A 72,089-nucleotide genomic window follows, 5' to 3' on the forward strand; every position below is an offset into this window, starting at 1 on the left:
TCCCCCCACCCACTTCCACACCCCCACCACCTCCTCTCCCACCACTTCCACACCCCCACCCCACCTCCTCTCCCCGTGGGCTACTGACAACACCCTCTAATTTCCGGCCTTGTACCGGGAACCATCACAGCACAGCACGCACCCGGTGAGAGAGAGAGAGAGAGAGAGAGAGAGAGAGAGAGAGAGAGAGAGAGAGAGAGAGAGAGAGAGAGAGTTAATTTTTATTTTTTTTTACTCTACTACGCTACGCTCTTTTAATTACCTTCTTCGATTAACGGACAATTTTGCTCAGCTGAGGGGCAATTTCTTAAGGTGAAGGGTTTAATTATAACACCTCCAGTTGGAAAAGAATATTTGCTGAGCTAAATTACATCTAGTAGCAATTGCAAAATAAATAAATAAATGAAATAAATAAATAAATAAACAAGGTAAAGAAAACGTCATTGGAATCAAGGGGTTACCAGTCGATGCTGAATAGTGTTTCCAAATCGCTAGGACTTAACCATCAATGTAAACACCGTCTGAAATTGTAATGTGGTGCTGGAGAGGGACACCTTCATGCAGCGGCACTGATATAACTGGGCAATACCGCTAACAGGTTATAAAAACGACCCTCAGTTTCTTTCCTATCCCCCAAAGGAAGATGTTATGCTGGAAATGTCAGCCTGAAGTTCACTGGGTTCGCATTCAGATGTGCTTGGGGTAACAGCAGCAGCAGCAGCAGCACCAAAACAACAACAACAACAGCAACAACAACTACTACTACTACTACTACTACTATTGTTGTTATTACAAATCACTACGGTGATGTCTTTTATTTTATTCATGCTATTTCCGGACGATGTTAGAGAACTTTGGCGAGCCTTTTCGAGCTGGAGGGTTAGATGTGGCTGTTATTGGCCTCATTACGGCAAGGGGGTTCTCCTAAACTGAATAAACTCGTCAACCAGCAGCAAGAATAAAATAGAAAACATGAATATCGTACAAAAAGGGTAAATAAAACTGTATCTTGTTTGCTCTTCGATGCGTATAAATAAATTAGGGATTAATTTGCTTTTGTTTTGTTCTGGGGCAATTTCCGTTTTTGGCGATGTGGTGTCAGTGCTGTATTGGCTGCAGGGGAGACCAGAGACCAGTTCTTAGTGGCTCTCGATCCCCCTCCCCTCCTTCACCCCTCACCTCACCCCCCCATCACTTCTCACCCTTCACCCCTCTCACCTCCCTCGTTCTTCCTTCATCCATGACAGTTCTCTCTTCCTTCACCCCTCCTTCACCCGTCCTTCACACTTTCCACCTTTTTGCCATCGCTCTTCCCTCATCCCTCACCTCTCCACCCGACCCCTCCACACTCACCCCTCCTCTCTAACTTTTCCCATCCCCCTACCCCCTCCTTTCTCACCTCTCCACATCACCCCTCCTCCTTCACCCTTTCTCCATCACTTCTTCGTCGCTTTCAGGGGCATAGATAGGATTTTCATGAGGGGGACCTATAGTACTGACGAGGTTAACCACTGAGTTGCATTCCAAGTGTTATGACCTAAGCATTATTATGGAAATCTACGATAAAAGTGCTTGAAGTTGCTTTTACATATGATAGAAAATTTGGATATAGTGGAATATTACATACACTAGAGGAAGTCGATTGGCCTTTGACCCCCTCCTCTCTTGATAAGCTACTGGTCACTCCTTATCCTTCTCGTAACCCTCCACCGCCCTTCCCATCTCTCCTGCCTCACCCTTTCACTCAACCATGCGCCGTCACCCCCACGTCTCTGTCGCCCTCACAATCCTCCCCAACTCCCTTTCCCTGAACCCTCTTGAGAACAGGGTCATTTAGTGTTGTGTTCTAGCAAACACCAGATGATAATATTCTGGTTACTGGTAAACTAGTTTATTTTAGATACTACTACTATCCATTTCAGAGGCGGAGTTGCGCTGTTTTTCGCAAATATCTCCTAAGCGAATCGTTGGATCAGTATGATATTTCAACACAGTACTTTTGACAACCGGGCCTAATTTATGACCCTTAAACCATACTGCTACATATGTTACATTAGGAGTTTACTGAAGGATATTAAGCCTAATCCAGTCATCAAATCTAAGGTGTTATACAAAATCGGACGAGTGCGACTGTGTGGGGTAGCTCCTCCACTAACACCCTGAACAACCCTCTGACCATTCCTTCCCTACCCCCCAATATCGCGTTCACCCCCTCCCCGTTTCCCTCTTCACTCCCAGTCACACCATCCCTCTCCCATCTTTGCACTTCCGTTTTCTTTTCTCATTCTAATTGCATACATAATATGTATGTAATAGTATTTACAATAAAATGACGATGTATGTATGTATATATTAATGAATATTACGCATCATATACAATATAGCATTGGAGTTTATAATTTTGTAATAATATAAATAGAAACAGGTAAAACAATATATATCAACTGGACCATGTTGACATTTTAGGATGAATACACAGTATTGTAATAATAGTAATAACTTCTCCGAGAACGTTCAGGTAACAAGTGATACAATTTGTAGTTCGTTAATTTCAATGGTTGACCATAAACACTGCAAACATATAGGCATAGCTTCTATTACATGTACGTAATCATCCTGATGTACAGTACTTTCTACGCGAAATACGACTTGCATCCATTGCAAATAATCATATCAATACGTCTACAACTACATAACATTCTTACATTATAATACAGTGCTGGGATAATGAGGGAGGGACACAAGAGTGATGAAGGAGGCGAGGAGCTCGGGGAGAATAGGAGGGATAACGAGGACGAGAAGGGGGAGAAGTAGGGGTAGTTAAGGAATAGTTTGGGAGGGTGTTGGGGGGGCAACACTTTCCTTCGAATGCGTCAACATGACTAGTCGACTTTCTGTTATTTTTCACGAGTAAACTCCTCACATAACATAAATAGCAATATGGTTTAAGGGTCATAAATTAGGCCCGGATGTCAAAAGTAGTGTGTTGAAATACCATACTGATCCAACGATTCGTTTAGGAGATATTTGCGATAAACAGCGCAACTCCGCCTCTGAAATGGATAGTAGACGATGTTATCTAGTTGAGGGAAACCCGTACCATGCCGCCTCTACCTGAGGTTCTCCACCTTCGTACCTCCAGCCTCACTCCTTCTCAGGGCCTCTTGTACTCCCTCTTTTTTCCCCCTTCCTCTCAGATCTTAGAAAGTAAAAAGCAAAAAAAACTAAAAAACGCCCATAATTACCCTGTCACTAGTAATCCCGCCAGTCCGGAGCGTTGCAGTTATGTCGTGGAAGTGCAGACAGGTTATATAGGCGGGTATTCCAAGATGGTGATTTGGCGGGGGATGTCTGTCATTACCTTCACTTACATGTTTTATTGTTTATTGTGGCCTGGCTACTCTCAAGGTTGAAGGAATTCGGACTAAAATATCATTTTCGCTTTACTTTTGGTCGATTTGGAGTGCAACCGACCCTGCTTTTGGTATAGTTGACGTGCTATATTGATATTTTCATGTTTGGACAGATAGGTGGAAATAGTAAAGTTATTCTGATTTCCCACTAGGCCTAGGTCGATTTGGACTGTAATCGACCCACTTAACATTCATCTCTTCAAGTGTTGATTTAAGACAGGGTTGATCAAAGATTCACGCTAAGAAGTACAGGAACAAGAGGAAGGTAGAATAAGGACGCAGCGCTCCTGTATACCCCAAGGTCTTGAGTATACTTTGCATTTCACGATGTTGGTAAAAAGACGTAATCATTCTGAAAGGGTTGAGGGTGATGCCTTTGAGGTGCCTCTTAAAGGTCATGGCGCCCAACGAAAGAAAAAGAAGCTAAGATTTCTTGAATTTGAATATCTCCAGGTACCTCGAGGTGCAATATTCAGTTAAGAGAACACACACACACACACACACACACACACACACACACACACACACACACACACACACACACGAGAGAGAGAGAGAGAGAGAGAGAGAGAGAGAGAGAGAGAGAGAGAGAGAGAGAGAAGAAGTGAGGTGCAGGGTGGGAAGAAAAAGAAACTGGGGTGCAGGGGGGGTGATGGCTGCAAAACAAAAACAGCAACAGGAAAGTAACGGCCCTGCTCCTAAACAGGATTAAATAACCAGCGGGTGTAATTTGTGGCTATCCTTGTCACCGACACCATCGCTAAGGTTACCGCCGGTTTGTCTCTTACCTTCTATTTTTCTTGTGTAGGTTATCTTTCGTATTGTTTAACCTTCACTACGAGAGGTCTATTCTTAGCTGAATATACTTGACGTCATACCGAGATAATTATGGAGATAAAAAACAAATAGTACATAACCATGTATTTCTTAATTAATGACATGCCGATCCTGCCTTTTATCCGGGTTGTTATGGCAACTGATTAATTTAAACATAAATGCAGTATATAATTCCATTCCAACCCACCTTTCTGCATATTTTCCGCCTTCTTCAATTTCCTTGATAAAACTTGCTCCTGCGTTATTAAAAAAATGCATTCCAGAACAGTTCTTCCTGGGCTTGGTCACCGTCCGTAAAATTTGCATGACCCAGCTTAATATGGCCCCTCGGAGCCAAAGAGCCCCGCAGGTGTGTTTTGGACGCATGCGCGGGGCGAGGAGGGGCGGGGCAGGGCAGGGCAGGGCAGGCCAGGGCGTACCACTGTGCTCTACCATGTTGCCCGGGATGCTGCTGCTGCTGCTGCTGCTTCTCCTTGCCTCTAAGGGCTTTGCGGCTGGATACAAGGACGGTCAGTAAAACGCGATGTGGGTATATTTCGCAACGCAGCAAACTCGTACCATACCTCAGCAATACATCACAAAATACAGCATTGCGAAATATAATGACAAACCAGGATAACAGCAAGACATAACAGCATCATGACAGAACATAACAAACATGATCACAGCACGACAGCAATATAAAATAACATAGAACAACAATAATAACCATAACAGAACATAATGCATAACATAATAAGAAAATACCCATATAACAAAACATGAGGTTGCAGGTACGTCAGTTTCAGACTTGAACCCTTGCAAGCCAGGCCAGTGATTTTGAGTTGTTAAATAGATTACCCACTGGATTATCTCACCGCTGTCAGTAGTAGTCACCGGTATTATTTTCATGTTTTCATTCTACTTTTCTCAGTAACTGTTGACTTAGGGCCAACAATCAAAAGTTACTCTTATTATTTTATCCTTACATCTACCCTTATTGGTAATCTTTTGCACCACTACCACTGTGTCTACTTCCACCACTACCACTATTACAACCGCTACCACTACCACTATTCCTATCGCAGCTGTGGACGGTGGGTGGGTGTCAGAGGCTGCCCCTACGGTGTTGGTGGGGCGTGATGTGGTGGAGGCGGCGGCTACTAGGTTCTTGGAGGGGCGGGCTAAGATGCTGGCTGTTCAATGCTCCACCACTATGTTTGGAGCTTGGCAGTACCACACCAACCTCACATCCCACAACAAGGCCCATCTGGTTAGTGACATGAGCTTTTTTCTTTTTCTTTTTTTTCTCTCTCTCTTTGTTTTTTACAGAGGATAATCAGAGGAAGGAAAAACAAAGAGTTAAAAAAAAAATCTTCCATACTCCAGATTACAGGTGTCCTCCACTAAAAAGAAGAAAAAAAAATATGTAACAGTTGGACTTGAACTCCAGTAGGTTGAAGAGTGATGATGATGATGATGTTGATTATGATGATATTAATGATAATGATGATAATGAGTGGAAGGGATGTTACAGGCACGATTACCGATTTCCAGTGTAATCAACTAATCATACATCCCTGATTTTATCTTCTCTGCCCCATATTGTCACCTTCAAAGAGGAGGGTGTTTCCTGCTGCTGCGATGACCGACACAATTAATTTTGAGGCAAGGTATCAAGAATACCACTTTATATCTTGCGTTTTGTCGGGGTGGCCGCGTAGCGAAACGATACTTGTGCAAGGTGCCAATGGAATGTGTGACCATTGGACTGATTTTTTTGCAAAACACACACACACACACACACACACACACAAAAAAAAAAAAAAACGCAAAGTATCTGCCACTGTGGTGCGTGTCATCCGCCAAGTCATTAATAACATATAACTTAAGAACGCAATATATTCTTGGCACGACATAGGAAAAGCGTATTTTGGTCAGATGGGGAATACAGTAGAACACATTTAGTTAAAACAAAGATATATTTCACTCTGATCCTCGAACAGCACCATCTTCTGATGTTTAGGAAAATACCTGATTATTTTCCAGGAGTGTAGAATATATTAAAAAAAGAAAACGGTATATTTAGCACCGGCATCCCAATAATACACTGTGATCTTGCACAGGAAAACATTATTATTTTAGCTATGTAGCCTCTAGGAAAATATTTTATAATCATTTTCCAGGAAAGCAGAACACACGAAAAATAAAAGCGATATATTGAAGGCCTTCCTACAAAAGCGCCCTCTAGTCTGTCGTAACGGCTGCTGTAATTCGAGTAATCCCCTTTCAAATTTTCCTAATTCTCCCTCCTCCGTCCCCCCACCTCCATGTATTTCTTACTTCCACCCCCTGCTTACCTCTTCCCCCATTGCCTCCACCTCCCTTACCTCCATCCCCACCTCCACTCCCTCCCCCCTTCCTCCACCCCTCCCCCTTCCTCCACCTCCATCCCCTTCTCCCTTCCTCCGCATCCACCCTCTTCCCTCTCCCCCTCCCTCCTTCCCCCTCCCCTTCCCCCTTCCTCCACCTCCATCCCTTTCCCCCCTTCCCCTCCCCTCTTCCTCCATCTCCATCCCTTCCACTCCCCCTATCCTGCCATCGCCAACATCTCTGCAACTAATCACAAAACACCGGATGTCCACCATTGCTTCTAGCGTTGCCGGTCCGCCCCCCCCTTCTCCCTCTCTCTCTCCTTCCTTGTTTAATCATTCATCCTTTTCGCCCCTCTCTTTTCTAAATTCCTTACCAGTAGTGCATCCTCTCCTCCCACCCCCCGTTCTCTCTCTCTCTCTCTCTCTCTCTCTCTCTCTCTCTCTCTCGTCAGAAATGACCCTCCTCCCTTGAATATCGTTTTAACATTATCGAAAAATTATATCTCACACAATTGCTCCTAATTATAGCTCTAAGCGTGAAGGCGGTATCTGAATAATAGAGGAGTGGACTGCTATTCTAGTGGTCGCCAGTTCGGTACCATTTTGCGGGAAGTAGTTGAAGGATTTAAATACGCTAATAGATACGGTTCTCGGTTCTAATCCTTATGTCCAGAGAGAGAGAGAGAGAGAGAGAGAGAGAGAGAGAGAGAGAGAGAGAGAGAGAGAGATCCAGTCCTACGTCAACCCTCATAACGTGTTGCTCCAAGGTTAACGTGTAATAGCAGTTGTAGCATGATGATGATGATGATGATGATGATGATGATGATGATGAAGATGATGATGATGATATGATGATGATGATAATAATAATAATAATAATAATAATAATAAGCCATCCATCATCCAATCCTGTATTGCCCCATGAGGAGCGTAGGAGCCCGGGGCTAGGCAGTTGGTCCCGACATTTAAGATGAGTGACCAGCCTCACTCATCCCTGAATGGCACTGCATGAGCAATCAACCCCAACCATCCCTTGGATATAAACCTTCACCGGCTCAATCCGATTGGAGCGCAATAATTACCCAATAAACTACCAGGCGCCAAAATTTGGTTGTCTGGTTACCGCCCAGCGTACTAAATGGTTTCCTGGTGTACAGAAAACCATTTGGCTTGTCACTCAGTGTAGAGTCACCCAAAGGCAGAAGGAAGAGGAAAGAATGAAGGAAAGAAAGATAGAAGAGGGAGTGTAATGTCACCCGTAGGCAGAAGGACAAGGAAACAATGAAGGAAAGAAAGACAGAAGAGGACAGAAGGAAAGAAGGCTGGAGGAGAGGAAAGGGCAGACACCCGACAGCTGCACTACACTGAGTGGATGGTGAGCGCCCCCACCTACCACAATAATAATAATAATAATAATAATAAATAATAATAATAATAATAATGCTACTGTTGATGATGGTAATGATGATGATGATGATGATGATGATGATGATTGATGATACTACTGCTACTACTGATGGTAATGAAGTTAATTATGATAATAATAATAACATTGCTACTACTGATGATGATGATGATGGCGGTGGTGATGATGGTGATGATTTTCCCACACCAGGTAGCGGCGCAGTCCGAGTACCAGCGTCTACTGAGGGAGTCTTGGGAGGAGGCGCGGAAGTGGGACGCCTTAGACCACTTCCTTCAAGACTCCTCCCTAAGACGCCGCCTGTCGCTGCTCTCTCACCTCGGCACTGCGGCTCTTCCTAGCAATCACCGCGCCATGGTTTGAATCCCCTTTTATTAATTTTAATAATAATAATAATAATAATAATAATAATAATAATATTATTATTATTATTATTATTATTATTATTATTATTTTTACTGCTGCTGCTACTACTACTAGTTATTATTATTATTATTATTATTATTATTATTATTATTATTATTATTATGACCGTATTATTATTATTGTTATTTTAATTTACCTCTTCTTTAATCGTTATCGTCGTTTTTTTTTTTATCTTTTTCTGTCTCCGTCTTCGTTCTTTTTTTTTTTTTTACTCCCCTCTCTATTTCTTTTTAATAGGTGGTTGTCTTTTTTTTTTTTTTTTTTTTTAATGGGGACGATTGTGGTGTGTGGTGCTGTGATGCGGCCTGGTGGTGTTGCGCTGTGGTGTGGTGTGGTGGTGGTGTCGCGCTGTGGTGTGGTGTGGTGGTGGCAGTACGAGAGTGTGGTTGAGGACATGCTGAAGGTGTACCGAAGGGCCTCAGTCTGCACCCTCCCTCCCTCCTCACGCTGCGGCATCAACATGGACAACGGTAACTTTTTTCTCTCCTTCGTTTTCTATCTATCTATAGCCCGACGCCCTAATCCCGCAAAGGGTGGCCGCAGACAAAACGCCTCCAAGTCGCTCTGTCACTCACCATTTGACTACCCTCCCCCCAACTCACCCCCCCCTCATATACCTCTCAACTCCATCCCTCCACCTCATCCTCGGTCTACCCCTCCCTCTCCCTCCCTCCACCTCACCTACATACACCCTCTTATAAGTCAGTCTTTCATTCTCCATTCTCTCCACATGTCCACACCACCTCAGTGTATTTCTCCTAATCTTCTCAACCACATCCACATCCACCCCACAACATTCCTTCACTTCTTCATTCGCCAACCTGTCCCTCCATGTCACTCCACATGCTCCTCTCAAGTAACTCATTTCCACTGCTCTCACTCTTGACTTGTTCCCCTCTTGCAAGGTCCACGCCTCGCTTCCATACGTCAGGGTAGGGATCAGAATACTATCATGCAGTGACTTCTTAACTTCCATACTCACCTCCCTATACCTCATCACTGCTTTCAGTGAACCAACAACTTTCCTTCCCTGCTGTACCCTTTCACGCACTTCTTCCCCCAAAGTTCCATCCTTACTCATCACACTACCCAAGTACTTGAATGCACTCACATTCTCCAGATCCTCACCATCCAACCTCACTGTACATTCTGTGACTTCATTCCTCTCAAACACCATAACTTTACTTTTGTTTACATTAACTTTCAGCTTCCTCCTCCTACACACTGTCCCAAATTCATTCACCAAACCCATTTTGTATTATTACCTCATTTTTTCCAGAATTTCCTTATTTGTCCTATATATCATCATGTTGTCCTCTTTCTCTCTTATGTTTCTTATTCTGAGTCATATTTCCTTGTCCCTGTCCTGTGAGTCTTTAGTTTGTTACGCATTTCGTTGTTTTGTTCACTGTTTCCTCCTCCTCGTCCTCGAAAGGACCAAAGGTCGTTGCTGTTTGCTTTCCGTTGTATTCCTCTTTCTTCTTCACTGCCTCTGTAATTTGTGCTATAGTACTTTAAAACATCCTATATATTAAATCCTCCTAGTATCCTCCATTATTTCCAATACATTTTCATGCCCTGTATTCCTCTCTCCTTGCTCAGGCCTACAAGAGATAATGTCCGGGAGCCGCGACGAAAATGAACTGCGTCACTTGTGGTTGTCATGGCGTAAGCAGACCAGGCGGACGCGCTCCTCATATCGTCTCTACATCGACCTCGTCAATTTGGCCGTCAAGAAAAATGGTTAGGCTTTTAATTTTTGTGTTGTGCTCTGATGCCGTTTGCAGTAATAGAAGTAGTAGTACTAGTGGGAGTGGTATTGGTGGTGGTAGTAGCAGCAGTAGCAACAGCAGTAGTAGTAGTGGCCTAGTAGTGACAGAAGTAGTAATCCAGGCTCAACTGAAACGCGAACCCAGTGAACTGTAGGCTTAAGATGTCCTCTTCCTACAATCCACCATGCTTTTTTCGAGGGTTAGGGAAGAAGAGGGACGTTTGTATAACCGGGCAGTGGAGCCGCATGGTTGTATCGGTGCCACCACATGAAGGCATCCCTCTCCAGCAAATGGGTGGGGGTGTGAGATGATATGAGGATGAAACACGGGAATTCTGATTTTTTTTTTAGCCTATTTTCTGAGTAAGATACGTGAAGATGTATTACCGCTATATAATCTGCATTTTGGTTTTGAGTTAAGAGACTTTATACTTCAGCGAGAGAGAGAGAGAGAGAGAGAGAGAGAGAGAGAGAGAGAGAGAGAATTTTTCTGTCTATCTCTCCGTCTCCTCCCCAGGTCACCACAGCAAAGCAGATATGGACCTACTGGACTATGGTGGAGCGGGGTTCAGGGACGAGATGTGGAAGGTGTGGAAGCAGTTGGAGCCGCTGTACACCAATCTTCATGCATACGCCCGCAGGAAGCTGAGAGAGGTGAGTGAGGAGAGAAGAGGGGATGTGAGGAGAAAGAGGAATTATGGGAGATGAAAAGCTAAGATATACTTGGTTTAAGGCCTTCTTCTTTTGAGAATCTGGTTTGTCTTGTACTAATCTAGCGTGACGACCTGTGTGATTTCCTAACCTTGTCTTTCACTGCGATCTAGCCTAGTCTAATCAGGTTTGATCTAAAAGTTATATGAACTTCAAGGGCCTGGCCTGCAGCGTTGTAATTTTGCAATGATATAATTTAGCCAAACCTAGCCTAACCTAACCTAGTCTAACCTAACCTAAATTAACCTAACCTGCCCCCATACCTTCTCCAGTTGTACGGTGAGGAGGTGGTGAGTGAGAGGGGCCCGCTCCCCGTCCACCTGCTAGGGGACATGTGGGGACAGTCCTGGGATCTGGGGGACCTCCTTATGCCATATCCCAAACACTCATACCCGGACGTCACCAACCAAATGCAGAGGCAGGTGCGTTGTGGTGAAGGTAGAGTTGGGGGAGGGAGAGTTATTTTGTTTAATGACTTATTTTTGTGACTGAGTGAGAAGTGGATGTGCGAGAGGTGAAATGAAATCTAGATGTGTGAGTGGAGTGAGGGAATGGAGAGATGTGAGAGATAAGTGAATAGTAGTGGATGTATGAAAGATGGAGTGAGAGAAAATGGATGTGTGAGAGATGGAATAAGAGAAAATGATGTGTGAGGGATGGAGAGAGAAAATGGATGTGTGAGAGATGGAGTAAGAGAAAATGGATGTGTGAGAGATTGAGTGAGAGGATGGAGAGGATGGTGAGAGAGTGAAAGTGATGATTACGTATGCGTGACAGAATGAAAGAACTTATGGCAGATGTAGAGTGTCCACCTTTTACAGCCCTGTTACCTCATCCTTCCTTTTCTATCATTCCCCATTCATCCTTTCCCTCCTACTAACCTTTGTTCCCTCCGTCAGGGCTACACAGTACAGAGGATATTCGAGACAGCTGACAACTTCTTCACCTCCTTAAACCTCACCCGCGTCCCTCCCTCCTTCTGGACCGACTCCCTCCTTCAGCAACCCTCAGATCGCCCCGTCATTTGCACGCCGTCAGCCTGGGACTTCTGCAACAGCAAAGACTTCAGGTAAGGCAGTCATCATCATCATCATCATCATCATTAAGTACAGTGGTTGATATCAGTGTGACAGAATGGTAAGATACTTGATCCCAAAGCCTTAAAAGAAATGAGAGCAAGGAAATAGCTGACACTATGGTAAGGTATGGTATATAATATTCTCTCTCTCACTTATATATATATATATATATATATATATATATATATATATATATATATATATATATATATATATATATATATATATATATATATATATGTAGACAGATAGACAGATAGATAGATAGTTTATTGATTGATTGATATGTAGATAAATAAAAAAAACTAATTAATTATACGACAGATAATTTGCCATTCAATTATCCACCATATCAATCCTCAATCCTCCACTACGAGTATTTCAGCGATGCCCACCCCACTAGCATTTCACCCGTGCTTATTTCCATCACCCTTGCTAAGAATGTCAGTGTTGCAGGGTGAAGCAGTGTACTAGGATCAACGGAAAGGACCTTGTTACAGCCCATCATGAACTAGGTCACCTTCAGTACTCCCTTCAATACCGTCACCTTGACTACCTCTACCGCAGGCCACCCAACGCAGGTACAGTCACCATTAGTTGTTCCGCATGCACACACACAGGCACATGCACAAGCAATGACGCACACACACATAACCCTTACATACACAAACACACTCCCACAAATCTCTTTGCAACTCAGTTTCTGATTAGGTTTTAAGATGTTTCATAATAAAAAAGAACAAACAGAAAAAGAAAAAAGGAAAAATGACCGCAGCCTTACATCCTCCGCTCCCAGGGGTACAGGAGGGCGTGGGTCTGGCGATTGGTCTCAGTGCCATGTCTCCGCGTTACCTCCGGCGTCTTGGCCTGCTGCAACCCGACCAGGAGGAGGACAAGCCCTATGCAGACCTGAACTTGCTGATGAGCCAGGCCCTTCAGCACCTACCCTTCCTGCCCTTCGCCCTGTTGATGGAGGAGTGGCGGTGGCGAGTGGCGGAGGGCAGGGTGAAGATGCGGGACTGGAACTGTGAATGGTGGGATCTTAGGTTAGTGACTCGGGGTGTTCGTTAGCGGGTTGTTGAGGTTATTATTCTCTCTCTGTCTATTCCCCCCCCCCTTTCTAAATATATACATACACATCTATCTGCCTGTCTATCTATCTGTATGTCGGTAGATAGACAGATATAGATATTATAACAGACGTGGGTACTAACGATTCTCATAAATTATCAGAATGGAAAGTAGAATAAAGAAGGAGAAGGAAGTTATTTTTATGCAAAATAAAGTTAGGATAATAGTGACGACAAGCAGAGATTTAGTGTGAGTAATTACACTTCACACTAACTCCAGTCCTATACCAGCACCCCCTACTTATACTGTATACTTCTCATACCCCCACAGATACAGCATCCAGGGAGTGAAGCCCCCCGTGGTGAGAACCGAGGAGGACTTTGACCCTGGCTCTAAATATCACATCGCCGCCGACCTGCCATATACTGGGTGAGAGGCACTTTTTTTTCTTCTTCTTCTTGCCGTAGATACTTTGAATGGAGGTTTGGATCATTCAGTGAGAAATCTGTGTTTCTGTCCTAGATCCTACCCACCCTGATAAAATATTGTGAACTTGAGCTATAATGATGACAAGTGCTCATGGGCCCTTCGGGCCCCTCGCACTTGCTCCTGCGGAGGGCTCTCGCGTTTATGTGCTGTTCTAGTGTAAAGTTGTCACGTGGATTTTTTGCAGCTAACAACTGATCGTGTTATTTGCAGCTTCGGGAATGGAAACCAAGTTGTCCGAACGCAAGTCCGAAATAGACACACAGACACACGGCTACTGCTACAATATATTTTAGTTCTACCTCTGGGCAAAAAATTCTACGGAGATCCTATGCCGGGCTCCGGGAGCGACGTTTTTGGTCAAAATGTGATCGCTCATTAAATATAGTAAAAGTTTTTCAATCGTGATGGGACCAAGTTTTTTCACATCTGCGAGTTTTTTGCGATTTTGTGCCAATTTTAGTGCTATTTGAATGTGTAGTTTCGGCTGCCCTAAACACACACACACACACACACACACACACACACACACACACACACACACACACACACGGCTAGTGCTATAGTATATTTGATGATGATGATGATGATAACGATTGTGGTGGTGATGACAGTGACTTAGATAACAGGATAGGTGACCATTCATTTACACTTTTCTTTTATTTCTTTAGTAATAGAGGAAATATACTAGGAGATTCACTAATATATTCCCTCCTTGTATTTCCTACTTACTTCGACAGCCCTCCCACTTACTCCCACAGCCCTTCCCCTCACTCCCACAGCCCTCCCACTCACTCCCACGCCCCTCCCACTCACTCCCAAAACCTTCTTAATCACTCCCACAGTCCTCGCTCTCTCCCACCGGCTCCCACTCACTCCCACCGGCTCCCACTCACTCCCACGACTCCCACCCCCTCCCACTCACTTCAGAGCCCCTTTTACTCACACAGCTTTCTATCACTCCCCTCCTGCTTCCCACTTATATTTTCTCCCCAACACAGGTATTTCGTTGCGTTCGTCTTGCAGTATCAGTTGCACAAAGCTCTGTGTGTGAGGGCAGGACGCTACCAGCCCTTCTACCGACGCAAACCTCTCCATAAATGCCACATATTCCAGTCCACAGAGGCGGGAGAAGCGCTTGGGTGAGTGAACCGTATTAGTAGTAGACGTAGTAGTGGTAGTAGTAATGATAATAATAATAATAATAATAATAATAATAATAATAATAATAATAATGATAATAATAATAATAATAATAATATTACTGGAGGTGTCCGCTGAAGGTGTCTCCCTCTCCCTTGACCCCCAGTGCCCTGATGCAGCTGGGTCGGTCTGTGGACTGGAAGGAAGCAGTGAAAGAGGTGACGGGGGGTCCTGGAAGCCTGGATGCGGCGGCCATGAAGGAGTACTTTTGGCCTCTCGAACTCTGGCTCTCCAATGACAACGCCAAGCACGGGGAGTACGTAGGATGGCACCCAGGTAAGGAAGACGAGCACAGGTGAGGTACTGATTACTTAATTTCTACCTGACGCCTTCATGTGGTGCTGCCGATATAAGCGAGCTGCTGCCTTGCCTGGTTATACAACTGTCCCTCAATTCCCTCCATACCATACGAAGGGAGGACTCTGATCTGCAGAAGAACTTTACCATGCAGTTCACCGGGTTAACTTTCAGATGAGCATAGGGCTGCAGTCACCACCACCACCATCACTACTATTACTACTACTACTACTACTACTACTATTACTACTACTACTACTGCCAACAACAACAGAAACTCAGCGCCACTCCACACTGGATGAAACTCGAGTCCTTTTGAACAGTAGACCATTTCTCTTACCACTTGACCACCGCCTGCCCAGTGTGCCGGGATGTGTAGGGAGTGGCGTGTTGCTGTGCTTCCGGCCCACCCATAGTGCTGCAGTTGCGTTCCCTTAGCGTGCAGAAAAATGTAATCCGTACGGAATGACGATGCTCTCAGGTTGAAGCTCATCACCTGTATGGAAACTGCCACCACCAACGCCACCACCACCACCACCACCACCACCGCCACCAGCACCACCGCCACCACCACCATCATCACTACCACCACCACCATCACCACCACCACTACCATCACCATCACCATCACTACCACCACCACAGATTGAAACTCATCACCTGCATGGAAACTGCCACCACCAACGCCACCACCATCACCACCACCACCACAACTGCCGTCACCATCATCACTACCACCACCATTATCACCACCACCACTTCCACCACTGTCACTAGCACCACTATCACCTCCATCACCACCGCCACCAGCAGCGCCACCACTACCAACCACTGACACTCTCATGGTTTTAATGCAGGTGTGAGGAACCATACTCAATAGTCAGCTTGTCTTCATCAGACAGAACTGGCCCATTCTCACTACTTAAATACTAAATTGTGGTTGCAAGAAATGTGATAAGCCTTAGTTATGAGGTAGGAATGAGTCTCCTTGGCTACTAGTCAAATCCACCCTCCTATCGGCAACACCTAATCATGAAACGAGCTGAAATTTTTTACAGATCTTTCTCAGGTTAGAACAAACGTATTATAATTTTCTCAGGAGGAGTTTTAGCACTTCCTCCTTACAGGTTCGTTTTTACACATGACACTTTGCTTTCCCTGTATGTTATTTCCTACTAATTATTATTGAAAGGGTGTAAATAACATGCAACAAGAAGTCATGGTGTTATGTAATAAATAAATAAATAAATAAATAAACAAATAAATAAATGAATAAATAAATAAAATTTGGGAAGAGGTGCTAAAAAGCTTCCGAAACCAACAACAGGCTCTCCTTTAGCGATTTGCTTTGGATTTACACCTAAATATTCTCTTGTATGTTGTTTAAATCGCCTTAGTATTGAGTCTATCAAAAACATACAAAAAGAATCCCGAAGTGTAATATGCGGATTAAATCGCTAATGATGGGGTGTTACAAAATTATCTGAAGGCACATAGAAATACGCTCCTATGACTGAATGAAGACTGATGATTCAAAATACAGAAACCTGACCTAAAAAATGCAACTGTTTCCCCCCATTTCTCGTTAAGACTATTTATTATATGTTTACATGTTTACACGCAGGATATGCGTGCACAGAATGTTACAATTTAGGACACCACACCTGCCACGTATAAACAAATGAACACTCTCACGTTCGGAACCACATAATCCACTTAGCATCTCCAGGTTTGCATGTACATGGAAAAACCCACTGACCAAGGCTATCCCCATTTCTCCCCCCCCCCACACTTCTCTCTCTCTCTCTCTCTCTCTCTCTCTCTCTCTAAGGATTATAAGTCGTAAATTAATATCATACTATTTTCATAACCTCACGTTCAAAACAATTGTAGAGTTTCGCTTCCTCTCTATGGAATTCTGCTCGTGTCTCGCCAATTTGGGCTGGAGGGTTTGGGGAAAGGAAGTTAAAGAAATGCTGCACTTTCCCATTCATCTAACCTATTCCACTTTGAATATTGTAGAGAGTTTTGTAATTTGAGTTAGTTGTGTTTTGGCAGTGTCTGGGTTATGCTCGTTTCCTGCCATTATTGACTGGAGGATTTAGGCCTTATAGGAACCTGTCTTTTTTCATATTTATGCCTTTTCGTATATCATAGAGCTATTATGTGTCTCAATAGCGCCTTATAATTTTCTTTTCTTTTCTTCCAGATGGAGAGTATTGCCTGTATAAAAAACCGGCTAAGTTACGCTCCTGCAAATAGAAACACAAAATGAAACTAGAAATGAATGAGTCTGCAAAAAAGTAAGGCTTCGTACCTTTAAGGTACTGTAGAATTTGTCTGTGCCTTCGCCAACGAAGTTGGAGGAGGTTATGTATTCACCTATGTTTGTCTGTTTGTTTGTTTGTCCATATGATATATCCAAAAGTTCTCGATTAATTTCAATGAAATTCTGTGGAAGGGTGGGCCATGGGCCAAGAAATATCTGAATAAATTTTGGGGTGGATCTGGATCCGGGTCCGGACCCGGAGTATCCCGCACAATATCTCCAAAAGTTCTCAGTGAATTTCAATTATATTTTGTGGAAGAGTGGGACATGGGCCAAGAAAGAATTGAAAGAACTTTGAGGCGGATCCGGATCCTATGTATCCCGCACAATATCTCCAAAAATTCTCAGTGAATTTCAATGTAATTTTGTGGAAGAGTGGGCCATGGGTCAAGGAACGACTGATTAAATTTTGGGGCGGATCCGGATCATATGTATTCCACACAATATCTCCACGGATCCGGATCCGGATCCTTTTTCATGGCAATGGCTTTGGCAGTGGTATGCGCTTTCTGAGTGTTTTCTAGTTAATATTTGTATTGTTTGTATTTTTGCTTCACGTAAAAAAAATAGTGTAATCTGTAGTACGGGTTGTTGTAGCATTAACGCAGTTTTAGAATTTCGTAGAATTTAGGAAAGTACCACATTTCTTTAGTAGAGAAGTATATTATGCTATTAGTTATGAAACCCTAACTCCTGCGTCACACGGCGTCTTTTTCATTTTGTTTGTGCTGTATTCAGAGGATTATATATCACTTTAGCAGTGATATTTTTTAACTGAATGGGTTTTCTTCACTTAAAAGTCACTCTCCTGAGCTGAATAAATTGTCTGATAGCATTAAAAGTGAAATATAAGAGAGACGAAGAGCATTTTTTTTTTTTTTTTTTTGTAATTTGTCTTTTCCATGAATTAGGCCCGTATACTCGTCAGTTAAAGAAGCTCCCTAACACAATACCCTTACCAGTTTATTTTTGCATACAGATTAATATGTTTGTTTTGTGCCACTTTTGCCATCCATGCTGGTTTAAAAGATAAAAACAACATACAAGAGAACAGTAAGGTGTAGTATGGAAAATAAATCGCTAAGGTAAAGGTATTGGGAGCTTCCTTAACCGATCAGAATACGAATCTTGTTTAAATGTAGGCCATACTCTTCACTGTATAACTTGGTCTCTTCATCTTAATGCTGAGTTGTAACAGCAGATGAACACCAGGATAGGGCGCTAGTAACGATGAACCGCTGTGGAAAGGATGCAGAGTAGTAGTATTGTCTCTTTGTGCAAATGTGCTACGTGAAAGAAACTGCAAAAGAATGAAAGTCTGGGCCAAGGCACGGTGGAAAAAAAACAGTAAGCTGCCTTTTTTCGTGACTTTCAGATCTGTAATGGTGCGAAGGCTTTAATTATATTTATATTGTATTATGTAGTTATTATGTCATATCTTTTGAACTGTTTTATTACAATGGCGTCTTTTCAAAAATATAATTCTTGTTGTTTTCGCACGACTTTTCTTCGGTTTCGGAATTGTTCTTGTAACTGAGGGTTTAGATAAGATTTTTTTTTTTTTTTTGCACCTGGAGGGGTTAGATGCAGCCTTCATTAACCCCTTCCGTTAGGGAGGCGGATTATAAGCCAAAGAAAATCGTCTGGAGGGAGCAAGAATTATTAGACGTTATCGTACTGAAACGGTTAAGTATTTGTACCGGGTCAGAGGCTGTATTTGTAGTTAGTAAAATTTTGTAGTTTGTCTAGCAGGGTCTATGTACTATTATTATTATTATTATTATTATTATTATTATTACTACTACTACTACTACTACTACTATTGTTGTTGTTGTTGTTGTATTATGTAACCTAGACCTTTAATTAATCTTGTAAACATAAGGAGACACGAAACCCCTTCACTACGACAGGGTCCTCTGTACTGAATAAAAACGTTTGGCGGCAAAAAATGAATGAATGAATGGATAAATAGATTGACAGATAGACAGACAGATATACAGATAAACAGATAAATAAATAAATAAACAAATAAACAGATAAGTACAATTTAATAAATGTAAATACACATACACACACACACACACACACACACACACACACACACACACACACACACACACACACACACACACACACACACACACACACACCGCTCGCTGGTGCAGTGGTAACGCTCTCGCTTGCCAACTGGTGGACGAGAGTTCGCGCCTCCCTCAGGTTGCGAAAAGTTTCACTGACGAAGTGGGTGGTTAGTCCCCCCTGAGCAAGGGGACGGGTGTGTGCGTGTGTGAAGGTCACAGCCTTGCCCTTAGATCGGACTATATGAGCTCTCAGCTCCCTTCCGGTAGGGTAAAAGCTGACGATCACGACCATCAACTGATCCTGACCGACCCGGTGAATTACACACACACACACACACACACACACACACACACACACACACACACAGAAATTAATAAATGAATAAACATAAGGCATCACTGTAGTCAAGGGCCTGTATTGTCGTCGGTTAAGGAAGCTCCCTAACAACTCTTCCTAAGCGATTTAATTTTCTTATTACACCTTACTGTCCTCTTCTGTGTTATATAAATCCTTACAGTATCGTCATACTCCGCAGAAATGACGAACAAAAAGGACATTAACCAGCCATATCCAAAAAATAAATCGCTAAGGAAGAGGTGTTAGGGAGCTTCCTTAACCGACGAGAATAGGACCCAAGGTGTTTATGAAGAAAATTACCTGTTTAATTACGAGAGCAAATTAAATGGTCGTCACAGCAAAGAATTTAGATGAGTTGTCGTATTGAAAGGGTTAAGTACAGGGTCATTAGAGGTTAAATGGGTGTAATTAATAGTAAAAGTAATTATAGGTGGTTTGTTTTCATCTGACGGAACGGGGCTACTCTCAGGTTGAAATTAGGGCCTGGAAAGAAGTTCCCTAACACCCCTTCCTTAGCCACTTATTTTTGGCTGGTTAATATCCTTGTGCACATTATTTTTGCAGAGTATGGCAAATTCGTAAGGGTTTATATAACACAGAAGAGGACAGTGAGGTGCAATAAGAATCACTTAGGAAAAGGTGTTAGGGAGCTTTCTTAACCGAAGAGAACACGAGGTTACGTTGCATAAAATTTCAGTGAGCCATTGTTTAAGGGGTGGGAATGAGTCTCCTTGGTTACTAGGCAAATCTACCCTCTAATATGACTAAATTTGGAAATAATATGAGTTAAAAGGAGGTTAAGGACTGATGTAAAAAAACAGATAGAGAGTTAGATAGATGGATAAATAAATAAATAGACTTTGTAATGAGGAAAACAGAAATCTTTGTAATTTTGTCTTTGAAATATAGTTACCTTTAAATGAAATAAATGACTTATCTGTGTTGTTTTGTGTTGTAGTTCCCTCTCTCTCTCTCTCTCTCTCTCTCTCTCTCTCTTTTTAATAGAATATCCTGCCTGAGTACTCCCGTGTACGTGCATGTGTCCGAGTATATGCGTGCTAGAGGTGACAAACATGACGGTGTGTGTGTGTGTGTGTGTGTGTGTGTGTGTGTGTGTGTATTTGTAACTGCTTCTATATGTATGTGTGTGTGTGTGTGTGTGTGTGTGTGTGTGTGTGTGTGTGTGTGTGTGTGTGTGTGTGTGTGTGTGTGTGTGTGTGTGTGTGTGTGTGTGTGTGTGTGTGTGTGTGTGTGTGTGTGTGTGTGTGTGTGTGTGTGTGTGTGTGTGTGTGTGACTTGTTACTCTATGGGCGTGGTCGTTTCCCCTCATCCATGCCCTCCTTTAACCCTGCCTAGGGAATCCAGACACTACTTCTATCGGCCTGTTGTGCTGGTTTTTACTGTACTATTTGATTATTATGGATATTCATTTACTTAGTTATTTATTTATGTTTTTATATATGTTTGTTTTTACCGACTTCATGCATTAGTAGGAAAATCTGAGTGGTGTTGATGAGAACAGTGTTGACTGAGATGTTTTATTTATGTTCCAGACTCTAGATGACGATTCCCCTCCCCCCTCTCTCTTTCTCTCACCTTTCCTACCTAGTCTCGCACCCCTTCTCCTACTCTTTATACTCGTCCCCTAACCTCGTACCTTCCCTACCTCTCCCCTACACTCACTTCCACCCCCCGACCCCTTCCCCTACCCTCTCCCTATCCCTCTCACTTCTCCCCCTCCCCAGCTCCTCCTCCTCCTCTCTCTCTGGTGTTGTGTGAGTCAGTGTAGGTGTGAGTGTTGGCAGGTGAGGACGAGGAAAGCCTTCTCATCTTCACTCTCTGGGTGTATTCTGGTATGGGAGGGTTCGTGGCAAATCTTCCCTAGCGGTTTATTTTGCGTCATGCACCTTTATATTCTCTTCTGTGCTATTTATATTGTTTTAATACTGACTTATTTTTTGTATCAATAACATGGAAGATGATACTGAGGTGTAATATGCAGAAATAATCGCCAAAGAAGTGGTATTACGAAATCTCCATAACTACTGAAAATATGACCCACAGTATCATCTGGATTCTCTCTCTCTCTCTCTCTCTCTCTCTCTCTCTCTCTCTCTCTCATTAACAGTAATTAATTCCTTTCTTTTACATTAACATCAACACCCATTTTTTCACACAGGCCTCATCTTCATCCTCCTTTCATGCATTACGGTCATCATCAACGCCTTCAGCTTTATTCACTGTCACATGCACACGTCTTAGTTTTATTTCAACACCACACCTTAAATCTACACCTATCTACACATACACCTTTCCACACCTATCTCCCATACCTAAATTCAGCAATACCTAGCCCCTTTGCCCTCAGAAATATCTCTCATGCTGCTTAGTTTTGTCCAGTGGCAGCCAAAGAAGAAAAGAATACTGCGGGCTGGAATTAGAATATTTATTTTTCAAGTCTCTCCCTCCACCCAACTTTCCCTCAACAGATCTTCCGCTTCACTAAGAAATGGTGAGTAATTTCAAATATTTCGTATTAAGGGAGATTTCCAAATCTATGGTTGTGAGAATCACCAAAGTGGTAAACGCTGCAGGACTTTGAGTAAATCTTCTTTTAAGGCGTCAATTCTACCTTCTTTTGCCTTGCGTCCATTGTAAATAAAAAGAAAAAACTGCCTTCAAAATTTTCATTACTGTCAACAAAGCTGATTTGCCATTTCTCCCTAATTAACAGTAGTAGTAAATGGGATGAAGCAGTGAAATTTTGGAATGCATCATTGCCTTATACTTAGAACTACTCATTCTGTTTCCCAAACTGACATCTTATACTTTTGAAGAGTGGTAGTGGGCGAGGTTGGGAAGGTAGGATAGAGTAGGGAGAAGGGTGAGGATGGGGGAGGTAGGATGGCATGGAGATAGAAGGGTAAGAGTGGTACAGGCAGGGTGAGGGTATGGAAGGGTACAGTATATGGGGTGAAAGGATTTGGGTGAGGGTGTGAGAAGTTAGATAATGGCTAGGGAGGTGTGGTAAGGGTGGGGGTGGAAGACGTAAGATCAGGTGGGGGAGGTACGGTGGGGGAGAAGGAGGTAGATAATGTGGGATGGGGAAGATGGGGAAGGTAGGGTGACGGTACGAAAGTGGGGCATTGTGGATAACGGTGAGTTGAGCGGATGAGGGTGTGGCTGGCCGAGAGGGAAGGGTATGGGAAAGGCCAAGGTTGTGGTAGGTGGTGATGGAATGAGCTGGAGAGAAGGGACGGGGCAGCAAGGGCGTATCTAAGACTGTTTGGGGGCGTTTCTTTAAAAACCGTTGCTCTCAACCCACAAGGAATAATAATAATATTTTTGAAAATTATGTCGACGTCCCCTCCGTAGGGTGAGGTTGAGGGGCGATGTGGGTTAGAGGAATAAAAAACGCACAGATGAATAAATAAATAAATAAATAAATAAATATATATATATATATATATATATATATATATATATATATATATTTATAGATAGATAGATAGATAGATAGATAGACAGATAGGTACATACATACATAAACTGATAGATGGATAGATAGATATATATTGATAGATAAACATATATAGATGGATAGAGAGAGAGAGAGAGAGAGAGAGAGAGAGAGAGAGAGAGAGAGAGAGAGAGAGAGAGAGAGAGAGAGAGAGAGAGAGAGAGAGAGAGAGAGAGAGAAATTGTTGTTGAGATCAGGTTGGGTGGAGAGTGAGATGGGTGAGGTTAGGGTGGGGTGTGACAGTTGGCATGTCAGGTGATTCTCTTGCATTACCTTAATTATATTTCCACCTCCCACCTCCCCCTTACCCCTTCCTCTCTCTCTCTCTCTCTCTCTCTCTCTCTCTCTCCTTCTACTTCTTTTTCCTCCCAGTGTCTCTTCCTTTCCCCGTTCTCTATCGCTTCCTCCCTCCAATCTCATCCCACCCTTTCTCCCTCCCCTTCTGTATTCTTTCAACTTCCTTCCCACCTCTTCCTACACTTTCGCCCCTTTCCCTGTTCTCTTTTTTCTTCCCCTCTCCTCTCCTCTCATATCATCTTTTCCCTTCTCTCTTCTCGTCTCTTCTCTTCTCTCTAGGTCATGGAAGTAGGCTACCGTATTTGGCCTAGTTAATGGTCGGCTGAGCTAGGTCACGCACATCATACACACGCACACACGCACGCACATAAGCGCAACCTCATATATCTTCATGTATACTCAAATGAACATTACACACAGAAAAAAACGCGACGTCATATATCTTCATGTATTGTACACGCAAATGAACACACACGCACGCACACACACACACACACACACACACACACACACACACACACACACACACACACACACGAAATACAATACAGTGGCTTCAGTAATTTTAAGCTAATATGGCTGTTCGTCTCTAAATAGACACTCTCAAAAACACGTTTATTTATTTATTTATTTATTTACAGGTATTTTATCGCGTGTTTCTCTTGCACATTCGTCGTCATTGTCAACAATTATGAATTATACTGTTTTCTATCACAGGGCGGACAAATTGTTTAATAAATTGTTTGAATGGGAAAATGAAAATCTGAAATCCCCTCCAACCAATATCCCAAAGCCTTTTCTTCATTCTATATGTGTGATTTTAGTTTGAGAAGGCCCGTCAGTAGTCATGCATTATTACGCGATATTACTGAAATATGCAGTGTATTTCCCGGAGACTTTTTTACGTGAACCAATTCCACCACGAACACTGAGCAATAAGCTGTTTGGTTATGAGGAATCTTGCAGAGGTTTTTGTACAGCCAGCTAGGATTTTAGAAACGTTTCGTATTCACGTGTTAATGTTGATATTTGATATTTAATGGCTATCTGTCTTGCTTATGAAACTTTCCAAGTAGACACACTTCTCTCCTATGAACTTTGTACTCTTTCGTCTATCATTTGTCAGCTGTACATTCATCCACTTCCAACAAGACTCCCACACACCCACCTACGTCATTCTCTCACTCGCTTTTACGACCTTTCCACAGGCTGAATCACCAAGGAATCTGCACGAAACCTGTTCGCTAAAAGATACGCAATATTCACACCCACCTCCATACCCAACTATTCTTCAAAACACACACACACACACACACACACACACACACACACACACACACACACACACACACACCGCTCGCTGGTGCAGTGGTAACGTTCTCGCCTTCCATCTGGTAGATGGGAGTTCGCGCCTCGCTCAGGTTGCGAAAAGTTTCTGACGAAATGGGTGGTTACTGTCCCCCTTGAGCAAGGGGACGGGTGTGTGCGTGTGTGAAGGTCACAGCCTTGCCCTTAGATCGGACTATATGAGCTCTCAGCTCCCTTCCGGGAGGGTAAAAGCTGACGATCACGACCATCAGGTGATCCTGACCGACCCGGTGACCCGGTGAATTACACACACACACACATTTTTTTATGAACCATAGCCTGAAACGAAAACTATTTAATATCAGGGAGATCGAAGCAAAAACAAAGAAAGGATCAATACATGCGCAGTGTCGAGCTGAAGAACCATCAGGTGAGAACAAGTCAGACCACGAAAGAGAAGCTGGGTCTTTCTTTCCGTACATTACGAGTTTCTTGTATAAAAGTATGGAATGTTATGAGGAATCAGTGTAAGGGAGGAAAACTAATAAAAACTGAACTGCCAAAAGGGCGTGACTAATTGAAAAAAAAAAAAAAGGTTTCATGGCTCGAGAAGTGCCATGGAAACTAGCTCTGACTACAGGACCGTTAACATATTGGAGCATTAAGCAGCGGCGAAAGCATTGCGCTACAAAGTTTGTGATCTGAAGGCACCTGAGAACGAAATTAACCCTTGTCTGAAATCAGTGTGACCTACAGTACCAAGGACCTGTAAGGTAAACGAACTAGAGAGATTTAAAAAGAACTTGAACGGGACCAGCCACCGATATTGTAAAACAGCCAAGAAAATCAAAAGACCTTCGATCAATAAAGAAGAACACTGAGAATACTTACAGATAGTAAGGAAGTGCCATGAATGGGACAGGAGGTGAGGAAGAAGAGGGAGCGAAAAGTCCTCGCTCCCGCAGCCCCGCCATGGGAGTCCCCGCCCTCGCACTCAGGGACCACCACAAGGTAAACAAACCATTGCGTTCGTATCACCAGTAATAATTGTCATATAGTAACTAAACAAGCACATACACATTTTTATGTACTGTTAAGCTGTATATCATTGTACAATGTGGACTGAAATGTAAAATATGATACCTAAGGATTAGGATAGTAATATACATTTATATGAATGAATGAATGAAGGTATGAATGAACGTGCGATGTTTACGCACAGACTCGTGTGAGCAATTTAAATGTCCCTTTAAAGTGCGTGTGATCCTTTTAACTGGTTAATAGGATGTGACTGCTTCATTAAGGAAGGTATAATAAAGTGTCGGGGTGTTGCTACGCGGTGTAACCTATAATGGAGCAAGTTGAATGGTGATGTGGCATCAGTTACTGTATAATATATGCATCCGAAATGATTTTATTGAGGTCTGATGAGAAATTGCAGGTGTGTTTGGCTGTAGGAGGATTGGTACGGATTGACAGATGTAGTGGAGTATGACTACTGTGGAATGACACGTATGATGGGTCGTGGCTGGTATGGTAGTGTGACAGGTGTGGTGCTTCAGCTGTAGTGGAGTGAGGATGATTGTGCCGTGTGAAAAGCATGTTGAAATTGCTATGAAAGGAATGATGGAGTATAACAAATGTGAAATGTGGTGGCGTGTGACTTATAGAGTATGATGGATGTGTAATGTGGCAGGTGTGATGAAGTAAAGATATGACAGATGGGGTGGAGTGTGGGAGGTGTGTTGGTGTGATATGGAGGGTGGTTGGTACATTAGCACATTAAAAGCGTGTGTGACGTGAGGATAGGGTGGAAGGAGGAAGGAGGGGAATTGTAAGTATCCACTTAGTGAAGGAATGTGTGGAAAGTTAAGAAGTGAAGGAGAAAGGGTAAGGTGTGAAGAAATGATGCAGTGATGTTGATGGAATGGAAGAATAAAATGAAGGCAGACGTACAAGATGGAAGGGAAGGATGTGAAAATGAAAGTTTGAATGAGAGAAGAAAGCAAGGAATAGGTAAAAGGAAAGGAGGTACGAAGGAAGGTAGGGATGAATGAGGAGGAAGGATGGAGTGTGAGAAGGAAATGAGGACCTGGAGAAGGAAAGGAGGAATATGAGAAGGGGCTGAGGGGAGATATAAAAAAAAGGAATGAAAGTAAAGATGAGAGATACATGGAAGGAATGAGGTAGAAAAAGGCAGGAAAAAGGAAAGAATGTGAGAAAGAAATGAGGGACAGGACAAAGGAAATGAAGAGAGACATGGGGAAGGAAAAGGAGAAACAGAGGGAAGGAAGCAGAGAGAAAAAAGAAGGAAAGAGTGGGATAAGAAAAAGGAGAAACAGGAAAGGAAGCAAAGAGAAATGGAAGGAATGAGTGAGATAAGGATGGGAAAAGAAAGTACAGAGGCAGGGGTGGAGGACATCTGCTGTCAGTAACCATTAACCAACATCCCTTTGGGGAATACCTTGTTGGCTTATGGCCCCCTCTTTTTCTTTGTCCTCATAAATCCACTTTCCTTCCACCCCACCCTGTAGATAAACATAGTGAGGTGTTGTTGAAGGTTGAGTTATTGAAGATTGAGGATGAAACCGTGATTAGTGAAGTTTTAGGATGATAAGTATAAATGCTTAATTGGTAACAGGTATCTGTGTTTTGATTATGGCAGTGAAGTTTGAGGAAGATAAATGTTGATGTTTGATAGGTAGCTTTGAGTTCAAGGACGATAGAGTTTCATATTCTTTACTCACTGATTTTTATTTTTAACAAATAAGTTTATAGTGTTATTTCTTTCCTCTTTACTTCCAGTATTAATACATTTGTTCATGTTAATTCCTTCTTTCTTAGGAATAATGTTTGATATTGTTCTTGCTGCATGTAGATGATTTTATTCAACTTAGGAAAGACTTCTTGCACTGAAGGGGTTATTGAAAGTTTTACATAACCCTGTTGGTTCATAATTTCTCAACCTGAATAAGACTGACTTAAGATAGCAATTATATAATGTATGATAATAAAAATAACATCCTTTGGCTAAAGAGATTAATCAGGCCTCCACCAGACTATAGTATTTAACTCAAGGGAATCATCTTCTAGTGAAAGGGCAAGTGTAACCTCTACAGAGCAAAGTCTTTTCAACACTGATCACAGACATCTAGTGGTAGTAAGAATCAAATGAAAAAGATGTCCACAGGCAAAAGGTATAACACTGGCAGGTTCCTCTTCGCCCCTGTGTAGAGTACAACTCACATGTGTTGGGAGGCACCCCACATACAGGTCTTCTCAACAAGGTGGAGTCAAAGGCTTTTTGTGTCATTAACTCTCCTTGTGTTTCTGGCTCCCTTCAACCTCTGTCTTTTCACTGCACTGTTGCATCTTTATCTCTTTTCTATCACTACTTCAATGATCACTTCTCCTCTGAACTGTCTGCTTGCATCCCTCCACCTCTACGACAGGTGTGTGGCACCCATCTAGCAACAAACTCTCATCCCTTTTCTGTCCAACTCTCTGATGCAAGAGATTTAACTGTTAATCCCAGTCCTTCATTTATGCAACAGGTCAACTCTGGAACTGTCTCCCTCTGTCTGTATTTCCTACTGTACTTCCTTTGATCAGTCTTTCAAATGCAGTGTGTCCATGCATCTCAAAATGAATGGATCTTGAATTTGGCTCTCTGTTGTATTGTTTTTGTTATTTTCTTGGAAGGAACAGTTAGCAGGCTCCTGGCCATTGGTACCTTCTTCCTTGCATTACAAAAAAAAAAAAAAAAAAAAAAAAAAAACACACACACACACACACACACACACACACACACCCTCACTTACATAAATCATTTGGTGTTAGAACAGTGCTGGTGCTAGAGTGTTCCTGATTGTGAGAGAGTTAATAATGACTAGTAACACTGAGGCTTCTGTGATTCACTCTTAGCTCAGCAAAATTTGTCTGATGTTATTTAGAACTGAGTAGCTGCTGTTCTAGAGTTGTCCTGTTGTCTCAGCCATGAGAGGGTTAGTGCCAGTGTAGCTTATGTATATGGTACCTATACAGCCTGGTGGGGTTGTGGAGGATGAGGGGCGAAGAGGATCCGGTGGAGGGATCCTGCGATTGGACCCAACCAAGCCTCGTAGGTCCTCTGCAGCATCAGTCGAGTTCAAAGCAGATAAGGCAAGTAAACAGATTTTTTTTCATCATATAATGCCATGAAGGGAAGTACTGTAGTCTGGTTATCTGCCCTTAAGTGTTCACTCTCTTTTAATGCAACTTAGATAGACAGATACTGTAGTTAGATAAATGACTGAGTATAACGTATGAGTAGATTGATAAGTTGTTAGATGGATGACTGATTGTGACTTCTTTCAGGATGACCCCTCCTCACCTTGTCCCAGTGACCGGCTGAGTGTGACATGGGCAGATGGAGAAAGATCAGTGTCAAGTGATGCTGCATCAATCCTGCCCCGTGGTCAAGTGTCCCCAGATCCTGCAGCCTCAATTACCACCCAGGTCCCAGGTAAGATCTGTCATGAGCAGAAATTCTCTATTGCTTTCCTGCCAGCTATGACAGAGGAAGATATAAAAATGTTACATGATTATTTTTTTGTGATAGTATGAAGCACACTTGGATGGGTGACCGCCTGGGAACACCAGATGCTGTTGGCATAACGTTCTCCCTATGTGTCAAGTGGGGTTGGTGGAGGATTAGTGCCCCTGCCCGTAAAACAATTAACTCTAAGCCCTTGGCCACCCCGTTTGGGATACATGGCGTCTGGCAATGAATGAATGAATGAAGCACACAGCAAGAGAGTATAAGAAGGGAACATGTAGATAGTCTTTTCTGTCTGAGTAGGAATGAAAAATATGGAAGGCAGGGTATGGTGCTGGCAGGGGGTTATTGGCAAACTTTCTCTTGTGATGGTACTGTCAGCAAATCGGTATCTTCCTAGTTTTGTGTGAAAATTGTTTAAAACTTGCAAAGCATAACCAGAATCTTACTTAGACTAATATTTAACTCAAACAGTTTAACTTTTCCAGAGTGTGTGAACCAGACTCTGGGAAGGCATTTACTTTTTTGACTGTATAGTGTACATGGCCGAAAAAGTGTTGGTACGCATTTTGCAAAAACAGTGTAAAACTACAGACACTGGATACTGTACTGAGTAATGCACATTGCCCCTACCCCACATCAATAACCCTACCATTTTGTTGATGCAGTGTATCACTAGCATTAAATTAGACTGGTTAGATGTAGTCTTTGTTAGCTCATTCCAAGTTGGGGGACCTCCATAAGTTAAATAGAATTGTCCGGTGGTAGCTTAATAAAAATGAGAATGTATCATCATCCTTTAAGGTGTTAATTTCATCACCCTCCATTTGTTGGGAACCTGCCGGAGGATAAAGACATTAACTTTCCAAGTTATGTAATTTCCTTACCCTCAAGAATTGAGAGACTACCAGTTTTAAAAGATAAAAATATCTTATTAAATTTCTGTACCTTTAGCTATTGGGAGCTTGCTGGATCAACCGGTGCATGAAGAGGAAGACTTGAGTGCCAGTGTGTCAGCTATATTGCGCCGGTCCAGCACACGCAGCTCGCGACGAAGCTCACGCAAGAAGAAGAAAATGAGACGCACCTCCACCATGACCACCAGCTCTGGAGAGTGAGTTAGAATCTTAGCTCCTCCTTCTCCTCCTCCTCCTCTTCCTCCTCCTCCTCCTCCTCCTCCTCCTCATCATCATCATCATCATCATCATCATCATCATCATCATCATCATCATCCTTTTCCTGTTTAATGCTATGGTGAGATAGGTTCCAAAACAAGGAAAGAGAAAACATAATACAGCAGTCTAGAAAACAGGGAAAGAGAAAGCACAATTGAGGAATCCAGAAAATAAAGATTTAGTTGTTGCTGAATAACTCTGGTCTGTCTGGCTGAGCAGACCCATCAACTGCAGGTAAGCAGCTGCCCCTGTAGGATCTTCCTGTGCAGTGAACTGATGTTCTCTTGCAGTAGACAGCACCTTGCACTGGAAGGCATGGGGAAGCATCATTGAGTTTGGTTCCTGAATTGATGCCACATTTGCATCACTGCACTTGATTAACAGGGCACCATAGTAGGTTCTGGCACATCACCCGTTTATTTGGTTAAATGGTTACCACCCAGCTTTGTAAATGGTGTCCTGGGTTACTGGAAACTATTAGGCTTATTACTCAGTGTAGATGCACCAGAAGTGGAAAGAAGAGTAATAAAAAGTGACAGGAAGGATGGGAGAAATAGGAAGAGAGGAGGACAGACACAAGAAAAAGAATGATAAAGATGAAGGAAGAAGTAGTCATCACAACATCAACTGAGTGAATGATAGTCACAAGCACCTGCTACTAGAGGGAATAAAGCACAATTAAGGGAGAGCTAATCAAGTGCATGACCAATGAAAGGGATCACAATTATGATGCAGAGTGAATAGCACTCCAGTCATGTTTTCTTGTACAGCATTTGAACTGCAGTACTCTTGGTAAGCCCATTATAACTTCATAGCGGTTGGACTGACTTTGGGGGAGGTGTGTATTTAATGCAGCTATGAAGAAAAATATCACTCCACTCCCTCCACAAATGATGTTTGAATAATTGTCTGACCCATTTCCGTGGGCATGTTATAGATAGTTCTCCCACTTTCATACTTTCTCTTTTCTTGCATCTATGTACAGTACTATCTAAGTGTATCCTTAGGTGGAAATTAAACATAAGATGATGATGATGATGATGATGATGATGATGATGATGATGATATGATGATGATGATGATGATTATGATGATGATGATGATGACATTGTAAGTATGTTCATGTATCTGTAGTTTTTCAAGTGTGTATAGCTATGTGAACCTGGGATTACAGGAAATTAAAAACTCCTGGTGTAATTGCAGAGGTGGTTGTAATTTTGGTTTATGGCAACAACAGCTACTAGCAAATAAATTGCTTTTTCTTAAATTTGTGGAAGCTTCGAGTTCAGGTGTATAATAGATCGGTTCAGTGGGATACATATTGCAGGACTGTGGTGGAGGTAGAGGGACTGTCAGAAGAGGAGGAGATGGCTGAGACACTCAGGATCCATAAGGAGGTGCTGGCAGGAGTTAAATTGCAGCCGTGGCCCATTGCAAGGTAACACATTTTACTTTATGCCATTCATGCTTTCTCCCACCACTGGAAATTCTCATGTTTAATTTATATATGTAGTTTTAGTAATAAATTATCACAATACAAAATTGAGACAACTGAGTACAGAATAGAGAAAAAGAAATTATATCAATGATGGTTAATTTAATGAAAAGATTCCCAGTTTACCAGTCCTCATCATTGCAGAATCAGAGTTCATGTTCAGCAGATCAGCCACCAGATGATGATTTTAGAAAACATAATGTTAAGTAAGGGAATTACCAAAATTTCTGCGACCAATCACTGTGTTTGTACAGCATTTACCGTAGCTGTCCATTGCATAGAGGCTATACAATTGTCCATCTGTTAAATTTATCCACATTGCATTACATTATTTACTCACCCAGGAAGCTGCGTCTGGCCAGATCTGCACGTGAATACATCAATCGTCATGAAGGTCAACTTGAAGAACGCCTGGCTCAGAGTTCCAGCACCAGAGATGTCCTGTTACGTCACTTTATCCGTGTCAGGAGGGTCAGTCGCTCATCCCCTTAAGTGTAGTGATGATTTTTTATTTTATTCTTTCTACTGCCACATAATGACAATGATTAGGTGGATGTGCAGTGCGTCCCTGCGTCCAAGGCCTGGAGGGGGTGGGTTTACAATGGAAGAGTTGAGAGGTAGGATGGGACTGGAGTGTATTGGTGTTGTGATAAGGAGAGGTAGATTGAGGTGGTTTGGACATGTGGAGAGGATGGGGGATGATAATTGGGTGAGGAAGGTGAGAAGTGTTAATATTGGGGGTGGGGTTGTGAGGGGTAGACCGAGAAAGACATGGGACGAGGTCATTAAGTGTGACCTTTGGGTTAAGGGACTGAACAGGGAGGCTGCAATGGATCGTGCAGCATGGAGAGCCGCCATTAGGTGACCAAGGCCGACACATGCAAGGATGTTGGAGCCTTTAAAAACGAAAACGAAAACGATAATTTTATTCTGCCAGGAAGTGACCATTATAGTGCTGGAAGGATTAATGAAGGCTGTATCTAACCCACAGCAGCTTAGTTATTTATGTTTTATTCTTGTTGCTGCCAGATGATTTAACAGTAAGTCCTTGTTAAATGCTAGTGATATGTTCCAAAATATCACACCATTTTCCATACAGCTGGTGCTGTAAATTGTGTGAAACTGTCAATTCAGCTCTATAGGTAGCAGTGGAATATTAAGAGACAGTTTCTCTGTAAATTAGTGTGGATTTACCAGCAAAAATAAATAAGAAAAAAAAAATGGTGACACAGAATGAGGATTTTTTGTATTCATCTTGGGAAGGGCTTCTAGTGTCACAGGTGTTGTTGGGGATGAAATGGTTCATGATAATGATGATGATCCTGATACTTTGATGGGTTAGAGAATGCCTTTTGATGGTTTGGTACGTTTATGTCCTACATGAACAGTAACTATGTGAACTGTGTGTTGTTTCTCCCTTACATCACTCTTGCCATTTGCACTGCAGGTGGTGCGTACGGGACTGGGGGCATTGTACGTGTGGGTGGGAGGACTTGAGGCATGGCAGGGGCGCATCAAGACCATAGAGTCTCACTTTGGATCAGCAGTGGCATCATATTTTACATTTCTACGTTGGGTGTTGGGACTTAATCTGGTCCTTGCTCTTCTTTTAGGGGCCTTTGTCATCATCCCAGAGGTAATTTTACCTCATCAGTCTGATAATGTGTTCTTTATTTCATTTTTGCTGCCTCCAGAAAATTGAATTCACTTTACAAGAGACTTTTTAAACTTTTCGGATGTAAGGGTTAGATGTAGCTTTCACTGACTTTTTCACTACAGGTGATCTCCCCATAGATAAGTAGAATCCTTCTGGAGGTAGCAGTATTTAACAAATAGAATATGTGAACTGAGTGATTGGGTTAAAAGTTCATTGTTTTAACTCAGTGATCCATATTTGAGGAAAGTAAGATGCACTTTTCACACAGTTTATAGCAGTATATTATTGTCCAGTTATTGTCATATCTGATACTTATCTGTTAAGTTTTAAAAAATTTAGTAAATAGCTTGAAATTCTAGTAACATTTCAGACAGAAGGTAGAATGTTGGAAAAAGGACAAGCATTCATATCAGACTGGGAATAACAGTAAAAATCAATCTCATGAGATAGGGGTCGAGGCCAGGTTACCATAATGCAGAACACTAATGGGTAAGGGATCATCCTCCACCCATGGCAGTATATTGTTAGGAAACCCTCCAGTCATCTGTGGTGGAGGAATGACAAAGAATGCGCATTATTTTGGAGTGCTTATTGTTAAGAAGAGTGATTGTGCCAGGGAAATGCATTTATAGTTGTATGTTGGCTCCCAAACCTTACTTTGCATCTTAAAAGATATGGGACCATACAGTTCTTTAGTTTAAAGAATTTCTTATTCCCATCCAGCATAGTACTGTGTATAACCCTAAGAGGAGCATGGACATAGGCCTATACTGGTAGTCAGTATGTAGAACTATGATAGTGCTTATATGCAAATTTTGTTATATGTTAATTAACCACCCATCATCCACTCACTCAATGTAGTGATGCCATATGAGCTCTACACTGAGTGACAAGCCAAATGGTTTCCTGTACTCAGGAAACCATTTACTACGGTGGGTGATAACCATATAACCAGGGTTTCTGGCAGGGTTAAGTGTTCCCCAGATTCCCCTTTCCAAAATCACCTAATCATGGCAGTCTTTCAGAGAGCCTTGGAGGGCCCAGTACTTGCCCAGGGCCCCAACCAAATGTTGTGGCTCTTTGGATTGGGCAGATTTGGCCTGCCAGGACATTGCTACTCCTCACCCTGCCCTTGGGTGGGAAAAGAGTTCTGGATGATGATGATGATGATGATGATGATGATGATGATGATGATGATGACGATGATGATGTTAATTAACCAATTGGGGGAAAAGATCAGGTGTTGTGCAAATCAGTTTGAATCTTCAGCTGAAGGGTTTATGATTGCATAATGTTGCTGTGGCTGTAGGGCAGTCACCTAGCATAAAATGTTGTGAGCTGAGGTAACATAGCCAAGATTCCTTACACCATGCAAGGGGATAATATGAAATTGGCTGTTGCCACTTAAACATTTGAAGCTGGTGACATCTTTTAGTTTTATTCTTTGCTCCTGTACTACCAGATGATTCTTGGCAACTTAGTTGTTGATGTTATGTAGTCACTTTCTGTCTGGGTGAGCAGACCCATTAACCATAGGCAAGCAACCATTCCTGCAGGGCCATCCTTTGCAGTGGAGTGATGTTCCCTTAAAGTATATAATGCCTCACCTCAGTGAGGTGTGAAGAAGAGCATGAATGTAATGAGGTATATAAATGCCTACGTTGCTTAGAGGCAAAGCGGGGATCCTCTCTTTGGCTCAGTGGTAACGTGCGTGCATATGAAGCGCGAGGGCCTGAGATCGAATCTCAGCCAGGACAGTGTGATTAATTGTTAAGTTTTATTTCAGTTATTACATAAAGTAATGGTTCCTAGATGGATGCCACATTTGCATCTCTCCTTTTAATTGACAGGGGCACTCTAGTAGTTACCACATCACCCCATTGTTTCATTATATAGTTACCACACAGCATTGTAAATGGTTTCCTGGGTTACAAGAAAGTGTGGAGCCACAAGAAGTGGAAGAAGAGTAATAAAAAGTGACAGGAAAGATGGGAGAAACAGAAAAAGAGGAGGGCAGTCGTAAAAAAGAATTATAAAGGTGAAGGAAGAAGTAGTCAGTATTACTACATCTAGGGAGTGGATGGTGGTTGCCACCACCTACCACTATGTCAACGTAGTAAAGGCCTCTTGCATATTAAGGCCATCTCTAATGCTTTTTATATAAGAAGTCAGTTCCAAGGTAACTAAAGACAGGAGATGGTAAGACTATAAAAATGAAAACAAGTACCAGTAACACAGAGTCACTTGTTGTCATAACAGTTCCTAGCAGCCGAAAAGGAAGGCACTGGAGAGCGCAAGTTCCTGCTTGATGCAGATGTGACAACTGCTTATGATTTCAAAGTTATGTGGGACTTTGAAGGAGTATTGCGCTACACCCCTATCTTCTATGGCTACTACAGCAAGGCAGAATCCACCAGAGAAGGCTATCGGTTGCCACTTGCGTACTTCCTCACATCAATCATTGTCTATGTCTACAGCTTTGTCGCCATACTGCGCAAGTGAGTCATATAACCTTCTGATGATATATAGCACATTGCAGATACATGTATGAAAATTCAGTACCGTATGTACCATACAGGTCATATCTTAGCATAAAGTACATCAACAATAGTTATCTAATTTCTTTTGTAGCTGTTGATCAAAGAATCTCTCAGCTATGTTATACTGTATTAATATAAAACTGCAACTTTGAAGTATATTATATTTACTTCTGCCGCAGAGGAAAACTGTCAGATATGTTAACTTTATTGTCGTATCACCTCAGAGAAGCTAGTATTTTGTTTGTATCTGTAGTTGTTAGAGTTATATGTTTGATACCATCTCAGAGGATTCCCCAGGTTTTATATGGAGAAAAAAAAACATCCGTCCATCCATCATCCAGTCCTGTTTTGCCCCACCATGAGGGTAGGAGTCCAGGTTAGGCTGCTTACTATGGACATTTAAAACAAGGGTTAGGTAGTCATTCATTCCTGAGCAGTATTATGTGAGCAATAAACCCCCTGCAATAGAGATAGAAGACCCCTTGGAATTTAATGCTATCTCTCCCCATTCCATCTTCGTTTATTTTCCAGAATGGCAGCCAACTCCCGCATGTCTAAGCTCTCAGAGGATGAGGAGTACACTTTCACTTGGCGCTTACTTGCTGGGTGGGACTTCACGATTGGTAACATGGAGGCAGCCCAGAACAAGGTGGCAGCCATCAACAATGGCTTTAGGGAAGCTCTTTTGGAGGCTCAGGAAAGTGAAAAGGAGGAGAAAAGGTAAGAATGGTGTGCAGAGAGGAATGAAAGGTGACTGAGATTAGGCATAAGGTATGTTAGGAGAGGCATAATGTTGTGAGGGAGGAAGTTCACATTGTAATAGGTGAGACATGGAGAAGTGGATACGAATTTAGTAACCTTGGATTAGATACAGGAGGAAGACAGTATTGGTGCCCAGTGTGGTGAGGAATTCTATCTATCTATCTGTCTGTTGCCAGATGCCATAATCTCATGAGGGGTGGCCTCAAACAACTTGCCTTCATGTCACCCTCTCCCCTGCCATTTCATTGCCCTTCCCCCTAGCTCTTACTCCCCTTTAACATATACAGTACCTCTCCACTCCATCCCTTCTTCTCATCATTTGCCTCCCCCTCCCTCTCCCCCTCACTCACATACACTCACCTTGTTAGTCTCTTGCTCTCCATCCTTTTCACGTGGCCAAACCACCTCAGTGTATTTCTCCTAATGTTTTCTGTCACTTTCGTATACATGCCACAATGCTTCTTCACATCCTCATTTGTCAGTCTTTCTCTCCATTTAACCCCACATACCCCTCTCAGATAACTCATTCCAGTGCTCTCACTCTTGACTTGTGTCTTTCCAACAGGGTCCAAGCTTCACTTCCATACGTTAGAGTTGGTATCACAGTACCATCATGCAGTGACTTTTTTACTTCCATGCACACTTCCTCTTCTTATCACTGCTTTCAAAGAACCAGCAACTATTCTTCCTTGCTGTACCCTTTCAAGCACTTCATCATCCAAACTTCCATCCTTACTCATCACATTACGCAAGTACTTAAATGCACTCACGTTTTCCATTTCCTCATCATCCAGCCTTGCTGTACATTCAGTGACTTAATTTTTCTTGAAGACCATAACTTTATTCTTCCCTACATTCACCTTTAGATTCCGTTTCTTACACACACTTCCAAGCTCATTTACCAAGCCTTGCAGTTCCCCTTTGTCTTCACTTAACAATGCAGTATCATCTGCAAACAATAGCACGGGAAGTTTCCAAATACTGTACTGCTCTTTTTTCATTAGGGCCACTCCAACATCCACTGCCCTGCCTTGTATCTCTTTTATAACTTCATCCATATACAGATTGAACAAACATGTATTGCTGTTTTAGTTTAACATTCAGATAGAAAATCATTCAGTTCACTGTCCACATGCTCTGCAGCCTTAGCACTCTTATACATACTCTCCACAGCATTCAACAACTTCCCATTTACTCCATATATTCTTGATATTTTCCACATTCCTTGTCTATCCATTCTGTCATATGCTTTCTACAAATCCATTAAGGCCACATACAACTTCTTCCCCCTCACTGCAGACATTTCCATTAATGACCTAAAGATGAATATCTGATCAACGCAACCTTGTCCATTCTTAAAACTTCCCCGTTCTTCTCCAGCTAATTTCCCCCCCCCCTTTTTTTCCTAACTATGTCAGTAAGTATCCTACCATATACTTTTCCTATTACACTAAGAGAACAAATGCCCCTGTGATTACCACACTTCTTTTTCCCCTTTTCCTTTGTACTGTCTATCTATCTATCTATTGCCAGACGCCTCAATCCCGTTTGGGGTGGCCACAAACAAATCGCCTCCAAGTTGCCCTGTCCCCTGCCATTTCACTGCCCTGCTCCCAACTCACACCCCCCTCTCTCATATACCTCTCCACCCCATCCCTCCATCTCATCCTCGGCCTCCCCCTCCCTCTTCCCCCCTCCACCTCACTCACATACACTCTCTTTGTCAGTCTTTCACCCTCCATCTCCTCCACATGGGGAATAATTATACCTGACTTTCAATCCTCTGGGGCTCTACCTTCCACCCAGGCCAATTTGCACATCTTCCATATCCAGTCTACTTCTGTCTTTTCCCCCATGCTTCATCATTTCACCACACACTCCATCAATTCCTAGGGCTTTTCCCCATATTGACTTTCTTCATTGCTTCCACTACTTCCATTCTACTGATCTCTTCCTTCCTTCTCACCTCCCTCCATCTCCCATGCATTCCCTAGTTACTTATACTCTCATTACTTTCATTCTCTATGTTTAACAGTTTCTTAAAGTGTTGTCTCCATCTGCTTATTTTTTCTCCCTTCTCCACTATCAGTCTACCATTTTTATCTTTCTCTTCCCGACCAACTTTTTTATTACTCTGTCCAGCTCTCTTTACCTCCTTCCAGAACATTTTCTTACATTCTCTCCACTTTACACTCAAATTCCTTCCAGATTCCCCATCCACTCTCATATACTCTGTCTTACTAATCTCTTCATCTCTCTCCTCGTTACTGTATATAACTCTCTCTTCCATCTCTCAACATCCTCCACATCTCTGCATGTCTGTCTAGCTATCTATTGCCAGATGCCATAATCCCATAAGAGGTGGCCATTTGACCTTGAGTTATTTGTTTTACGGAGAGGGGTACTAACCCTTCACCAACACACTTGTTGACATGTAGGGAGCACGTATGGCTTGATTAAGACCACCCAGCGTTGTAAATGGTTTCTTGGCTTATAGGAAACCATTTGGCTTGTCACTCAATGTAAAGCCACCTGTGAAGGAAAAAAAAGCAATAAGAAGTGATAGGAAAGATGGGAGAAATAGGAAGAGAGGAGGGCAGACACAGAAAAAGAATGATAAAGGCTAAAGAAGCCTCTCCATGTGCTGGTATTAATCCATAAACAGTATATACATCATAGGATGCATCCATTATCTCCCCTCATTTTTTCCTGCTGCATCAGAAAGTTCAATGTGGGAGGAGGGATGGTGAGTCAAGGTGAAAGGATGCTGTAAATATAGTAGTATGTGAGAAAGTGAGGTATGGAATTTGAGAAGGCAAGGGAATTATAAGGGATGCAAGTGGCTGGTTGTTGGTGGTAGGTGGGGGTTCCCATCATCCACTCACTCAGTGCAGTGCTGCCATGTAAAGAGAGGCATAATGTTGTAGGGGAGGAAGTTCGGATTATAATAGGTGAGGAAAGAAGTAGTGGATAAAAATGAAATGTCCTTGGATGAGATACAGATGGAAGAGTACTAGTATTGGTGCCCAGTGAGGTGAGGAAGTACTGGTATTAATCCATAAATGGTGTATACATTGCCGGATGCATCTATTTTCCATCATCATCATCATCATCATCATCTAATCCTGTGTTGCTCCATGAGGAGCATAGGGGCCCAGGGTTAGGCAAGCTGGTCTTGAAATTTAAGATGAGAGTGAGCAGCCTTACTCATTCCTGAGTGGCATTACATGAGCAACCAGCCCTTGGATATAAACCTAGACAGGGTCAATCCGACTGGAGCACCTTAATAACCCACTAAATCACCAGGCGTCATTGATATTCTACCTTCATTTTTTCTGTTGCATCAGTGAGTTGAATGTGGGAGGAGGCATGGTGAGCCAGGGTGAATGTATGTGGTAAATACACTAGTGTGTGAGAAAGTGAGGTAAACTATGTGGGATGTAAATGGTTCGTTGTTGGTGGTAGGTGGAGGTGCCCATCATCCACTCGTTCAGTGCAGTGCTGCCATTAGGTAGCTACGCTGACTGACAAGCCGAATTATTCCATATCAACCAGGAAACCAATCTGGGTGGTGACCATATAAGCAAATGACACCTGGTGGTTTAGTGGGTTAAGGTGCTTCACCCAGATTGAGTCTGTACGGATTTACATCCAAAGGAATGTGGTAGGTGCGGGTGCTCACCACCCACTCACTTGATGTAGTGCTGCTTCAGGTGTCTGCCCCTTCCTTTCCTTTCTTCCTTCATTCCTCTTCTATCTTGCTTTTCTTCATTGTTTCCTCTTCCTTCTGCCTGCAGGTGACTTTAGAATCTCTCTTCTGTCTTTCTTTCCTTCATTCCTTCCTCTTCCTTCTGCTTGTGGGTGACTCAATGCTGAGTGACAAGTCAAATGGTTTTGTGTACACCAGGAAACCATTTACTATGCTTGGTAGTAACCATATAACCAAATTATGGCACCTGGTAGTTTAGTGAGTAATTAAGGTGCTCCAGTCGGATTGAGCCAGTTCAGGTTTATATCCAAGGGGTGGGGTGGTTAGGGTTTATTGCTCACATCATGCCACTCAGGGATGAGCGAGACTGGTTACTCTCATCTTAAATGTCAGGACAAACTTGCCAAGCCCTGGGCTCCTACGCTTCTCATGGGGCAACATAGGATTGGATGATAGATGGATGGATGGATGAATGGATAGTTGGTGTTTATTGCTCACATTCTGCCACTTAGGATCAAGTGAGGATAAAATGTCAGAATGACATTGGTAGTATGTGCCTTTATATAGATGTTTTTGACTTTTACACCTCCTGTAACAATGAATTAAGGTCATTCCACTTGCAGTTGGAAGCTGCGGGGGAGAAGAGTGCTGGCTCACCTCTTGGTGATGCTGCTGGTGGCTGGGAGTGTTTATGCTGTTGTGTTGTTGGTGCATCGCCAAGAAGGTGCTGGACCAAATTCCTCCTGGTGGCGACAGAATGAACTAACCCTCATCCTTAATGTTATCTCATTCATCTACCCTAAATTCTTTGATGTGAGTATTATTCATATTATTCATATTCACTTTTGTCTCATTCATCTTGCAAAATTTCTTGATGTCTCATTCATCTACTCAAAACCCTTTGATGTGAGTCCTTTTTTTTTTTTTTTTTTTTGTATGATGCACTTCTCATTTTATTTCTTTCCATTGTGAGACAATTTAGTTCAGTTTATAAGAACCCTGTAACAGTGAAGGGGGTTAAGAAAAGCTGAATCTAATTTGTCCAGTTCAAAAAGTTTCTCCATGATGTAAATAAATTGATGATGATGATGATGATGATGTTTGGGTAGAGGCAATGCTTCTTATGGTCTTTCTCCCTGTGCTGGTAGGTATTGGAATTATGATGGTAATGATGGTGATGATGATGATGATGATGATGATGATGATGTTTGGGTAGAGGCAACACTTCTTATGGTCTTTCTCCCTGTGCTGGTATGTATTGGAATTATGATGATGATGATGATGATGGTGATGACTGGGTAGAGGCAACACTCCTTGGTCCTGTGCTGGTAGGGATTGGAATTATGATGATGATGATGATGATGATGATGATGATGATGATGATGAATTGAGTTTGAGTATAAGCAACACTTCTTTTGGCCTCCTCCCTCAGCTGGTAGGTTTATTGGAGCAGCGCCACCCGAGGAACCAGCTACAATGGCAGCTGGCTCGTATCATGGCACTCAATCTTCTCAATCTCTACACGCTCATCTTGGCTCTTTTCTCGAAAGTAAATGACATGGTGGGTAAGGAATGGGTTGTTGTTGTTGTTACTGTTGTTGATGATGATGATGATGATGATGATGAACTAGATTAAGTTCTGTCAGTATGATGACATACTATTTGTTGTATTCCTGTCACACCAGATAATCTTTTTTTTTTCAGCCCAGGAAATGTGCCTCATATTGAAGGGGTTATGAGAGTTTCTTTTAACCCATTCAGTCCCTCATGTCTCAAAAGTTGAATATAGTAATTTGTTGGTAACAAGAATGGAGTGAAATAAATATGTTCATACTATTGGGGTTAATGGGAAAAGGTGTTTGGCTTTGTTTTCACATAATAATTTTCTCTCTCATCAGCCCCTGAATCTCCAGTAAATAATGTAACTGTAATAAATTTCAGACTGTTGAGCTAAAGAATATGAAGGCAAATGTGACAGTGCTTAAGGAGAGTTGGACATCGCTTACATCCTCCCCGACCTCCTTTACATCTACCTACAACACAACAGATTTATCTCTCCTCTCCCTCAGCAATGCCTCTCTTACTGATGAATATGGTTTCACTGTTACTGATGATTACAACATCAGTTTGAGTGATTTATCTAACTCATCCCTACCTGGTTTTAATCTCTCATGGACTGACCTGACAGTCTCTTTGCCATCTTTGACCCAAAATCTCTCAGACATTGGCTTCAGTTCTACTCTAGGATCAGTTGTCACAGCTGCTGCCTTCACCAGGTATGAACTGTTTTGATATTTTGTATGTATGCCATGTACATTCTGGTAGAATAGTCATGTCCCATCCAACAATTATTGATGTAATAATGCTGTTTGTATTTCTAATATCCATTACTGTACCTACAGTAGTAATATTTTTATAATTTGTAGTAATGCCCTCCTTTATTCTTATTTCTCCCATCTTTCGAGTCACTTCTTATTGCTTTTCTTTCCATTACAGGTGACTTTATATTGAGTGACAAGCCAAATGGTTTCCTGTAAGTCAGGAAACCATTTACAACGCTGGGTGGTAACCATATAACCAAACCATACGTGCTCCCTACGTGTCAACAAGTGGGTTGGTGGAGGGTTGGTGTCCCTCCCCGTAAAACAAATAACTCAAAGTCAAATGGTCACCACTTGCGGGATTATGGCGTCTGACAATAGATAGATAGATAGATAGTCTATTTATTGATTATTGAAACTACTGTACTGTGATATTATTGTTATAATTTGTAGTACTGTCTGTTTATAGAGTTCCCTCATTTTTTTCAGCTTACCAATATCCAAGGCAGACCCACGTCTACAGTCATCACCTCCTCCAGGCTGCTACCGTATCCCAGCACCGTGCCTTACTTCTACGCAGTCATTACCACACTCTTATCCTCTCACCTCTGTCTCACCGCTGTCTAATTCCTCAACTGCTTCGCCTCTTTTGGACCCACTTACCCCTGCCACCTTTCCTGTCACCCTACTGATCAATCCAGCTGTCTCCAGTACTACAGTTAACTCACCTAATTCTGTAGACACTCCAGTTCCAGGTGAAGAAAACTGGCATGCTGCTGTTTATGGTGAAGATTTTGATGGGGATAATGTCCACAATTATGAGCCGGTATATTACATAGATGATAGTATTACCACCTTGCCTCCTTCAAATAGCACCACACTTAAAATGCACACTACAGGCAGTCCTCACATTGACAACAACACGGACTTTGAAGAAAAAGGGTGGCCATTAAACACAGTAGCCGAGGTCAGGAACAACACTTTGCCGTTTGCATATATTACGGCTACTGTACCATCAAATGAATCAGAGTTGATGGGAGAAAATACTGCTATCAGTAACGAAACATTAGATTATAAAAATGTTTCCATGGAGAAAGATTTAAGCTTGATTGATGAATCTCAGCCAAACATGACATCTATTTTGATGTCCGAGAATCTAAGTGAACCTTCCACAAAAAACCTTGAGGAATTAAAGATAATGACCAGCACAGTCAGTTCCATGATGTCAGATAATGTTACTGATGCTAACGAGTATAAATATTCAGCGGCGTCAGTGAATGTGGAAGACCGGTATTCCACAACTCCTGTCCCTGTTCTTGATGGAAACTCAGCACGTGAATCAGTCCACCATTTTATTCCTGATGACATAGATAAAAATGGAGATGAGCATGTTATTGATAGCAGTGTGGGAGGTGAGGAGTCTGAAAGGAGAATAGAGAAAAGAAATGCTGACTTTGTGTCATACCCAGTGGAGTTCCAGCTGAAGGATATTCAGGTTAAGAGAAGGAAAAGAACAGTGACAGAAATTTGGGATTATAATGGTAAGAACAGTGTTACAGACCAGGAGACTAATAACTTTCCAAATACAGCAGCCTTTGACAAAAATGAAAGTCAAAATGATCAGAACCTCCACAATGAAGGAAAATTTCTGCATGGCAGTGATCGTGTCAAACGTGTTGTTGATTACGATGATCACCGAGGTTTGGGAATTGGCAGCATAGATAACACTGCCATTCTAGAAGACCCTCCACTGATTTCTACATCAGCTGAAGTAGAGGAAGTAGATGAATCAGAAGATGCAGGAGGTGTGACTAATATTACTACTAACAACACTGTCAGTGAGGAGGTGATTAAGTACTTCACACCAGCTCCACATGATCCTCCTAACATAACATCTCGCAGCTTGGAGCACTTCTGGAATGCACTGCTAGGTATTGTCACAGAATATCAAAATGTAAGTACCACAGAGCGCACAGGTAGCTGGAATTATGATGAACATACAACTGAACCACTTGGTTTATCTACAGCTGAAGCTGAGTCTGGAAATATGACTGATGATGAAGTCCTTGTTATATCTACAACTGATGTTGAAGCAGTGAATGTGACTGCTGCTGATGACCAGAGAAATATAGCTGAGGATGGTGAGGGAGCTGTGGGAGAAGAAGAATATGATTGTGTTGTTACTGTGTGTGATGGTGAGTGTCTGGAATGGATATTTAAATTAGCATGAGAACACAGTGTAGCACTCTGTACTTGTATACAGAACCTAAATGGCATGTGTAATCTGACTGTGGTTCAGAAAGACTTAAATACATACAGCTTTGTATTGTACTGTCATGTGATAGAAAATGCTGTAAGAAAAAGTCATGGTAATATTTAATACAAAATCCTTTCCAGGACCCATTGATATGACAGCAGCCCCAACATCAAGTGTAACGTCAGCCTCGTCAGCGTCGCATTTCACCTCAGCTGTGCCTCCCTCCATAACCCCACCACTTTGGGAGGATACCATGGAACCACAGACAACATTTGAATATGAAAGCACAACCCTCATGTCTTGCCCATCCTCTGAAGATTCCTCTTTCTTGGTGCAGCCAATGAAGGACAACCCTGAGAAGTGGGCCAGCCTTCTGGGGCCAGAAAAGAGAGAGCGGCTAAGGAAATTGTGTTGGGAGACCATGTTTGGACAAGAGATAGTTAAGCTGACTGTCATGGATCTGGTGAGTTATATTCAGTTCTTGTAATGCCATATGTTGCCATATGTAGCCTACTGGTTGTTTTATGTTATTTGTTATTATTATTTGTTACCAGGTTCACAAAAAATTGCAGAAATGTTTACTATTCAAGTTCTGTTGTTATAGCCTATTATTCTACCAATAAGGCTGATTTAACAGTTTCTCACAGTTTACAGTATCATTTGTATGGATGAAGTTGTGAATTTTGGAGTATACAGGCTTAGGAGGAAGTAGAATGGAGGTGGAGAAGTTAGTAGAAAGGATAAGAGTTAAGAAGCAAATTTGACAGATGTCTTGATGGAAAAGGCAGAAGTTTACAAAGATAGGAAGAAAGTAGGTGAGGTTGAGGTAAGAACCAAGGTAAAGAAAAGAAAGTCGGGCATAAAATGAATGTTTCTTCATCTTGAATGCTGAATGGTCACAACAGATTGCTGGTAACATAAAAACATAATTCTTGTCATGAGGCAGTGCTATGGAAGGGATATAGAGCCATAAAATTGTTTTATTCTGCCATCAAGCTTCAGGAAATGAAGCTGGAAATGAATGAAAATATCTGTCATGTTAAGGTGAAAGAACTATATGTACATAGTTAGGGAAGGTGAAAAATAGTTAGTCAGTGCATTGTTGTTGCCATTTTTGTCTGTTTTTGTAAAAAAGTGAGGGAAGGTGAAAATTAATGCAACCACAAATGAAGTGTAGTAAGTCATCACTATTTTGTTTTATTGTTTGTTTATCATCTAATCCTCTGTTACCCCACGAGGAGTGTAGGAGCCCGGGGCTAGGAAAGTTGGTCCTAACATTTAAGATGAGAGTGACCAGCCTCTCACATTCCTGAGTGGCATTATGTGAGGAATAAACCCCAACCATCCCTTGGATATAAACCTACACAGACTCAATCTAGGTGGAGTGCCTTAATTACTCACTAAACCACTGGGTGCCATAATTTGGTTATATGGTTACCACCCGGCATAATAAATGGTTTCCTGGTGTACAGGAAACCATTTGGCTTGTCACTCAGTGTAGAGTCACCTGTTGACAGAAGGAAGAGGAAAGAATCAAGGAAAGAAACACAGAAAATGAAGGAAGGAAAGAAGGAAGGAAGAGAGGAAAGGGCAGTCACCCAAGAGCAACACTACATCGAGTGAGTGGATGGTGAGCACCCCCCACGTACCACTGCTATTTGTTGCCCTTACTTATTTTTCCTTTTTACACAAAGTTCATTATGAATTACAAAAATATTGCCTGTTAACATTCCACTGTCACCTGTGGAGCTGATTGCCAGTTTCCCCAATAAATCATACCAATCATATGAGGAATCTGCTAGCTGTAACATTTGAAACATGTTACTGAGATTTTTAACTTAGATATTATTAATACATGCCATGTTTTAGATCACAATTCCAGGTCTCAAGACATTATTCTAGATTGTAATTCCACCTTGGTGTCTTGATGAACTGTTACTCCCATCATTTTTTGTTTTTTTACAGTGGAGTGGGGCTAGGATGATGATGAAGTATGCAGTGATTATCTTTTGTGTGTGTTGTTCATGAAATATAGCATCTGATTAATTGTCTCAGTATACTTGTGTGTCCATGTGTGACTTTGTCAATGAAACTGAGTAACTGTGTTAGTGAAAGTGGGTGGCTTTGTCAGTATGACTGACTGGCTTTGCTAGTGAAATGGAGTGGCAATGTTAGTGAAATTCATTGGCTTTTTTAGTAAAACTGAAAAGCAAGACATTTTTGTGATGTGTTCTTTCCATCCCAATGAAAGGTTATGACAGTGGGAGCCATTGTGTTTGGTGAATATGTGCGAGCAGTGGTGGTGCGATTGTTTAATGGCAACTGGTGCTGCTGGGATCTTGAGAAGAAGTTCCCAGGCTACCCAGACTTCTCCATTGCAGAGAACATCCTGCATCTTGTAAACAACCAGGGCATGATCTGGTAAGACTCGAGGGCGATTCACAGGGAGAACTGCCTCTTGCAGCTACAGTATTCAGGGGCTGGATTCACAAAGAAACATATAATTAACTGCCTCTTGTAATTATTCAGTGGTCAGATATGCAAACAACATAAGATCAGTTACATCTTTTAATTATTTAAAGGCCAAATACAAAAACTTATAGTTGGGTCCCCCTTGTGACTATTCAAGGGCTGGAATCACAAACAGACTTATAGTACAGTATAAGGCCTGATTCACATATAAGCCTAAGATCAACTGCATCATGTAACTTCAAGGGTCGGTTTCATAAATAAACTTACCATGATCAGTCTTTTGTAAATATTCAGTGGTTGGATTCACAAATGTATGATCAGCTGCCTCTTGTATAACTACTCAAGACCAGATTTACAAAGAAACTTAAAATCAACTGCCTTTCATAATTATTCAGGAGCCAAACTTAGGATCAACAGTCTTGAGTCATTCTTACATCAATTCTTTTTCATATTTGCCAATAGGATGGGTATGTTCTTTGCACCTGGCCTACCTGCCTTAAACACAGTGAAGCTAGTGATCCTGCTGTATGTGCGGTCTTGGGCGGTGGTGACTTCCAATGTGCCCCCTGAGACAGTGTTCAAAGCCTCCAACAACAACAACTTTTATCTCATGTTCCTCCTCACTATGCTCTTCCTCTGCACATTGCCTGTCGGGTGAGTTTACTTGAGCTTTATTGATATGGTGGTCTTTTTATGTTTTATTCTTGCTACTGTTAGTCACTTGGTTGAGCATAGGAGAGTGTTCTAGTAGTAAAAGTTTTAACTCCTTGAATCCAAGTGACATCCTTTTTAGTGTACTCTTGTTACTACCAGACAATATTGCTGTATTTGACTTAGGAAAGGCCCTTCATATCAAAGGTGTTCATAAGGTCTAGAGATTTAACACAACTAATTCAAAAAGTCAGTCTTCAGCTGAAATAAAATCATCAGAAGATAGCAAGAATAATTAGAAAAGGCCATTGTTAGGGTGTATGAGTTAATGGAAGCTGTACAGTATTTATTGTCTCCATATCAAAGAGTCTCTTGCTTCATGCCACCCTATTGTTTAAGAGAGTAATATGGGTTTGGCTTTTATAATTATCAAATCCGTCCCCAGGTATGCAGTGGTGGCACTGGAACCATCATGGCACTGTGGTCCATTCAGTGACTGGCCTAAGATCTACCAGTATGCCACGTCGACCCTCATTGGTGGCCTTCCCTCCTCCCTTCACCCGGTTATTGATTATATCTCTTCCCCTGGTGTTGTCATCCCAGCTGGCCTACTACTAATCCTGATCATCTACTACCTAGTTTCTCTCACCACTGCACTGAGGGAAGCTAATAGTGATCTTAGGGTGAGCCATGTGTTCAGTCAGCTTTATTTGTGTCTCTTCAGCCTTAATTTATCTCATAAGTTGTGTATTAATTTGTTTTTCATTTTCTTGTTTTTGGTTGAAACTAGCATAGGGAGAGATATTTACTCCCACAAGCAACATTTACCAACAGTTCCCTGCTAGCATTGTATCCAGTGTTCTATACTTCTCATTCCTACCTGAATATCAAAGGGTACAGTATTGTTCTTTGTCATACCTCCTTTTGTTATGTGCTTCATATTACAGTGACATAAAAATTGTTCCTGTAAATTCTTCCATCACCATAACTGGCAAAGAAATGTTAACAGACGTATGATAGTACAATTGTGAACAAAGATATTGATATAGTAGGATACGTGTTTTAGTCTATTGGTCACATAATATTCTGAAAGCTGAACTCTGAAGATGGTATTCCTGTGTTTTGAAAGTCATCACTTACTGCCTTGTTATTGACCATAATGAAGTTTACTGATATTTATGTCCACAACTATACACGTACAGTAAGACCTCACTATAATGGACTAATTGGGGCCCAAACCGTTCCGAAAAATGCGAAATTCCAATAAAAGCGACATCTGGACTTCCCCCTGCTAACCCAGACTTTTTTCGATATATCAGACATTAGTCTGGATCGCATGAACAGTTTTTAAACTGTTTTGACTACCTTTACGGTACAGTACTGTGTTATAACTTCACCACATTAACCCTTTAACCGCGGGTATTGTTTTGGTCTGACTGTCCTCTCCCGCGGGGGTTTCAGCCAAATGTAAACAAACCTTTAAACCTTAATAACTCTGCACAGAATAAAGCTAGAGAAAAAAATAAGGTACCATTAGAAAGTACTAACCTTCAGCTTTCCATTGATGTAGGTTTCATGACTTTGTTGACTTCCACAGGACGGGCAGTGCCGTTAGAAGTGAGGGGTGAAAAATCACTATTTTACGCCCCACACACCAGTACCAAATGCCAACCACTCTCTCATAATAGTAATATAAACATATATGAACACTGTACATACGATAAACACCCACTCTGTGTTCACTGAGGTAGGTAAAAGGCACTTCCCTGTGGCTGCGCCCTCTCTTCACTGCGGCTGCGCCTCACTTCACTGCGGCGTCACCCGCTCACTGATGTTTCAGGCGATCTTTTCATTATTTCTAACTTCTAATATTATTTTACATATAATCTGGGCAATATACATTATATTTACACTGCACTTATTACTATATTGCGTCACTGTCGCATCACAGAATTACACAAGTGCCGCAGAATTACACAAGTGCCGCAGATTCTCTTATTACAATATCACTTATTATACTGGCCAATATTTACATTTTTTTCTAGGCAAAATATCCCTTATTACTACATTATCCATTATACAATTATTGGTAAAGCACATCACTGTCGCATCACTGTATATCACTGTCACTTTCAGTAACTCTGCACAGAATAAATCTAGAGCGAAAAATAAGGTACCATTAGAAAGTACTAACCTTTGGCTTTGCAATGATGTAGGTTTCATGATTTCGTTGACTATCACTGGATGGGCAGTGCCATTAGAAGTGAGCGATCTAAAATCACTATTTTTCGCTCACACACCATTACCTTCGCTCATACACCATTATCAAATGCCAACCTCATTCTGATAATAACACTATAAACATATATGAACACTGCACATACGATAAACACCCACTCTGTGTTCACTGAGGCAGGTAAAAGGCACTGTCATTACCCGCACTTCACTGCCACATCAGCGGTGTTGTAATCACTATTTTTCGCTCACACACCATTACCAAATGCCAACCTCATTCTGATAATAATACTATAAACATATATGAACACTGCACATACGATAAACACCCACTCTGTGTTCACTGAGGCAGGTAAAAGGCACTGTAACTGCCTGCACTTCACTTCCACATCAGCAGTGTTGTCGCTAACACAGCTGGACAGATACTGATGCGTGTTTGGTCCAGGGCGGGGTGGGGGGCCCAGGGGGTGGGAGGTGGGGCCCCAGGGGGGGGGAGGAGGGAGGTGAGGGTTGGCTGGAGTGAAAGAACTTAATAGCTACTCTCCCTTGAAACGATTGGCGCACGGAAAAAACGCGGGGTATTCAAAATATTCACAAACATTCGAGAATGACACCCGCGGTTTGGTCCAGTTTTTGCAATGTCATTCTGGAATGACACCCGCGGTTAAAGGGTTAATCAAATGGTATAATATATATAATAATACTGTACTGTACACTGATAAACATGTCTTTTATTTACCTTATTGTGGTGAACATAGCTGAAGTGGTCAGGCAGTCTGGACTGCTTCTGGCTTTATCGGACTTTTTCTGATAGATAGGAATTTAGTCCGATAGCTCCTCAAGTCCGATAAAAGCGAATTCCGGTCTATTGAAGCCCTTTATATTGAGGTTTTACTGTAGTAGCATTATATCCAGTTCAGTTTTGTCTGATTTACTGTACCTCCTCGCTGCTTGATAATAAAACGAGAAAAGATGGAGCATTGACAAGCATCCCCTTAAATAACTCAGCTATCTAATATACATTATTATCTAGTTTCATCATGCTGATATCATTAACCTCCTCTCTCTGATGACATTTATATTATTCCTCATATCTCAGTACAGTTTCATTCCCCTAAGGATAGGCTTTTTAAACTTAAGAGATTAGAAATAGCCTTAATTAACCTCTTCATTGCCATACTAGGGTGCCATCTGTAACTGATTAAAGCCATGACAGCGGCAGAAATAAAGCACTAAATACATCATATAGAACTCAATAATAAGGGAATCAGTAGTAAAGGAACAGAATCACAGCGCTGATGTGGGTCAGTGTTCATGTTCTGCATTATTCATTGCAACTTCAGCAATATTTTCCTCCCTCCTCCCCCTTTTTTTTCAGGTTAGAGTATGATAACAGTGGTGGCAGTGATAATATGGACAACATACAGAGGATTGTAATGGCAACTTTCACATTTAACTCTTCAACACAATGATGTACAGTGTTTTTCAGTTTAATTAAGCTACCACCAAATGATTCCATTCAACTTGGGGATGACCTGTCTTGGTGAAAAGGGTAATTAGCACAATATTTAACCCTTCCAGTTAGTCTCTCCTCAGCTGAATAAAGTACTGTAATGTTGAGAAAGTGTTATCAGACTGGTATTGAAGGGTTGGGATGACAGTGGTGTAGTTAGATCACTCATCCCACAACTAAGTGGTCCCAGATTCATTTTCCAAGTTGACCATGAGACCTCCAGGCAGGATCTCTTTATTCTAGTCTGTTCATACTTAGAACTGAATTAAGAATGTGGATTAGGAAAGCTAAATTAGCATATCACAATCTGGAGGAATGTTTGTTGGGTGTTTTCCTTGTTAGTCACAGTTAAACAGGTTAAATCTTAATTCTGTCTGTTCCCCCCAAGGACCAACTACGTCATGAACGATCTGCAGAGAAGCGGAAAGCCCAGGATGCTCGTTCTGGTAAAAACAGACCTGAGACACCTACTACCAGGTCAGTTTTAAACATTATTTATATGTATTTATTCTGTATGGATGTTTATGCAAATGGGGTGCAGTAAGGATTTCTGGACCTTTAACCCATGGCATCTGGTGTTTATTTCCACAGACCCTTCCCCCAGCCAGGGATTTCTGGAAAATAACTATTTTTATTTTACTGTAGTATCTCAGCTAATACGTAGCCAAAAATAAAAAACTAAGTGTCATAATACTCACCAATGCTTTGACTTCAAGCTGATGGCCTCAGATTGTCCTGGTAATGCATATAGTCAGAGTGAAAGCCTTTGGAAGTGGGGTAGCTTTTCATGTTTTTTTGTGGCTGTGTCCATATGCGTGGCACAGGTGAGGCTTATACTAGCCCTCCACAATAAAAAAACACTTTAAGAATACTGCAGTCAACCACAAACACCGTTTTCATGTAGATTTTGAGAAATGTGGTGTGAGCAGGGGAGTGAGGTCACTATGGCAACGACCTTGGGGCAGGCTGGCTGACATCTCACCAGACACAGGGAAAACTTCTTGCGTAGGTATATCCATGATGGAGGTATGCAGGTAACTGGAATGTGACTGGGATGCATGCAGGAGGAGAATTCAATGGTTTATGAAGTTGTACATGTAAATACAATAATGTATGAAGTTATACATATAAATACAATACCTATAATAAGAATACAGTATAATGTAGTACTGTTACAGTACACCTACTGTGCCAGGAAGGGATGTTGTTGTCACCGTGGGCTGATTCTCAAACTTCCCCTTCATTTAGTGACCTTTGTTTGCAAAATCTGGGGGATATTCTGTTGTGATATTGCCGATCATCATATCTGAAATTAGCAATACCGGGGTTTGTTATATCGAGGGTTTACCGTAATTACCCGCGAAATATTCAAGGAATGCCACAAAACACTAGATCATGTATACATACTACCCGGACGTCTCCAGGCGATCATCTATACATGACACCCGGATCGTTTCGTTTCGTTTCGTTTTTAAAGGCTCCAACATGCTTGCATGTGTCGGCCTTGGTCACCTAATGGCAGTTCTCCACGCTGCACGATCCATTGCAGCCTCCCTGTTCAGTCCCTTAACCCTGAGGTCACACTTAATGACCTCGTCCCATGTCTTTCTCGGTCTACCCCTCATAACCCCACCCCCAAAATTAATACTTCTCACCTTCCTCACCCAGTTATCATCCCCCATCCTCTCCACATGTCCAAACCATCTCAATCTACCTCTCCTCATTACAATACCAATACACTCCAATGCCAGCCTACCTCTCAACTCTTCCATTGTACACTCAGGCCTTCCAGGCCTTGGACGCAGGGACGCACTGCACATCCACCTAATCATTGTCATTTCTGTACGTCTGGGTTAATTGTGAGTAAGTGTGGTCCATTTAACTGGGCAGGTGTTTGATAGTTTTCTCTCAATGAGGTTTTTTCTTGATCACCCCATCCTTTGATTGGTAAAAGATAGGATGATGATGATAATGATGATGAATGTATGTTTTTTCAGGATTCAGGACTAGAATTGCATCAGATAATCCATATTCTCCATCTAGAAAAAAAGTATCAGATAGAACCAGGATTCTGGGGACTTGAATGATGAGTGAATGGAAGCGTGGCCTATTGGATTGGGCAAACACCCTGCTCTAGAGTGGGAAAGAGGTCTGGATGATGATGATGATGAGAAAAAAAGTAATTATTTTGAATGTTCTGTTTACATTAAAGAAAAAAAAAAAAGTGGCAAGTGGAGTGCTTAGGGAAGTAGTTGATATCATAACTGCCTTGACATAACTTGAGTACAGAGGGTGCAAGAGGACTGCATGAAGGTGTGAAGAGGGAGAACAGAGGAATAAAATCTGTTTAGAAATACAGGCATATGGGTTGAGTATTTGGATAACAAAGATTCAGGAAAGATACTGAGTACAAAAGCCTATTGAATGCTGAAGCAGAAGAGTGTGATTCGATATTATGGTTATATAGCAAGAATGGATTTAAAAAGGGTACATATGAATGAGTTTGAAGGTGGGAGGATGCATGGTAAGCCAAGGTGATGAACTGAATAGAGATGATGGCAGAGATATGTCAGCTAAGAAACTGAATTGAAAAGAGATGCTTATAGAGATGTGTCGCACTAAAAGACTACTGTTAGGTGAAATTGAATTGGAAAGAGATGCTGATAGAGATATGCTGTTAGGTGAACAAGGCTTAGACTTGCAAGCACGTACACTTGATTTAAAAAAGGACGTTTACAGTTGTTTATTATAATGTTTTTGTAGCAGAAAATGGAAATGTATAAAAACATTTTCTAGTAACTTCATATGAATATGTTTGTCTGGTGATTTTATTAGTACAGGCTAAAGATGGAGCTTTATGTAACATATGAAATACACTGTCCTTTAAGAAATAGTTGTCTTCAGAAAAACTGTGAACAGCTGCAAGGCTCATTGTGAAACAGTGAATCATCTGATGCAGGATAGATTTTTGATCACATGCACAAGGTCATTCTAACGAAATTGTTCTTTTATTTATAATTCTGATATGTGTTTATATGATGGTAAGGTGGGGTAAGGTGGTGCCGCTGACACCCATGCCACGTCTCCGCCTCAATGCCACCAGTGATCCAGAGAAACCTCTCAAGAAATCAGCTACAGGTATGATGTCTTAAGGTATATTGAGTTATACAGTGCTGTGATTATTTGTACCTTATCTGGCTTCCTTAAGCTGAGAGTTATAATGTTACAAAAAATTTATTCCACATATCAGATTTGTTTTTCTTAACAGGTACCAGCAACTGTTGGGAAGTAATTCATTAGTATTGGCATTTGATTTAACTTCCTGTCCATAGAAAGCATTAACTGTAGCATGGTTAACCCCAGTATGGGGATTCCTGAAGAGGAAACACGGCATCATTTTTAGACTGTATTAGATTAGATGTTAAGCTATTTTTTCCTTGTGCAGCTTTATCCCCAGAGAGTGAAGGAGTTCCGGTTCAAGCCAATGGAGAGGTAGGGCGGTGCCGGGACGAGGGGCCATGGCCAGATGACGTGACTGATCTAGGACATTCAGAAGTATTTGATGACTCACTCTCAGAAACAAGAAAGCCTGGGAAAGACATAGAAGGGCCAGTGGTTAGACAGGTGAGAGACAAAGGGGCAGAATTAATGGATGCAAAAGGCCTGAGGGACTCAGAAATTGCCCCGAAAAGCCCACATGCCAAGAAAAAGTCAAGGAAAAATTCTTACCCACCTTCTGGCCGAGATGAAGATGACATGGGTGCACCAAGAGGATCACGAGTGAGGCATAAAACAACGGGGAGCCAGACCAGGTCTTCCAGACTACCTCAGGAAAGAAAGCAGTCTGATGAAAGCATCTGCAGAGATTCACCAACAAAAGTGAAATCTGGGCACAGACAGTATGTTGATTCACCAAGAGAGAGGAGGAGAAGTTCTGGTAGCCAGTCTGGCAAGTTGAAGTACAGACCCCTTGACAGTCACAAGCAAGAGGTCAATGAAGTAGTGAACCAAAAGGAGGCAGCCAAGCAGAGCATATCTCCAAGAGTTGTGGGTAAGATTGATCCTCATAGAGTCAACACAGAACCAGACACATCAGCCAAAACGTCTGCGCGTCATAGGCGGGAGCCACCCATATTAAAAATAGATGATCTACGGCGCAACTCCCAGGGTCGCAGCAGCCGGGAACTGACTCAGCCAAAGGCCAGTGCAAAACCCAGTCACCACCGCAGCAGCTCAGATGACTCTCAGAGCCTTCACACCATTCCAGTCATCAAGGTACTGTCACTGGCTCCATGACAGAAACTACTGTAATGAACTACCAGTACAATGTACAGTACTTATTGTCACCTGACTGGTATACTGATGCTTACACCCTTCACTTTTTCATGCAGTATTTGCAGCTGTCCCTAAAACCCTAAAACCCTTTCAGTACAACAGTGTTTGATTTTACTCTGATAACTACCAGGTATTATTTATGAGCACACTTTTGTACTGTAGAGGTTAAGAGTATATAAGATCTGAGGGAATCTATCAGATGCAGAAAAACCATTCAGTATGGTTAGTAGTGCATGTGTGAGTGAGAAGGAGACTGAGTGACAATTTTGGTGTAAGTGTAGTAGTGAAAAAGGATTGTCTTATCATTGTGGTTATTTAGAATATACAAAGGTGGAACTGTAATATGAGGAATATACAGTAGGTGAGAACAGCAAATGCTGGAGTGAGAATGAATCATGACAGAAATGTGTGGGGAATATTACATTGCCTGTGTGCAGCTGCTGCTGCATTATTGTCAGAATCTGAAGTAACTTCAGAAGGTAATTTGTGAGTTATTAATCCACCCATCCATTGATCATCTAATCCTATGTTGCCCCACGAGGAGCGTAGGAGCCCGGGGCTAGGCAGTTGGTCCTGACATTTAAGATGAGAGTGATATGCGAGAAATGGAAAACTGAAGGCATTTAGATTTTGGTAAATGGCCTATGAGAAGCAATAGTATGAAGTTACTGATTTTAAGTCAAAGTATATGGTACTCAGAAAATGTTATTTTAAAACTGGAATGGATTTTGTGTTGAAGAAAGCAAGCGAGTTGAGTGGCATTGCAAGTGAAAAAGAAAGAAAAGAGTTAACCAGTTAAATAGTGAGAGCAGGCAAGGAGAAAGGGAGAGTCAGAGAGAACAAACAGTGTGGTAAGGAAAGAATAACCTAGAGATTTGTAGAGTACTCCCTGTGAGAGAGACACCAGGAGGGAGCAGAGTAGCACTAAAGTAGATAAATTGACATTTGGAATGTTTGGAGAATGAAAGTATGATGTGATTATAAAAGCACCTCTGATGATAGATTTGGCTGAAAAAATTAAAGTATATAAGAGAGGAGATTGGAATAGGCCCTTGGCAGCATTCTGTTATAATCAGTTTAGATATTTGACAGTTGATTAAAACTGATAGCATTGGGATGAAAAATCACCAACCAGGTTACTTTAATGAAATACCTTTATCAACAGATCAGCAAGGAGGATAGTGTGGAGCGCTCCCTACAGCAGGCCAGACTTCAAAGACAGGACAAAACTCAGGACCCTGAGGACACGGCCAGTGATCAGCAGTCAGTCAGCACTTCAGACACCACCCCACTCCTGCCCTCTGAAGTCATCCCTGCCTCTGTTACCACTCCTCCATCAGCCACTGTTTCTCCTTCTCCTCCCTCTGACAAGAAACCTTCATCAACAAACATTTCCTCCTCATCTCCCTCAGACAAGGGCATTATGTCACCTTCACCACCATCAGAGGAGAGAGAAAAACATAAGCCCATTGAAATGAAGACTGCCCCAAAGGAATCTCCAAGACACAGGACTCCTCCAACAGAAACCAATCTTGATGACCCTTGTATCCTAGATCATTCCTCTACCCTTGATCAGTCTTCAGACACCACAACTTTGCTGAGAGAGGCAGACAATGTAGAATCTTGGATTCACCTGGCAATGGAGGAGCCATCTAGCATCATGAGCTCAGATGATGAAGCAACATTACTGGAGGAGAAATGAGCACCATGCCAGGTGGGATGTCTCACTGATCAGTCACAGTGGAATGAGTGTAAACGTGCAGAATATGATATGTTAAGAATCCTCCAGTCTTTTAGAGTCCATTTTGCTTGTTCTACAGTAGTACTCTTAAATCTGGGTAGTTTGAATGTTAAAACATTTATGTAAATGGTGCATTGGGTATCGGACTTTCCTTCTGCAGGACATTCAACCATGATAAATGATTCCATGTGTGATCAGTACTGTTTGGTTTTGTCTTATGTTCTGCAATTTTGTCATTCATCACAATTATCCAGTCATTTATTGTACCCGCAGGAGCATAGGGGCATGGGGCTAGACTTTACTAGGTTTTAATTCAATATGGAAAAATCACCAAAGCATGCTGATTTTAAATACTGCCCTCCTTCTGCATAACTGGGCCATTGCTGGAGAGGGATACCACTTGGTTTTACCAATATACTGTAATCAACCGACAGTTATAGGGTACAAATGTCACTCAGATCCCCTCCTAATCCCCAAAAGGATGGTGGACTGCAAAAGGGTAGCTTCAGCCTGCAATTCCATCACATTTATGTTCAGATGAGCATGAGGCCACAACAGAGGTGTTGTTGTTGTTGTTGAGCAGTCTCAGTCTGTCTGGCCAAGCAGATCCATCTCATTGAACTGATGTTCCCTTGCAGTTGACAGTGCTGTGCGACAAGGAGAAAATTGTGGAGAATAGCGTAATTTGGCTAATGATATCAGCCATTGATTTGTTTCTAATCAGTATAGTCAAAGCTTTAGATATTCCCTGTGGATAAGATGTGAAGTTATTATGTAGGTTATCAGTATCCATTGTTTGTATATAATGTAGCATGTCTTTGGATTTATGTAGTGATTAGACATTAACACTTTTTAACTGTAGTTTATCATATTAACTGTAGTCCTAGATTATATGTTGTAGCACACAGTATACTAGATTCCCAAAAATTATAAAAAATATTCAGTTTATGATAGTCGTACTAATTCATAAGAGCACATTTCATGACTATTACTTCCAGAGTAACCATTCATCCACATAGTTTTAGATCTAACCCTTGTTTATTCACTTTCATATTAAGTAGTTACCAGAGCATGTTTATACTTTGGAACTTTTAACTTCCTTAAAAGATTTTCTTTTCTTTTTTCTTTTTTTTTTGCATATTTCTTGAATGTACTAGTAAAGTTCTTAATGAATGTACTGTAAGGTTATAAATGAATCATCTATTGAACTACTCAGTGGTGTTTATTCAGCATACATTATAGAAAGTGGACAAGAGGGGTTCAACACCAAAGTATGCCAAGGATACAAACAGTAGGCCAAACAAACTGTTAATCTTGCATATTTTAACCCATTTACCTCCAGTATATTGCAAAGAATTATTACCGTATATATCCAACTCAAGCTAATGAAGTATCCAAATACTCACAAAGAAAAAGCACAGGCACAATCTCCCACACAGTTGGATATTCTGCAATATGCAGGAAATTGAATATTCAGGGCCTGCTTTAGTGACAGACAAAACATTTTTAAAGATAAATAACAACTGCCATAAAAATGCTGCCACTGCATTAAACAATAAAAAGTTAACCATGAGACAGACTTCCAACATTAACAAGTCAATGGTATATTCATCACAAGATACATAGAAAGAAATGTAGCTATATAAAAACTCACTCTGATAGCAAGTGAAAATTAAAACCAAAGAAGCAAATTGCATATCGCTATTGCGAAAAAGTTTCCTACAGCTAACCCCGGGACGATGACAAGTTTTTGGAGGGTTACAAGAAAGTGGTTATGCATGGGGTTGCAGTGCAGCCTCCAGCAAATACAGTTAGCTTTTCCTAGGCCATTATGAGAAAGTTCAGGGTTTGAAAGTCCAGCCTAGAAAGAGATTACTGTAGAAGATAGAGATGCAAGTGGAGGCAGCAGCTGGGATTACTTTTTCTTGGCCCCAGGTGGCTGCAGGGCCTGGCCCTTATCTTTCCCACGGAGACGCAGCCCTGCAGCATACGATGACAATCAGGTCAAACTTAACTAAATACTCTCCACTGCATGGGCTATTACAGTTTAAAGCTAAATTGTAAGCCTTGGTGGATTCTGGCATCAAGCACACCAAAGGTGACCAACTGCAGCAACATGAAACTTTAGTATATTGTACTCATAACTAAAATACATTATTACTGGCCAAGTATGGTTAAAAATAAAGGAAAAGATAGGTCAGTTTCAGTTTTAATATATACTACATGACAGCTTTAAATAACGTACAAAAATATCTTAACATTTCTTGAAACACTGTTTTAGTTACTAGCTACTTAATTACAACTGCACTACCAGGAGCCAAAGAATGCACTTACCTATAGCTCGTTCTATTTTTCCGAGGACATTCTGATTTGGCACTGCCTTACCCTGCTCATACTCCTGAATCACTTGTGGCTTCTCACTGATGCGCTGACGGTGAGAAAAAAAATTACATGAATAAAGTCTGGGGACTGAGGGGTCAGAGTGATCACATAATGAACTTTCTTGTGGAAGTACTTTGCAGGGATGGTGGTAGCAGACTCCAATTATCATTGCACAATAGTAAGGTTGTCACTTAGACTGGGGAAATTTTAACCAGCAGCCCAGTAGTCCATAAGCCACCATCAAACTATTCAATGGTGCTTATTATAAATGAAATCAATCATCATCATCATCATCATCATCTGGACCTCCTTTCCCGCCCAAGGGCAGGGTGAGGAGTAGCAATGTCCAGACAGCACAACCTTGCCCAATCCAAATAGGCCACACTTCCATTCGCTCATCATTCAAGCCCCCGGAATCCTGGCTCCACCTAATATGCCCAAAACATTCACCAGATTCTGCAGCTTCACACTGCGTATCCGATTGGGTCAATCTTGACGCTGCCATGCTCACTTTAAAACAAAGCAGGGAAGGCATGACATATTCCAATGACAATTCTGGTCTTCAATGAATTCTTCTAGTAAAAAAAAAAAAAAAAAAAAAAAAAAAAAAATCCATACCAGTATACAGTATGTTGCTAGCATTCTGTTTTGGAGGGTGTGATATAATGGCATTTTCTAGTGGTACTACCTAATCTAATCTCCATACAGCAATAACAAATCTCTCCAAAAGATCAGTAAAATTATCTGGTGGCAGCCAGTCAAAATAACAGTGCAATATTTAAAAAAGTTATTCACAAAACTAGAACTACTTTCATAACAGAGTGGGTGATATGGGATTTACCATACAATTTACCACAATACTTGTAGAGTACTAGTTTCATAGTGAAAAGTGGAGGCTGGGTGACTCACAGTGGCCAGATCCTTCTGTGTCCACCCCTTGGCCTGGCGTCCTTGCTGGATGAGGCGGCCTACATCCTGGGACACCTTCTCATGCTTCAGCTCCTCAGTCTCACGGTCCAGCTTGGCAGTGTTAAGAGAAGTACTGTGCTGCTTGTTTCCACCAGCTCCATCTGAAGAATACCATATACCCGTATTGGTTATTACTTATGCTGCTGGGATCATCCTTCTTCAGGCTGCAAGCACAGTGCACACCTGTGCTTTTAAATTTTCATCATCACAGACTGCCAAAATAGAAACTGCTTCAGGCTTCATTATTTTTATATGCTTCTGATAATAAAGCCACTCTTTTTCCGTGTAACTCTCAAGCACCATTTCACTCCCTCTGAAAAATCATGGCAGTTGTTAAATTTAATAATTTTTCTGGATACCCAACAAGAAGCTCTGGTATCCGAGGGCAAAATTTCCTGCCAAATTATTCCCACAAATATATCATCTCTTCTATAGAGTTCAAACCAATAATGATTAACTTCCCACTAAAAAATGGGGTGGGTATGGTTTGAAGTTGTTTCTCTTAGAAAGCTGTGATGTAATGAAGAAATGATATAAGTAATTAGCTATGCCTTAAAAGTAACATTTTAACTTCAAAGCTAATAAGATCATGAAACTGGCACAACAATACACAGTACCAAAGCAATCAACAATACAATAATGTCTCACTACATCAGACAGGACCACATTTTTACAACAGAAACTCTAAACATAAAAGGATTTGTGCTATACAGGTTAAAGTTTCACTGCATACAAGAGGAAAGGAATGTATTATATTAAATGCAAGTTTCTGTTTAAAAAAACTAAGGGATATCTCTGCTAACATCTAATGTTCGTAAGAATTAGTACTGTACACGGTCACACCTCTTCATACGTACATTTGGAGCTGGTTTCAATTTGCAAACCACTTCTTCTAGCCTGGTTCACAGCCTGCAATAATAATTTTAAGCAATTATAAACATACACCGATACACAAAACGAAGGACACAAATTGTCCAATTACTATGAAATGTACAGCACTCAAACTACAAGTACTGTACTGGTAAATTCCCACAACACTGAATTTTTGCCTTTCGTATCATTTACAAAGCCTCCAACGTGCTTGCATGCATTGACCTTGGTCACTTAATGGTGGTTTTCCACATTGCTCAATTTCTGGAAGCCCTGCTATTCGGTTCCTTATCTGAGATGACTCTCTACTGTATGACCTCATCTCGTCATTGTTGGTGTGCCTCTCGCAATCTTACCCCCCAACATCCCTCCCTCCCTTTTTTTTTAACTGGACACCACGGAGGTCTAGCGTAACTGATGTTTCATGAATGTCCCAGATACATGAGAACCAAATTAATGCAGGTCAAAAACTGCAGGCAAAAGGGAAGAGCCACAAAACTAATGACTGTACACTAAAGACTCATCACCCCTGTATCCTACACACATTATAATGCTGGCCACTTTAAATGAACCTAAAATTATCTTTTCTCCATCTTCATTTCATTCATTCATTGCCAGACGCCATGTATCCCAAACGGGGTGGCCAAGGGCTTAGAGTTAATTGTTTTACAGGGAGGGGCACTAATCCTCCACCAACCCCACTTGACACGTAGGGATGCCAACAGCATCTGGTGTTCCCAGGCGGTCACCCATCCAAGTACTAACCAGACCCAACGTTGCTTAACTTCGCTGATCGGACGGGAAGCGGTGTACTCAACGTGGTATGCCGTTTTCTCCATCTTAAACTGTGAAATGTATGAGTCTGACACTAGAATATCAAGCTATTAATAAAGATGTGCTCTGAAATGGATATAAAGCTACACTTATGTCTCATTCTGCCAGAGCTATAAGAAACAAGCTGCAAAACAAAGAAGTCAAGGTAAATATAACAAACTACTAGGTCAATTCTGATATTGCACTACTTACTAAGAATATTACTTTTTCTTCTGCCTATGGAATTTTTCATAATGGTATCTTTTGGGAGAGTTCATTGCTAAAACTTTTTCCATGATTCTAATTTTAGCAATACTGGGTATACAATCTTCGGTTGCTTTCTATTCTTTCTACAACTCTTTACATTTCCCCTTTTTTGTAAATTATGATTTTAGAATTATGTAACTTCTTAATGAGCTATTTTGTTGTTTTTTCACAATTATAGAGACAAGTTTTCACCACACACCAAGAGAAAAAATATTAATCATAATATTCAGCCAATATGACTTACAAGCAAAATATTCAGACAATGAAACTGTTTTCTGAGTGGACTGAGGATCAAATTCGTTTCAGAAGTGAAAGAGTACCATAAATCCTTTCACAGAGATGGAACCCTTGAGTACAGTACCACCAAATGATTTTGTTCTGCTAGGGTGGTCACTCATTCTCAAACTTTGTTGGATCAATCTCTTACAATGACATGTGTCAAACAGTTTCACTGGCAACCACCTACCATAATACTGAATCAACAGCAATTGGACTTGTACTCATTTTTACTAAATACAATCAATATTCCCAGGCCCATTACAAATTGCATAATGTTACTACCGTAGAGGCTTTACAACACAGGCTGTGACGGGTTCCAATCAGCGTATCTGACCTCAGCATTTATGGACACAATTTGCTTTCACACAGGAAATACGTGTACGCCCCAAGATATGACTTGGACCCAATGAGAAATCACTTCCTGGTTTAATAACCCTTGAAATAGAAAGGCATGAGAGCAGCCCAACCACACCTCGATTGACAATGAATCTTTAAAAATTCGTGTTTCTCCATTAACTAACCTGCTCACTCTTCAGCTGTGATGACTTTTGTGGTTTCTTGCGTAAGTATGTAACCGTGTCCCAGTCGCTGTCGTTCATAGTGAAGGAAATTTGAGAATCTTCTGGAGTAATACGTTAACAACAACCTCGTACCAATGGTTCCCTCTCCGACCAGGGACAGTTTGCTTCTGCTCAAGTCTTCTTTTGTTCTAGTCTTATCTTGGGTGAATCAAGCCAGTATATCCAGTGGGATTTTCCACTATGGTGCAACACTGATGCAATTTTAGGTTTATTATGATGACTGATTAGCTAAGGTGATCAATATCTGAGACTGTACAACATACCCCCAGGCCCAGGCCCCATCAAGAGATGTCGCCATTACAGGTAAACGCAAATTTCTTACTTTCTGCCGATTTTTCTCCCTATCTTCTTTGATAATCATGTTTAAATATACGTCCATGACACCCTGAAAGAAAAGATATATATGGGCAGCTCCGCTAAAGAGCATATTATCTAAAATTAAAATTAAACGTTTTCTATGAAGATGTTTAACAGAAAATTGTCAAATTTCTGGGATAACTACAGTTATGTTAGTTGATTAATCGTTGAGTTCAGATATGAACAAATATGTTGTGAGTCGCTTCTCTCTGCGAGCCACAGTGGGTGAAGTGGCAACAACAAGCAAGGGAAAAAATCTAGGAGAGGACAAGGGGAAGGTTGGGGTGGGGGTAGAGAAAGGGGGTCTGGTAGAGCCTTATCACAGCTGGACTAAAAATCAAGGTGTGGAGAGTGTATTAGGGCTTGGGTATGTGATTTACCAATCGGGGCTTTAATATATAGTGACAGATTAGACTTAACCCCTTGAATCACATGGCGTATAGTACTTATTGTATTGTTGTTACCTCAAGACGAAAGTATCCCAGAGTTAAGTAAAATCGTCAGGAGGTAGCAAGAATAAAACCAAGTAGGCCTATGTCATTGTAGTACAGGGGTTAAGGATGCTTGTCTAGGTTTTTTCTACCTCTATTCACATTGTATGACTTGATTCTCTCTCTCTCTCTCTCTCTCTCTCTCTCTCTCTCAGTATCACACCTCTTCCCTCCCTTGCCATAGGCCTATCTGCCCTGTCTTCCCCCCTTCTCCCCCCACCCCTTCCTCTTCCCTCCCCCCACTTTCACTCCTGTCCTCCCTCCCTACCACCCTCATCCCTCTACTCATCGAATAGTGAAACAGTATGCAGAGAAGGCTTCGAAGCACCTATTCCTTAGCGATTTATTTAGCATATTACACCTTAAGTTTATATTATATGTAATTTATATAGTTTAATTTTATACAGCATGAATATCAAAGAAAAAAGTGTTACGAAATTTCCAAACAATACACTATACAACCCTCAGAATCCCCAGTTCGAGCTACTATGGTGACTGAGAAGGGATGCAGCTTCAGTCTCTATGAGATTACTGTACATATGGGTGGTAAAATCCTGGAGGCCTATGAACAAAACGTAGCAGCTATTCAGGTAGGGATTTATTTATTTACTTATTTATTTATTTTTTGAGGGGGGGGGGATCTGGTGGTGAATTTATTAGGACGTATTAACTCGCAACTGCAATCACCGGAGTTCGAATCTCGGCCTGGTTTATTGGGAATTCATTCTTTCCCCCTTACCCCTTGGAAGTAACCCTATGTCGAGTCGTGTTTTAGAGGAATTTTGGGACTTAGCAAACTTTGATTACCTTCCTCATGAACCTTTGCAAAGTCATAAAATATAAGTTTAATATTTGTTTTTCTTCTTCATTCAGGGCCGAATCTCACCTCGTCCATATCGCACAAACGAGTCTGTTGAACCGTAGGCTGTTCAGAGGGAAGATGAGCTGGATTTCGAAGCATGAATAGCGTTTCCTGGTTATGCAATCCCGGCCCCGATATACACATACAAGGCACATTAATACTAAGGCCACTTGAAGCACAACTCATTTAGGTAAGCTGTCTTGCTCCGTAATCTCTGCTATCTTTATCTTCAGCTCAGAGAATTAGATATCATAGTCCTAGGGTTTTCTGTAACAGGCAGCCTCGAAAGGATAATTAGGTCGGTGGTGTTTGCTTTGCTTTGTACTCTGACCTTACATCTGTCTGGTCTCCCTGTCCCCCCTTCCTCTACCCACCATCATCCCCCCTACCTTCACCCCCCTCCATCATCCCCTCTACATTCACCCCCTGCCTTCACCCCCTACCTTCACCCCCTACCTTCACCCCCTCCATCATCCTCCCCTTCATCCCCTACCTTCACCCCAACCATCATCCCGTACATTCACCTTCCTATCTTCACCCTTCTCCCTTCACCTCCCATCTCCATCTGCCCCTCCCTTCACCTCTTCCCTTCTCCTGTTACCACTTCCCCCCTTCCTCCACTGTAACTCGTCTGGCTGAAATGACCCATTATGTGTGGGGGCTAAGTCAGTATTGTGTATAATGTGTCCGCAACTGTCCATTACTCTGCATCATACGTGGAGGAGTTTAACACCTCTTCCTTATTTTGGTTATTACAACTTACTGTCCTCTCCTGCGTTACATAAATCCTTCATACATGGCCATGCTCTGCATCAATAACGTACAAAAGGATATTAAGCAGTAGTATCCCAAAATAAATTGCTAAGGAAGAGGTGCTAGGGAGCTTACGTACCCGACCTGAATACGGGCCTATGTGTCCCTTTTCCTCTTTTTATATGTGGAAATGATGAAGGGTTGAAGTTTTATCAGCCCAGGAAACTTCTTAACATATTTTCGTCTTATAATTTACTTAATGCACCTTAATATTCTTTCGTATGTTGTATCATTTAATGTTGACTTGGTTCGCGTCAGCAGCATATATATATATATATATATATATATATATATATATATATATATATATAGAGAGAGAGAGAGAGAGAGAGAGAGAGAGAGAGAGAGAGAGAGAGAGAGAGAGAGAGAGAGAGTTAAATAAATCTACGGCATGTTGTGGGTAAGGCATATGGAAGATTACTTATAGAACAGGTACACCTATCGGTGCAATAGGTGGGGTTATGAAAGAGAGAGAGAGAGAGAGAGAGAGAGAGAGAGAGAGAGAGAGAGAGAGAGAGAGAGAGAGAGAGAGAGAGAGAGAGAGAGAGATGAGGGAGGAGGGGAGAGGGGTGATAACTCCCAGATAGGCCACGATATGAGAAATGACTCCGGGAGAGATGAAGGAAGTGCAGCTGCCGAGGAGGGAGGGGTGAGAAGAGATGGAAAAGGGGGGAAGAATAGGAGGAGGGAGGGAAGGAGAAAAGGGGGTAGGAGGTAAGAGGGTAGGGGAGGGGGAAGGGAAGGATGGAGACAGGGAAGAGGAAGAGGGGGAGAGAGCAAGAAAAGATACGAGGGAAGGATAGAGGAAGAGAGGGGAAAGGAACTCAGAGGAGGAGGAATGCAGGGAGAGGAAGAGAGGTGGGGAGGGAGAGGAGTAGGAAAGTAGAGATGAGAGGGTAGGGAGGGAAGAAGGGGGGAGGGAGATTTAATACAGTCAGGAGCTGGAGAAACGGGAGGAGGAGACAAGTTGTTGGAGAGGGGTAGGGAGGGGAGGGGAGGGTATAATATGAATGGAGGGGGGATAGAATATATGAATGGGGGAAGGGGGGGAGGAGGTTGTTGAGGGGAGGAAGAGAGGGGGAGTGAGGGCGAGGGGCGAAGAGGGTGGAGAGGGGGAAATATGATGGGGAGGATGGGGAGGAGGTTGTTGAAGGGAAGGGGAGAAAAAGAAAAAGGGGGAGGGAAAAATAAGTTGAAGAAGAACTGGGGCAGTATGGAAATAAGGGAGAAATAAGGAGACAGTGAAAAAATAATGAAGAGGGAATGAATGGAGAACAATAAAGGAGTGATGGTAGGATGAAGGAGAAGGATGAATATGAAGGATGAAAATGAAGGAGGGATGAAAATGAAGGATGAATATGAAGGATGAAAATGAAGGAGGGATGAAAATGAAGGATGAATATGAAGGATGAAAATGAAGGAGGGATGAAAATGAAGGATGAAAATGAAGGAGGGATGAAAATGAAGGATGGAAATGAAAGATGAAAATGAAGGAAGGATGAAATGAATGACGAAAATGAAGGAAGGATGAAAGAACGAGTGGACGATGTAGCCTCTTCAGTACGATGACGTCTTGAATTTTCTTGTCACTGTCAGACGGGTTTTTCATCTTAAGAACAAAACGGTTTATAATCTGAACAACAAGACAATTTTATTCGTCTTGAGACAATTTCCTTCATCTTAGGAAGGATTTTGCCATCTGTATCTCCCTGTCTCAACCCTGCCTACCCTTGTCACCTTAGCCGCATTCTCATCGGTCAAGGAGGCTCCCTAACACATATTCTCTAGCGAATTATTCTGTATATTGCACTTTACTGTCTTATTCTATATTATATCCATCCTTCCAATAGCGCCATACTCTGCATAAATAACGTCTATCTATCTATCTATTGCCAGACGCCTCAATCCCGTTTGGGGTGGCCACAAACAAATCGCCTCCAAGTCGCCCTGTCCCCCGCCATTTCACTGCCCTGCTCCCAACTCACACCCCCCTCTCTCATATACCTCTCCACCCCATCCCTCCATCTCATCCTCGGCCTCCCCCTCCCTCTTCCCCCCTCTACCTCACTCACATACACTCTCTTCGTCAGTCTTTCACCCTCCATCCTCTCCACATGGCCAAACCACCTCAGTGTGTTCCTCATAACACTTCCTATCACATCCACATCCACACCATAATGCTCCTTTATATCCTCATTCGTCAGCCTGTCTCTCCACGTGACTCCACAGGCTCCTCTTAAATAACTCATTTCCACTGCTCTCACTCTTGACTTGTGTCCTTCCAACAATGTCCAAGCTTCACTTCCGTACGTTAGAGTTGGTATCACAATACTGTCATGTAGTAACTTTTTCACTTCCATGCTCACTTTCCTGTTTCTTATCACTGCTTTCAAAGAACCAGCAACCTTTCTTCCCTGATGTACCCTTTCAAGCACTTCACCCTCCAAACCTCCATCCTTACTCATCACACTACCCAAGTACTTAAACGTACTCACATTTTCCAATTCCTCACCATCCAACCTCGCTGTACATTCACTAACTTCACCCCTCTCAAAGACCATCACTTTACCCTTCCCTACATTCACCTTTAGATTCCGTTTCTTACACACTCTCCCAAACTCATCCACCAAGCCTTGCAGCTCCCCTTCGTCTTCACTCAACAACGCAGTATCATCTGCAAACAACAGTACAGGGAGTTTCCAAACACTATCCTCTCTCACCAGGGCCACTCCAACATCCACTACCCTACTTTGTAACGTGCAAAAGGATATTAACCCAACCATGCCTAAAAAATAAATCGCTAAAGAAGAGGTGGCAGGGAGCCTCTAAAACGATGAGAATACAGGTTCCTGTCACTGTCTTCTGGCAATCCCGTCCTCATACTCTCCCTGTCTTCATATCCTAGTTTCCTTATCACTGGTTTCCTTTATCGCCCTCTGCCTGCCACTCCTTCCTTGTCATACCTTCCCCCTGGTGCTGGAGAGGGACGCCTTCGTGTGGTGGCATCGATATATTCACGTGGAGCAACTGTCAGACTCACAAATGTCCCTCAGCTGCTTCCCTGACCCCCGGAAGGAGAATGGTGGACTGCAGTGAAAGGGCAGTTCAAATTTTATGTCCGCTGCGTTTATGTTTCACATGAACCTACTGCTACTACTACTACTACTACTTTTGCTACTACTGCCACCCTGCCTTCATAGCCTCCCTGCCACTCCTTCCTTGTCCTTGATTCCTTGTAATCCCCCCCCCCTCTCTGTCTTCCCCTGTCATAATGTCCCTGTCTTTATAAACTAATTTTTCATATCATTTTCTGTACCATTCTCTCCCTGTCTCCATAATTTAGTCTCCCTGTCATCTTCTCCCCGTCCTTCCCTGCCATTGTCTCCCTGTAACCTCCTCTCCCTGCCCTTCCCTTTCATAATCTCCCTGTCTTCATCAGACTAATTGTACATGCCACCATTATTCTATACCATTCTCTCCCTGCCTCCGCAATCAAGAGTCCCTGCTACTCTCCCTGTCGTTCCCTGCATCTGTCTCCCTGTAGCTCCCTTTCTTTGCCACTCCCTCTTCGTTAATCAGTCCTTCTATCTCTGTCTCCCTGCCGTTCCATGCTTGTCCTAGCCACCACTCTCTCCCTGTAACCTCCCTCCCCTGAGCCACAGCCTGGTCTCCCTGCCTGTGTCTTCCTGTCGTTGTCTCCCTGCCACTGTCTCCCTGTATCATCTCGTTGCTTGTGTCTTCCTCTCCCTGAAAATCTACCGTTGTCTCCCTGCCGCCACAGACTTCCTTCCTCGTGGCTATCTCCCTACCTCAGTAACTTGCTCTCCCTGCTATCCGTTCATACCATCCGCCTGTATCATTGTCTCCCTGCTTTACCCCTTCTCCCTGTCCCTCTTTCTGTATCACCCTCTCCCTGCTTATATCTCTCTCCTTATCACCCTCTCCCTGTAATCTTCTCTCCCTGCTTTTACAACCTAACTTCTCTCATTTATCCCCCTTCCATTCCATCCTATCATCTGTGTTACTTCTGCCTACCATTGCCTGCCTGCTTCTCCCTGTCTCTGCCTCCCTTTGTTACCCTCTCCCTACCTCAAACCTCCTCGCGTTTATCTCCGTGTCTCCGAAATCTGTTCTTCCTGCTCCCTGCCGTACAGATGAACCTTACAATGATCTCCCTGCCTCTTTACTCTCCCTATCATACAGTCTAACCTTCATGCTTCTATCTCCTTGCCTTTGTAATCTCCCTACAATACAATTTGACCTTGGATTTATTACCCTCTCTCTGTGATCTGTTCTCCCTGCCATTCCTTGCTGCCGTCTCCCTATCTCTGTAATCTATTCTCCCTGCCATTCCTTGCTGCCATCTCCCTGCCTAACCTCCCTGTCGGCAGTGGGTGAGGCAGGTGGCGCCCTCTGCCCGGCCGCTATGAAGTCCCGCCTGAAATATGGTCAGCGTTATGGACCATTACCACGCTTGCTCTCACGCCAACCTCTGCCGCTAGGGGGACACCGCCACTACTACCCATCTCTATTCTCCTATCTTCTTTCCCGTCTCTCGTATCTCATATCATATTTATCATATCTGTAATTATTTCCGTTCATTTTAGTCTATCTTTGTTCCTGTCATGTCTTTTATCGTAATGTATTAGTATAAATTCTAGCTTACTCTCTCGCCGATCTCTGCTTCCTGGGGAACGCACTGTGCCACTGCCCTCCACTCTCATTCTGTCATCTCCCTTATCTGTTGTCTTATCGTATTTTTTCTCCTTTTCTCCTGTTGTATCCTTTCTCCTTTGCTGCCTTCTATGATATCGTACTGGTATCTTTTCTCCTCTTTACCACACTTGCCCTCACGCCAAACTCTGTCGTCAGGGGGACATCACTGCCACCTCTACTCTCTTTCCATCTCAGTTATCTTCCCTTGTCATATCTATTCTTATCTTCCGTGATGCTGTTTTATTTCTTCCTCTTTTGTCTCCCCTCTTCTTGTCCCCCTTTCCTCCCCTTCCCCTCATTCAGCCATTTCTCTCCCTTTCCTCCT

The 72,089-nt window shown here is 42.1% G+C and overlaps 3 protein-coding genes and 1 non-coding gene across 4 annotated transcripts; 2 read left to right on the forward strand and 2 right to left on the reverse strand.

The window, feature by feature from the left end:
• The first annotated feature begins 3,740 nt into the window (after positions 1–3,740).
• On the forward strand, positions 3,741–17,333 carry LOC145398505 (angiotensin-converting enzyme-like). The gene is made up of 15 exons (XM_080271380.1): positions 3,741–3,876; positions 4,514–4,759; positions 5,318–5,502; positions 8,220–8,384; positions 8,827–8,923; positions 10,056–10,196; positions 10,742–10,878; positions 11,208–11,357; positions 11,835–12,004; positions 12,471–12,595; positions 12,811–13,060; positions 13,416–13,514; positions 14,573–14,713; positions 14,881–15,050; positions 17,281–17,333. The coding sequence occupies exons 1-15, from the start codon at positions 3,741–3,743 to the stop codon at positions 17,331–17,333; spliced, it is 2,265 nt and encodes a 754-aa protein (XP_080127506.1).
• An 8,540-nt stretch (positions 17,334–25,873) lies between these two features.
• LOC145398506 (transmembrane channel-like protein) lies at positions 25,874–58,325 on the forward strand. The gene is made up of 21 exons (XM_080271381.1): positions 25,874–25,975; positions 29,009–29,125; positions 29,321–29,468; positions 30,456–30,615; positions 32,004–32,114; positions 32,516–32,642; positions 33,619–33,807; positions 36,088–36,326; positions 36,900–37,088; positions 41,463–41,652; positions 42,272–42,400; positions 42,781–43,115; positions 43,650–45,355; positions 45,558–45,880; positions 47,669–47,838; positions 48,352–48,543; positions 48,986–49,223; positions 52,677–52,765; positions 55,335–55,426; positions 55,734–56,563; positions 57,789–58,325. The coding sequence occupies exons 1-21, from the start codon at positions 25,874–25,876 to the stop codon at positions 58,323–58,325; spliced, it is 6,213 nt and encodes a 2,070-aa protein (XP_080127507.1).
• Positions 58,326–59,567: 1,242 nt separating this feature from the next.
• On the reverse strand, positions 59,568–64,607 carry mbf1 (multiprotein bridging factor 1). Its single transcript, XM_080271227.1, has 5 exons — positions 64,466–64,607; positions 62,573–62,624; positions 61,656–61,816; positions 60,699–60,792; positions 59,568–60,344 (listed from the first exon to the last, which is right to left on the reverse strand). The coding sequence occupies exons 1-5, from the start codon at positions 64,541–64,543 to the stop codon at positions 60,280–60,282; spliced, it is 450 nt and encodes a 149-aa protein (XP_080127353.1). The 5' UTR covers positions 64,544–64,607; the 3' UTR covers positions 59,568–60,279.
• LOC145398564 (5S ribosomal RNA) lies at positions 63,302–63,419 on the reverse strand. The gene has a single exon (XR_013897152.1). It is a non-coding gene; the product is annotated as a 5S ribosomal RNA (ribosomal RNA).
• Positions 64,608–72,089: the final 7,482 nt, after the last annotated feature.

This window comes from Coenobita brevimanus, chromosome 45, assembly GCF_032717465.1.
Source record: "Coenobita brevimanus isolate Jiangsu-jjx chromosome 45, ASM3271746v2, whole genome shotgun sequence".
Classification (NCBI taxonomy): domain Eukaryota; kingdom Metazoa; phylum Arthropoda; class Malacostraca; order Decapoda; family Coenobitidae; genus Coenobita; species Coenobita brevimanus.

What these genes read in the sequence shown, in the direction of transcription:
- LOC145398505 (XM_080271380.1), top strand. Translation starts at nt 3,741, where the DNA reads ATGTTGGTAAAAAGACGTAATCATTCTGAAAGGGTTGAGGGTGATGCC. An exon ending in CCCGCAGGAAGCTGAGAGAG is followed by an intron (nt 10,879 to 11,207) that starts GTGAGTGAGGAG and finishes TACCTTCTCCAG; the next exon opens with TTGTACGGTGAGGAGGTGGT. An exon ending in GTACGTAGGATGGCACCCAG is followed by an intron (nt 15,051 to 17,280) that starts GTAAGGAAGACG and finishes CTTTTCTTCCAG; the next exon opens with ATGGAGAGTATTGCCTGTAT.
- LOC145398506 (XM_080271381.1), top strand. Translation starts at nt 25,874, where the DNA reads ATGAATGGGACAGGAGGTGAGGAAGAAGAGGGAGCGAAAAGTCCTCGC. An exon ending in ACTTTATCCGTGTCAGGAGG is followed by an intron (nt 32,643 to 33,618) that starts GTCAGTCGCTCA and finishes TTTGCACTGCAG; the next exon opens with GTGGTGCGTACGGGACTGGG. An exon ending in ACACCATTCCAGTCATCAAG is followed by an intron (nt 56,564 to 57,788) that starts GTACTGTCACTG and finishes CTTTATCAACAG; the next exon opens with ATCAGCAAGGAGGATAGTGT.
- mbf1 (XM_080271227.1), bottom strand. Translation starts at nt 64,543, where the DNA reads ATGAACGACAGCGACTGGGACACGGTTACATACTTACGCAAGAAACCA. An exon ending in AATTGAAACCAGCTCCAAAT is followed by an intron (nt 61,817 to 62,572) that starts GTACGTATGAAG and finishes GGTATTCTTCAG; the next exon opens with ATGGAGCTGGTGGAAACAAG. An exon ending in AAAAATAGAACGAGCTATAG is followed by an intron (nt 60,345 to 60,698) that starts GTAAGTGCATTC and finishes CGTATGCTGCAG; the next exon opens with GGCTGCGTCTCCGTGGGAAA.